The sequence below is a fragment of the Prionailurus viverrinus genome, chromosome A2 (assembly GCF_022837055.1).
Source record: "Prionailurus viverrinus isolate Anna chromosome A2, UM_Priviv_1.0, whole genome shotgun sequence".
NCBI classification, from domain to species: Eukaryota; Metazoa; Chordata; class Mammalia; order Carnivora; family Felidae; genus Prionailurus; species Prionailurus viverrinus.
Window position 1 is genome coordinate 36392204 of NC_062562.1, and position 71630 is coordinate 36463833.

At 42.3% G+C, this 71630-nt stretch overlaps 2 protein-coding genes and 1 long non-coding RNA gene across 8 annotated transcripts; all 3 read right to left on the bottom strand.

The window, feature by feature from the left end:
- Window positions 1-14694: 14694 nt before the first annotated feature.
- On the bottom strand, window positions 14695-20470 carry LOC125160951 (transport and Golgi organization protein 1 homolog). Of its 4 annotated transcripts, none has more exons than XM_047850462.1 (9): window positions 20335-20470; window positions 20193-20228; window positions 20043-20110; window positions 19824-19918; window positions 18249-18319; window positions 16426-16569; window positions 15970-16228; window positions 15748-15830; window positions 14695-15569 (listed from the first exon to the last, which is right to left on the bottom strand). In XM_047850462.1, the coding sequence occupies exons 1-7, from the start codon at window positions 20461-20463 to the stop codon at window positions 16130-16132; spliced, it is 642 nt and encodes a 213-aa protein (XP_047706418.1). In that variant the 5' UTR covers window positions 20464-20470; the 3' UTR covers window positions 14695-15569; window positions 15748-15830; window positions 15970-16129. The 4 variants fall into 4 exon arrangements, with proteins under 4 accessions (XP_047706418.1, XP_047706417.1, XP_047706419.1 ...); XM_047850461.1 differs by having other exon boundaries at window positions 18249-18322; XM_047850463.1 differs by lacking the exons at window positions 14695-15569; window positions 15748-15830; window positions 15970-16228 and adding an exon at window positions 16707-16831 and having other exon boundaries at window positions 16452-16597; window positions 18249-18322.
- An 11754-nt stretch (window positions 20471-32224) lies between these two features.
- LOC125160953 (uncharacterized) lies at window positions 32225-33354 on the bottom strand. The gene is made up of 3 exons (XR_007150415.1): window positions 32771-33354; window positions 32471-32551; window positions 32225-32325 (listed from the first exon to the last, which is right to left on the bottom strand). It is a non-coding gene; the product is annotated as an uncharacterized LOC125160953 (long non-coding RNA).
- A 2251-nt stretch (window positions 33355-35605) lies between these two features.
- LOC125160950 (transport and Golgi organization protein 1 homolog) lies at window positions 35606-54824 on the bottom strand. Of its 3 annotated transcripts, XM_047850458.1 has the most exons (18): window positions 54687-54824; window positions 51866-51997; window positions 48220-48241; window positions 47187-47275; window positions 46870-46932; window positions 46066-46132; window positions 45766-45904; window positions 43910-44011; window positions 43163-43223; window positions 43021-43056; window positions 42871-42938; window positions 42652-42746; window positions 41573-41649; window positions 39981-40122; window positions 39027-39103; window positions 37347-37485; window positions 36273-36375; window positions 35606-35778 (listed from the first exon to the last, which is right to left on the bottom strand). In XM_047850458.1, exons 1-18 carry the CDS (start codon window positions 54750-54752, stop codon window positions 35769-35771), a joined length of 1488 nt encoding a protein of 495 aa, XP_047706414.1. In that variant the 5' UTR covers window positions 54753-54824; the 3' UTR covers window positions 35606-35768. The 3 variants fall into 3 exon arrangements, with proteins under 3 accessions (XP_047706414.1, XP_047706415.1, XP_047706416.1); XM_047850459.1 differs by lacking the exon at window positions 46870-46932; XM_047850460.1 differs by lacking the exon at window positions 54687-54824 and having other exon boundaries at window positions 48220-48237; window positions 51866-51945.
- Window positions 54825-71630: the final 16806 nt, after the last annotated feature.

Here is a 71630-nt window from a genome sequence, read left to right on the forward strand (position 1 = left end):
TACTTTTGAACTGTATTTCCCGGAAGATCAGTATTGTTGAGCATCTTTTCATGTGTCTCTTAGCTATCTGTATGTCTTCTTTGGGAAAATATCTGTTTGTGTCCTCTGCCCATTTTTAATTGGAATTCTCATTCTTTGGGTGTGTATAATTATATATTTTGGACACTAGCCCTTCTTCAGATGTCATTTGCAAATCTCATCATCCTGTAGGTTGTGTTTTAGTTTTGTTGATTATTTCCTTGGTGACAGAAGCTTTTAATTTTTATGAAGTCCCATTCTTTTTGCTTGTGTTTCCCTTACCTCAGGAGATATATCAACAAAGGCGTGTGTACAGCCATTGTCAAAGAAGATACTGCCTGTGTTCTCCTCTGGGATTTTTATGGTTTTGGGTTTCACACGTAGGTCTTTATCCATGTGGGATTTATATTTGTGCATGTTGTAAGAAAGTGGTCTGTTGTTTTGTTTTGTGTTGCAAGTTGCTGTCTAGTTTTTCCAAAACCATATGTTGAGGAGACGGTTTTTTTTTAAGTGTATTTATTTATTTTTGAGAGAGAGAGAGAGAGAGAGAGCATGCAGAAGAGGGGCAGAGAGAAATGGAGAGAGAGAATCCCATGCAGGCTCTACACTGTCAGTGCAGAGCCTGACACGGGTTTCAAACTGATGAACGCTGAGATCATGACCTGAGCTGAATCCAAAATTAGACCCTTCCGTGACTGAGCCACTCATGTGCTTCAAGACTATCTTTTTTTCCTATTGGATATTCTTTCCTGATTTGTTGAGGATTAATTGACCATATAGATGTGAGTTCATCTCTGGGTTTCCATTCTATTGATTTATGTGTCTGTATGTGTTTTCTTTTTCTTTCTATTTTTTTTTTTTTTGCCAGTACCATACTGTTCTGCTCACTACAGCTTTGTAATATAACCTAAAGTCTGGAATTGTGAGGTCTCCAGCTTTGCTTTTCTTCTTCAAGTTTGTTTTGGCTGTGTGGGGTCTTTTGTTGTTCCATACAAATTTGGGGATTACTTGTTCTAGTTCTGTGACAAATGTTTTGTTAGGGTGATAGGGATTGCATTACATGTGTAGATTGTTTTGAGGAGTGTAGACATTTTAACAGTATTTGTTCTTCTCATCCATGAACATGAAATGTATTCTCATTTCTTTGTGTCCTCTTCCATTTCTTTCATCAGTGTTTCATACCCTTTAGAGTATAGGCCTTTCACCTCTTTGGTTGGGTTTATTCCTGGTATGTTGTGGTATTTGGTGCACCTGTCAATGGGATTGATTCCTTACTTTCTCTTTCTGTTAATCCATGATTCATCTGTAGAAACGCAATAAATTTCTATACATTGATTTCTGTATATTGTGACTTGTGAAACTCATGTATCACTTCCAGCAATTTTTATGGGGGTCTTTCATGTTTTTTATAGAGAGCATCATGTCAGTTACAAATAGCGAGCGTGCCACTTCTTCCTTCCCGATTTGGTGCCTCTTACTTCTTTTTGTTGTCTGATTGCTGTGGCTAGGATTTCCAATACTATGTGGAGTAGCAGTGGTGTGAGGGGTCATCCCTGCCTTGTTCCTGACCTTCGAGGAAAAGCTTTCAGTTTTTCCCCATTGAGGATGAGATTAGCTGTGGGTTTTTCACAGGTGGGCTTTAGTATGTGCAGGTAGGTTGAGTCTCAATCTACTTTGCTGAGGGTTTTTATCATGAATGGATGTGACATTTTGTCAAATGTTTTTCCCGCATCTGTGGAAAGCATCATATTGTTCTTCTCCTTTCTTCTATTACTGTGGTGCATCATGTTGATTGATCTGTGAATGTGGAACCACCCTTGCAGCCCAGGAGTATATCCCAGTTGATTATGGTCAATGATTCTATTAATGTATTGCTGACTTTAGTTTGAATGTATTTTCATGAGAATTTCTGCATACATACTCATCAGGCTATTGGTCTGCAGTTTTATTAAAAAATTTTTTAAATATATTTTTAAATGTTTATTCATTTACTTAGAGTACATATAGGTGAGGGAGGGGAGAGGGGTGGGAGAGAGAGAGAATCCTGAGCATGCTCCACACTGTCAGCCCAGGGTCCAACGTGGGACTCGAACCCAGGAACTGCAAGATAATGACCTAATCCGAAGTTAAGAGTTGGACAGTCAACCGACGGAGTCACCCAGGGTCCCCTGCAGTTTTCTGCTTTAGGAGAGTCTTTATCTGGTTTTGGTATCAGGGTAATGATGGCCTGATGACATGAATTGGTAAGTTTCCCTTCTTTTTTATTTTTTGTAATAATTCGAGAAGAATAGATATCCTCTTCTTTAAATGTTTGGTAGAATTCATCAGTGAAGCCGGCTGGCCCTGAACTCTTCTTGTGTTGGGGGAGATATTTTTTTTTTTATTACTGATTCAGTTTCTTTCTGGTTTCATATTTTATGTATCTTCCTGTTTCAGTTTTGGTAGTTTATGTGTTTCGAGGAATTTATCCATGTTTCTCAGAGTGTCCAATTTGTTGCCTATAGTTTTCCCTAATATTATCTTCTAACTGTATTTCTGTGTTGTGGACTGTTATTTCTCCTGTCTTATTTGTGATTTTATTTGAGTCCTTTCTCTCTTCTTTGTGAAAAGTCTGCCTAGGAGGTTTTCAAGGTGATTACTGTTTTTAAAGAACCAGCCCCTGGTTTCACTGATTTGGTCTAGTGTTTTTCTAGTTTCTATTATCACTTATTTCTGCCTTAATCTTTATCATTTCCTTCTTTCTGCTGTCTTTAGGCTTGCATTGTCCTTTTTCTCATTCCTTTGGTTGTTAAGTTTCGATTGTTTGAGATTTTTCTTGCTCTGTCAGGTAGACTTATATTGCTATATATACTTCCATCTTAGACTGCTTTTGCCTCATTCCAAAGGTTTTTACCAGTGCATCTTTATTTTCATTTTCATTTGTTTCAGTGTATTTTCTCATTGATTTCCTGGTTGACCCATTTGTTTAGTAGCATGTTGTTTACCCACCTTTTATTTGTGGCCTTTATTTTTTCTTTCTTTCTGTATTTCTGTCTTTCTGTCTTTCTGTCTTTCTGTCTTTCTGTCTGGATGACTTCAAGTTTCCGAGCTCTGTGGTCAGAAAAGATGCTTGGTCTGATCTCTGTCTCCGGGTATCTGTTGAGGCCTGATTTGTGACGTAGAATGTGATCGATTCTGGAGAATGTCCCATGTGCACTTGAAAAGAATGTGTATTCTGCCATTTTAGTATGGAGTGTTCTGAATATATCTGTTAAACCCATCTGGTCCAGTGTGTCATTCAAAGCCATTGTTTCCTTATTGATTTTCTGCTCAGAGGTTCTGTCTGTTGATGTGAGTGATGTGTTAAAGACCTCTACTATCCTTAAATTATTATAAATGAGTTTCTTTACATTTGTCATTAATTATTTTATATATTCAGTGATTGTATGTTGGGTGCCTAAAAATTTACAATCGTTGGATCTTCTTGTTTGGTTTCCCCTTTATTATGAGATTGTGTCCATCTTCATCTCTTGTTACAGCTTTATTTTTTTTAATTTAAGCTTTAGGTGACATACAGTGCATGATTGGTTTTGGGAGTAGAATTTAGTGATTCATCAGTTACATACAACGCCCAGTGCTCATCACAACAAGTGCCCTCCTTAGTACCCATCCCCCACCCATCTCCCTCCATCAACCCTCAGTTTTTGCTCTATCATTAAGAGACTCATATGGTTTGTTACCACTCTTCTCTTTTACTGCCCTCTTGCCATGTTGTCCTCTGTTTTGTTTCTTAAATTCCACAGGAATGAAATCATATATTTGTCTTTCTCTGATTGACATATGTCACTTAGCACAATCCATTCTGGCTCTATTCACATCATTGCAGTTGGCAACATTTCATTCTTTTTGATGGCTGAGTAATATTCCATTTTATGTATGTATGCATTATATATACGTATGTATATACATATATATGTATGTATATGTATACATATATATACACACACACACACACACCTACCCCACACCTCCTTTATACCTTCATCGGTTGATGGACATTTGGGCTTTCTCCATAATTTGGCTATTGTTGATAATGCTGGTATAAATTGGGTGCATGTAATTTCACTATTAGGTATTTATCCAAAGGGTACAAAAATACAGTATTGGTTTTAGAGTTTATTTTGCCTGATAGAAGTATTGCTACTGGCTTTCTTTTGACTTTATTGGCATGAGAAATATTTCTTCATTCCCTCCCTTTAAGTCTGCAGATGAGTTTAGGTCCAAATAAGGCTTTGTAGGCAGCATCTAGATAGGTCTTGTTGTTTGTTTGTTTGTTTGCTTGCTTGCTTGCTTTTTTTTTCTCTTGTCTATTCTGACACCCTCCCCAGTGTCTTTTGATTGGAGCATTTAGTCCATTTACATTCAGGGTAATTATTGATAGATATATATTTAGTGCCATTTTATTAGTTGTTTTGCCATTTTTCCTTGATGTTTTCTCTGATCCTTTGTTGTCTGTATGACTTTTGGTCTTTCATTTCCACTCAAAGAGTCTGATTTAAATATTCTTTTCTTTTGACTGGTATTACATTTATTTATTTATTTTTAATATTTATTTATTTATTTTTAAATTTAAGCCCAAGTTATCTTATAGTGGAATCCAGTTTCAGGAGTAGAATTTAGTGATCCATCAAGTACAAAAAATACCCAGTCCTCATCCCAAGTGCCCCCCTCATGCCCATCACCCATTTAGCCCATTCCCCTATTCACTAACCCTTCAGGAACCTTGCGTTCGTTCTCTATATTTAAGAGTCTCTTATCGTTTGATTCCCTCTGTGTGTCTTATTTCTGCTTTCCTTTCACTATGTTTATCAGTTTTATTTCTTAAATTCTACAGATGAGAGAAATCATATGATGTGTGTCTTTCTCTTTCATATTTTGCTTAGCATAATAGAGTCCGGTTCCATCCATGTTGTTGTGAATAGCAAGATTTCATTCTTTTTGATCGCCGAGTAATATTCCATTGTATCAATATACCACATCTTCTTCATCCATTCATCAGTCAATGGTCATTTGGGCTCTTCGCATAATTTAGCTAATTTTGATAATGTGTCTGTAAACATTGGAGTGCATGTGCCACTTTGAGTCAGCGTTTGTGTATCCCTTGGATAAATACCTAGTAGTGCAATTGCTGGGTCATTGTGGAGTTCTGTTTTTAGTTTTTGTGATAAATCTCCATACTATTGTCCAGAGTGGCTACACCAGTTTGCATTCCCACCAGCATTGCAAAAAGGGTTCCCTTTCTCTGCATCCTTGCCAGCACGTGTCATTGCCTGAGGTGTTAATTTTAGCCATTCTGATAGGTGTGAGGGGATATCTCCTTGTGGTTTTGATTTGTATTTCCGTGATGACGTGTGAGGTTGAGCAACTTTTCATGTGTGACCAATCTGGATGTCTTCTTTGTTAAAGTGTCTCTTCATGTCTTTTGCCCATGTCTTCATTGGATTATTTGGTTTTTGGGTGTTGAGTTTGATAATTCTTTATAGATTTTGGATATTAACCCTTTATGTGATATGTCACTTGCAAATATCTCCTCCCATTCCATTCAGCTGCCTTTTAGTTTTGCTGATTGTGTCCTCTGCTGTGCAGAAGCTTTTTATCTTGAGGTCCCAATAGTTCATTTTTGTTTTTGTTTCCCTTGCTTCTGGGGACACGACAAGCAAGAAGTTGCTGTGGCCAGGATCAAAGAGGTAGGTTGCCTGTTTTCTCGTCTAGGATTTGGATGGTTTCCTGTCTTACATTTAGATCTTTCAACCATTTTAAGGTTGTGTGTGTGTATGGTTTCAGAACATGGTCCAGGTTCATTCTTCTCACTCTCCAGTTTTCCCAGTACCATTTGCTGAAGAGACTCTTTTTGTCCATTGGATATTCTTCCCTGCTTTGTCAAAGATGAGTTGGCCATGTGTTTGAGGGTCCACTTCTGGGTTCCCTATTCTGTTCCATTGATCTCTGTGTCTGTTTTTGTGCCCGTACCATACTCTCTTGATGATTACAGAATGGTAATACATGATAAAGTCCAGAATTGTGATGGCTCCCGCTTTGGTCTTCTTCTTCAAGATTACTTTGGCTATTCGGGGTCTTTTGTGGTTCCATAAAAATTTTAGGATTGCTTGTTCTAGCTTCGAGAAGAACGCTGGTGCAATTTTGATTGGGATTGCATTGAATGTGTAGATAGCTTTGGGTAGTATTGACATCTTATCAGTATTTGTTCTTCCAATCCATGAGCATGGAATGTTTTTCCATTTTTTTCCATTTTCTTTTTCTGTCTTCAATTTCTTTCATAGACGTTCTGTTGTTTTTTCTTTTAATTTTGTTAATGTTTATTTTTGAGAGAGAGAGCAAGAGAGAGAGAGAGAGAGAGTGCATGAGCAGGGGAGGGGTTGAGAGAAGAGGGAGACACAGAATCTGAAATAGGCTCCAGGCTCCAAGCTGTCCGCACAGAACCCAATGTGGGGCTTGAACCCACAAACTGGGGAATAATGACCTGAGGTGACGTTGGTGCTTAACCGACTGAGCCACCCAGGCACCCCTCTATTCTTTTCAGTGTACTGGTCTTTTACCTCTTTGGTTAGGTTGATCCCTAGGTATTTTATGTTTTTCAGTGCAATTGTAAATGAGATCAATTCCTTGATTTCTCTTTCTGCTGCTTCATTATTGGCATATAGAAATGCAATCAAATTCTGTATATTGATTTTATATCCTGAGGCTTTCCTGAATTCCTGTATGAGTCCTAGAAGTTTCTTGGTGGAGTCTTGTGGATTTTCCACGGAGAGTATTACGTCTGCGAGGAGGGAAAGTTTGACCCCTCCTTGCCAATTTGGACACCTTGTATTCTTTTTGTTGTCTGATTGCTGAGGCTAGGACTTCCAACAGTATGCTGAATAACAGTGGCCAGAGTGGACATCCCTGTCGTGTTCCTAACATTAGGGGTAAAGCTCTCAGCTTTTCCCCATTGAAGATGATATTGGCTGTGGGACTTTCGTATCTGGACTTTATGCTGTTGAGGCACGATCCTTCTATCCCTCCTTTCATGAGGGTTTTCTTTTCCCATCAAGAGAGGATTCTGTATTTGGTCAAATGCTTTTTCTGCATCTGTTGAGAGGATCATGTGGTTCTTATCCTTTCTTTTATCAATGTGATGTATCCCATCAGTTGATTAGCAGACATTGAATCAGTTGTGCATCCCAGGAATAAATCCCACCTCATTGTGGGGATTAATTCTTTTTATGTGTTGTTGGATCCGGTGTGCTAATTTTTGTTGAGAAATTTTGCATCCAGGTTCATCAGGGAAATTGGTCTGTAGTTTTCCTTTTTAGTGGGGTCTTTGTACAGTTTGGACTCAAGGCCATGCTGGCCTCATAGAATGAGTTTGGAAGTGTTCCTTCCATTTCTCTGGCCATAAGCTTATCTTGTTCCTTCATTTGGGATGCATTCCTCTTGTCTTGGCATTTTGGCTGAGTATTTGCCTTCTCTGTGTTCCAAAAGCTCCTTATGTTACCTGCCTGTGAGATAAATGGCTTTATGAAGAGGATGTCATCTAGTGTCCAGGGCCTGGCACATCAGGGAGTGTCTGTGGTGTGTGTTGCGTGCACTGTTTTGTGTTCTGGCTGCACTATCCTTCAGGCCAGTTGTATGGGCAATGTATGGTCCTTGGCCAGAATGTGGTGAGTTTTATCTAGGTCTGCTCTGATCTGCTTGTTAAATGAGACTTGAAACGACTGCCACTAGAAGTGAAGCCCTGCACAACTGTCTGGTCAAGAGAGGTGGTGTGGTCAGGGGCTTCTGCTGGTCTTCTGGAGAAGGGGCCAGCTCCTCTGGGACCGAGGCAAGCTTGACCTAGAAGGCCAGTCTCGCCAGAGCACAGGAAAGTGGGGCTTGGTGTAAGCAGGTTAGGTAGTCAGTGTGGGAATTGCCTTGTTTCCAGCAGGTGGCTCTGTGTTTATGCTGGGGGGCAGAGGAGGGAAATGGCGCCACCGAGCTCCTCTGTCCCAGCTCCTTTGTCCCCTTTTTTGACGACTGCCTCTCAGGGATGCTCCCCAAGATGAGTATATAATCTCCCCACTGTGTGCACCAGGCATTGTACAGATAACTGTTTCCATGCCATCTGCCTGCAAGTATTTTGCTGCCTTCTCTCCAGGAGTAGGCCAGTGCCCTTAGGGATGTGTCCCAGCCAAGACTGCTAACCTTTGAAAGCCCATATTCTTGGGGTGCTTGAATAGCTTGGTTAAGTGTCTGACTCTTGATAGTGGCTCAGATCATAAACTCGTTGTCATGGGATTCTCTCTCTCCCTCTCTCCCTGTCCCTCCCTTGCATGTGCTGTTTCTCTCAAAATAAATAAACTTAAATTAAAAATTAAAAAATTAGTGGCATGGAATACCTTATTTAAGCAAGATTGCCTCCCTGAGGGAATGGCAGGGGTCTATCAGTAAAATTTCTCGCACTGACCAGGCAATTATGTTGACTAGTTAAAGGTTACATTCCTGCAGGGATGAAACTAGGTTTGGTGATGTGGGGCCTTAATGATGGAACTATGATTTTTCTTAACATTCCAAACCCAGATTTTTACACATCCATTTTTTGTTAGAAATATAGCCCTAAATAAGATTTAGCCACCTACTGCCGGCCCGATTTTCATATCCTGGGAAACTATGACCATCTCCTAATCATAGATGAAGATCAACTCTGTGGCTCTAAGATCTTTGTGGGTTTAAGTTACTTTGATACGTTACTAAGATCTTTGTGAGTCTACGTTACTGCTGGCCTGTTGAAATCTTTGACCCAGGGACCCCCAGCCAGGTCGCTGAGCCATCACGTTGGAACAGAAGCACCCTTTCGAAGTCACCTCTTCCTAAAATGTTGTCTTTCCCTCTTGTACTTCTGGGTCTTATCCTTTGGCAAGTCACATATCCTCATGCAAACCTGTCAAAGTGGCCCAGAGAAAGCTGCTTGCCTGTGACTGCCACTTCATAGTCACATCTTTTCCTTCTGAAACCCCTTGAACTCCCTATCTTTCTTCCAGTCTTTGAATATCTCTTTGATTTGGAAATATTTGATTCTGTTGTATTCTTGCTAAAAATATGCATGAAAATGTTAAAGCAAGGATTCTTTAGAATAAGTGAGCCAGTCACAATGATTCATCTGGCCGTTTGTACACTTTTTTTTTTGAAAATGTTCAGGCATAATATGAAGTACATCCTGTAAAATCTGAATATTATTTATTATCTAGGATAACCAACTTTATGGAAAGCTACTCAATGACATGCTCATTCAAGATCAGAAAAACACTTAATTTACATACCACGTGACACAGTGGTATGTATATGTATATATATATGTTGTTATCTTAAAATATGTAAAGTAGATGTTTCTATGAATTGTACATCATTGTGCATTCAGCTTTCTGTAACATGAATGCTATTATTTAAATTCAACAATAGTAAGGACAACAAGAATAGGTAAATGTCAATCACTAGTAACTTATACTAGAACCAGTTTTATAATATTATGTGTTGAAAAAAATAAAACCATGATTACTAATAATCTTTTCATTTATGATGGGTTTCTAGTTACCAAAAAAATTGGGAAGATAGTACTGAGTCTCCACATACATCAGACTGTTTTCTGACTCTTGATGGCCTATGAGTTGGTACATTATCACAATCAATATCCTGAAGAGATATGGTAGTATTAACTAAAATTTATATGTTTACTCAGATTTCTTCGGTTGCAACCTCTTCTGTTCCAGACTCATCCCAGCTGGCACATTACATTCAGTCATCCTGTCTCCTTAGGCTCCACCTGGTCGTGACGATTTTTAGATTTTCCATATTTTTCATAATCTGCAAAGTTTTGAGGGTACGTCTGTAGAATGTATTTTGTAGAATTATCCTTGGGTGGGATACGTCTAACGTTTGTTCATACGCTTAAGCCAGAGTTAATGTGTTTTGGAGCAGAAGATCCAGAGGCATCATGCCATCCTTAATTATCACTTCACCTAAAGGATGTTTACTCTGTAGATTGGGGTCTTTTGTGGTTCCATACACATTTTAGGACTGTTCGAGTTCTGTGAAAAATGCTGTTGGTATTTTGATGGAGATTGCATTAGTTGTGTCAATTGCTTTGGGAAGTATAGACATTTTCACAATATTTGTACTTGCAATCCATGAGCATGGAATGTCCTTCCATTTCTTTGTGTCATCTTGAATTTCCTTCATTACTGTTTTATAGTTTTCAGAGTATAGGTCACTCACCACTTTGGTTAGATATATTCATAGACGTCTTATTATTTGGTGTGCACTGTAAATGGGACTGTTTTCTTAATTTCTCTTTCTACTGCTTCATGATTGTTGTCTAGAAATGCAACAGGTTTCTGTACAATGATTTTGTATCCTCTGACATTGCTGAACTCAGTGATCAGTTCTGGCAGTTATTCGGTGGACTCTTTCGGGTTTTCTATACATAGTGTCATGTAATCTGCAAAGTGTGAAAGTTTCACTTCTTCCAGATTTGGATTTGTTTTGTTTTGTTTTGTTTTGTTTTGTTTTGTTTTGTCTGATAGCTGTGGCTTGGAGTTCCAGTACTACATTTATGAAAAGTGGTGAGAGTAAACATCTTTGTCTTCTTCCTGACCTTAGAGGAGAAGCTCTCAGGTTTTCCCCACTAAGGATGATGTTAACTGCGGGGGTTTCACAGATAACTTTTATTACATTGAGGTATGTTCCCTGTAAACCTACTTGAGGGGGTTATAATCATGAATGGATGTTGTACTTTGTCAAATGCTTTTTTCTCCATGTATTGATACGACCGTATGTGTGGGTTTTTTTTTGAAATGTTTATTCATTTTTGAAAGAGACAGAATGTGAGTGGGGTAGGGGCAGAGAGAGAGGGAAACACAGAATTTGAATCAGGCTCCAGGCTCTGAGCTTTCAGCAGAGAGCCCAACACAGGGCTTGAATCATAAACCATATGGTCATGACTTGAGCCAATGTCGGATGCTTCAAGGAATGAGCCACCCAGGAGCCCCGATCATAGGGTTCTCATCCTTTCTCCCAGTTATGTAATGCATCACAGTGATTGATTTGTGAACATGGAACCACCTTGCAGCTTGGGAACAAATCCACTTAATTGTGGTGAATTATTTTCTTAAGGTATTTTTGAATTTGGTTGGTAGTATTTGATTCAGAATTTTTGCATCCATGCTCATCAAGGATATTGGTGTGGAGTTCTCTTTTTTAGTGGGCTCTTGTTCTGGTTTTGGTATCAGGGTAATGCTGGCCTCATAGAATGAATTTGGAAGTTTTCCATCATTTTTTATATTTTGGAATAGCTTAAGAAGATGAGGTCTTAACCCTGTTTTAACTGTTTGGTAGAGTTCACCTGTGAAGTCATCTGGTCCTAGACTTTTGATTGTTGAGAGTTTTTTGATTTCTGACTCAATTTGCTTGCTGGCTGTTGTTCTGTTCATGTTTTCTATTTCTGTTTCAGTTTATGTAACTTATATGTTTCTAGGAATTTATCTATTTCTTGTAAATTGTCCAAAGTTTTGACTTACAAGTTTTCATAATATTATCTTATGGTTGTTTGTATTTCTGAGGTGTTGGTTATGATTTCTCCTCTCTCATTTGTCATTTTATTTGAGTCCATTCTGTTTTTTTCCCTCTGATACAAGCATTGCTACCCCAGCTTTCTTTTGACATTCATTTGCATGATGTTTCTCGACATCCTCTCGTTTTCATTCTGTAGGTGTCTTGAGGTCTAAAATGGGTCACTTGTAGACAGCATATAAATCTGTTTTGTTTTTTCATCCATTTTTACACCCTGTGTCTTTTTATTGGAGCATTCATTCCATTTACATTCAAAGTAATTATTGATTTGTATGTATGTATTGCCATTTTATTACCTGTTTTGTTGTGGTTTTTCATGATTTTCTCGATCCTTTCTTGTTTTCCTGATTTACTTTAGTGATATATTTTCTTTCTACTTATTCTCTGAATATTTATGGGTGTTTTTGATATATGGTGACCATTAAGTTTTTACATAATTTCTTTGCTTTTAGCCGTTTGTATTCAGTTGATGGTCATTTACCTTTGAACCCATTATTTTCTCCTCCCTACTGTGTTTTGGTACGTTATTATATTTTATATCCATTTTTGTGAGTTCCTCGACTGATTTTTTACAGAAATATTCATTTTCACTGGATTTGTGTTTTCTACCTCCCTTTTGTCACTTTTGGTCTCTCTGTTCCACTCAGAGTCCCTATTAGTATTTCTTGCTGGACTGATTTAGTGGTACAAACTCTTAGTTTTTGTTGGGGAGATTCCATGTCTCCTTCTGTTCTGAATGATAGCCTTTCAGGATAGTGTATTCTTGGCTGCTGATTTTTCCATTCAGCACTTTGAATATGTCATGTCACTTCCCTCTGGCTTGCCAAGATTCTGTTGACAAATATGTAGCTGTCCTTTGGTGGCTGGGGGCTATGCACCAGGGCAATCAGGGGCTCAAGGTTGTGCACAGAGTGCATCAGTGGCTGGAGACATGTGGCTGGGTGAGACCTATGAGGGTAGCCAGGGGTGCATAGCTGGGTGCAGTGCAGATGTGCACAGTGTGCAATGGCAGCTTTGCCTGCAGCTGGCCACACAGGGTGCCCATGCGGTTTGCACAAAGTTTGCCAAGGCCAGCAGGCTTGGAGTGGGTGAGCCCCCCAGAGAATGCTTGGGACTGGCACACAGCTAGCACGTTAGGTAGCGAGTGTCCTTGCAGGTCCACTCCCTGGTAGGTGCCTCTGTGCTTAATCTGGGGGGGGGGGGGAGAAAAATGGTGCCTGTGAACTCCCTCATTATTAGAAAAGTCCCCCAACCACTCAGAAGTCAGAATGAGCAGATCTGTCTCCTGTTGCCTTGGCATTGTGTACAATGCCGTGTTTACATTGCCTCTCTACACAGGCAGGGACCTGGCCTGCACTCATCCTCTTGGATCACCCAGTGCTGGGTCAGCTGACCTCCAAAGCTCCAGGATCCAAACTCAAGGGAATTCAGCCCCTCTGGGTTTTAAAGCCAACTGTTTTGGGGATTAGTCTTGTTTGTGTGAGCTCCCTCGTGTGAGGGCTCACTTTCTCTGCCCTCTCTGCAGGCAGCCACCCTCCACCTTTCTGACCTTCCTAACCTTTCAGATACAGCTTCTATTTAGTGGTGGAGTTTGTTCTGCCACTCTCTGGATCCCTCTGTGGTTTATGGACTTGGATGTGGATGTTATGTAGTTGAAAACATGGGACAGGGTGAGCTCAGGGTCCTCCTACTCTGCTATTACTAATTTTTTTAAATGCCTTCATCTTTTGGATTTTTGAGACATGGTCAGACAGACTCCTATCACCCATGCACTTCAGGATTAGAAAGGAACTTTCCCACATTTTCTCCTAGCATTTTATGTTTTGAAACTCTAGGTATAACAAATAGCCTCAAGTTAAAGGGTATAATTTGATGCGACTTGATCTCATGGGTACAGCACCATGAAGTCATATGGTTTCTCTCTAAACCTTAAGTCATGATCCCTTTGTGTCTAATGCCAATGTTGTTTTTGAAGTAAGGACTACATTTTTTTTTAACATTTGCAGATATTGCCCAGGTGTCTGAATGCCTGCACTCGGGTACCTCCTTTTCTGATGGACTGGATTCCAGTAAGTACTGCAGTCGATCTACCTTTGGATTTTATCCTGTGTTGTATCTTTCAGTCTGTTCACTTAATTTTGTTGCAGTACTTTAATGTTGAGGGATTCATAATTGGATTGATTTTCACTAAATGGTATGAGCTGCCGTTCCAGTTATGACAGAAAGCACAGGCTTCCCGTGGTAGGTACTCACGAGCAAGGCTGATATCCTGGGCACTTGAGCTGAGAATGTCACTCTGTCTTTTTGCCAGCCTTCTTCCCTACCCTTGAGGCAAGAATCTCCTTTTGTTCACACAGAAATGTAGGTGAAGTCAGCAGAGAGAGGTCCCTTCTCTTCTCTTCCCTTTGTCTCTCAAACTCCCTGTCGCTACCTTCTGCCCGTCCCTTTCTCTGACTCAATCCCCCAGGTCCACTGCTCCAATCCAGCCATGATCAGGGCGTCCTCCAGCTGCTGGCTTCTGCTCTGGCCATCCCTCAGTGAGGAAACTGCAGGGGGATTATGTAGTTCACGGGTGTGATCAAGAAATCTCTGCTCCTCAGAGCCCTCCTACACATGGTGCTGTCTGGGGAGACCTGGCATCCCGGGCGAGGGTCTGACTTCATGTTGGTCTCCTCACTCCTCTCCCATAGTCACTGCTGGTCCCTCATCCTTCCCCATCATTAGAACTCCGCCATTTCCTAGGGGCAGATACCTGTCTATCTGACTCCGAGGCACCAGGGAGTCAGTGAATATTTCTAAAATAAATGAACATAAACACCCCATAAATCTAGACACAGGAAGTTCCCACCACCCTGGAAAACTCCCTCAGGCTCTCTTGCACAAAGGGTGATGTTGCTACTATCCTCTGTCGCCGCCATTTCTGCCAGCTTGTTCCCTGTGTGTACAGGAACCCCACTGTGTGCACTCAATGGGGAGTGAGAGTGGATGGTCCTAGAAGCAGACGCTGACACAGAATGGTGAAAGGTATATTAGGGAACAGTAGGAAGGACAAAGTGGAGGGGACAGGATGGGCAGGGAAAGCATTCAGGCAGATCTGACACCTTCTTAAAATAGATACATAATCACTGTCGTCTGTCACCGTGCACAGTCCTCTTGAAATTTCAAAATAGTTGTCCTATAAGGCAAAGAGATTTAGTGTTATTTCCGTCTTATCTTCTGTTTTCCTACATGCATTCTGTCTTCTGTAGTTTGTGGCCTCAGATGAACACTTTAGCGTGTGGCTGCATCTGTGAGTCTATACGTAATGGAAAATGATTGTCTTCAGATCTAGATCTGTGAATGTACACATTCTCGTAATGATCTTTTCTTTCTTTGTCTGGTAGGGCCCGAATTTTAATAGAAAAATGAGGGACCTTGTCTTATTGTTTAAAACGGCGATTCCCAATCCCTGGGCTGAGGTGTTAACAGTCTTAGTTTAACAAACTCCCATGACCATCTTTTTTTAATGATCATTGTGTGGAGATATCTTAATTGAAACTGTGAGAAGGGTGAGTGGACACTTCCCAGAGATTTAGCAGAGGCTTTACGTATTTAATGTCTTCTTTTTATAATGTTCTTGGAAACAAATATTACCCCTGTTTTCACCGATACCACAGCTGAGGCTCTCTGTAGGTCCCACTGAGAACTGGTATTAGGGCTGAGCCAGCAGGAACACAGGCAAAGCCTCAGGATATTGTGAGAGAAGTCTGAGGAGATGATTCCACATTGAGGAGGTCCAGAAAGAATGAGGCAAGGTAGGAGACTTCCAAGTGGAGTGTGGTGTCATCCTCCTTGATGTATTCCAGGAACACACTGGAAAAGGTCCTCACCCGTAAGCACGCTTAGCTTCTAAAGTTACCACAAAGACATGCCTGTGTAAAACAGGGAAGCCCGTAGACTTGGGGTAAAGGTTTTGCATTTGGAAACAAAAACAAAAGAGCAGACATACCACATGACACACAAACCAGAGACAATGGCAGGAGAGTGTGTTGTACAGAAAGATGTGGCTGTCCGTACGGACTCAGAACCGAAAATGGCCACAGCATTTACCTTGTGCTTCTTGGCAGTTTTGGCAGAGCCAGGGTTCATGTCACTCTTGGGAGTGTCGCCTGCTTCTGGATCTGCAAAAAGCCCTAGAAGGGATGGAGGTTTATTCTGATTTGAGTCGACTGTTTGGAGATCAAAAACAAAAAAAACCCTCCCCTCATTCTTCCGGCAACTTAAACTCTTTGCCCCAGTCAGATCCCAAATCACGTGCAGAGGGTATCCCACCTGCCTCAGGTGATCCCCAAGAAGAACTTGAAGAACCATCCCTTATAACTTGATGAAGACGCCTAAAAGCCCCGATTCAGATGTGTTCATCACTGACTGAACAACGAGGGATGGCTGGGGGTGCAACTGGATGGACACACGTTAGGCTGTGCCTCGTGCCTCACAGGGCCCAGCACGTGGACTGTGTATGGCACACATCTGCTAAAGCGCTATGCCTGCTTTTCTGCATACAGCCCCAATCCTTCTCCACGAGAGACACCTGTACCAACACATGGTGGGGGGAATGACAAAGATGAGATCATGAGAAACTTGAGGAATGTGGTAATGGCAGCAGACACATTCCCCTTACATCACAATGGACTGTGGTACGGCCTCTGCACCTTGGCCAAAGAGCTAACAACAAAAATAAGATGGGTGTGTTTTACAAGTCAACTTCTAGTGCTCAGATCATCTTACCAAGGGTTGCAGGTGGAGGGGTTCAGGGCTGCCAAGGTTCAGGAGGTGGATGTGCCTAATGGTCCATGGGGGTGGGGCGCCTCTAGGGTAGGGCATGCAGAATCGTCCAGTTAACGGAGGAGGTCCCCATGGATCCACACTGTCCTGCAGAACAGAAGTGACAGCTACGTGCCTATGCCAGACAAGAGAACCAATACCAAAAGCAGCTGTAAGCCAGAGAAGAACGTGTCAGCACCTGTCACCTTCTCTGCCACCAGGATCCAAGAGAGTAGCATCAGTACCTGAAAACTCTGTCCCTGCCACTGGATACCACCTACAGCTTGGGGTGGTGGATGCAAGAGGAGGAACTGCTGTCACCACACATCACTGCCCATGTCTGCGGAAGTAAAATGGCACGGGTCCTGTCCTAGAGGGTTAACAGAAGTGATTACATAGTGATGAAGCAGCATTCTCCAGACAGGCAGGCATCTATGTCCCAGTTCACCCTGCATCCCTCCTCTGCAGTGACTCCTGATGCTCTGTTTTTGGTATAATAGGAACACAACAAATTGAGTGCAAATAAATGGCTCTTATTCTGCTCATGGAATCACAGCCACTCCTGGGGAAAAGTTCTGCAGCCAGACCCTCACTTTGCCTCCTCTGCTCCTCTCCCTGAGAAGGGAGTCTTCCCTCTTGAAGTGTTGTCAAAGGCCTCTGAGACCTCTGGGGAGTGGAGGATGCCTGGAGGAAGTCTTCTGTGAGGAACAAGTGACTTGTGGTGAATGTCTCCAAAGCTCAGATGTGTTCATCTTAATTCATAGGGAATTCTGACTTGAAGCATACTACAGGACACAAAGTAATTAAGTCCTACAGAAACAAAAAAGGTAAAAATTCACATAACAGCTTTAATGCAAGTGTTTTGGTATAAAACTCCTGGGATGTGTCATGAGACTGTATCAGCTCTAACAGTGACTGGGGACACAACCAGAAACTGCTCATATGAACACAATCGAAGGACACAATGTTCAGGTTATTTTTACCTAAGGTATAGCTGGAAGGATTCCAGACAACTCATTTACCAACAAAGACGGGAAGGTGATGAGTGATGATAATGACTTTGTCTAAGACCACTCTAAATTGCACAGGGCACAGGGACGCCTGGGTGGCTCAGTCGGTTGAGTGACCGACTTCAGCTCAGGTCATGATCTCACAGTTTGTGAGTTCAAGCCCCGTGTCGGCCTCTGTGCTGATAGGTTAGAGCCTGGAGCCTGCTTCTGATTCTCTGTCTCCTTCTCTCTCTGCCCCTTCCCCACTCATGCTCTGTCCCTCTCTGTCTCAGAAATAAATAAATATTAAAAAATAATTTTAAATTGCACAGGGCACAAAATAAAAAGTTGGAGTAATGATGGGGTTTTGCATTTTTCAGTTTTAAATAATGTGGTAGACTTTCTAGCAGGTTAATCTCCTAGCCAGAATCAAGAAAGGAAGACACAGCAGCCACACTGTTCCCACAGAGTTGAGGTCTGGAAGGGGTGACCCAGGCCAGGAGACTTCTGTTTGGAATGTGGGGTCATCCTCCTCTCGTTATTTCCAGAAACACATGGTAAAGTCTTAAGGTACTCAGCCTCTAAGCCCTTTGGGCTTCTAAACTTACCACAAAAAGATGACAGGCTGAGAGTAGAGAAGCTTGTAGGCTCCTAGGTTAAGAGTGTGCATTTGGAAAACAAATAACAAGCAGACATATAACACAACACACAAAACGAGACTAGGCCATGGGAGCATGCTGTACAGACAGATGAGGGTTTCCCGAAAGTGTTACAACTGAGAATGGTCCCAAGATTTACCTTGTCCTTGTCTGCATTCTTCGTACAGTCAGAGCTGCTGTAACTCACAAAGGTTGCATCAGTTTCTGGATCTGCTAAGGACCCCGGAAGGGATAGAGGTTTATTCTACTTTAGTGGACTGTGTGAAATTAAAAGAAACCCTCACCTCATTCCTCCAATATCTTAAACTGTTCCCTACACACAGGTCCTTGGCCAGAGGCAGAGGATATCCCACATGCCTCAGGTGACCCCCAAGGACAAGGGGGACAATCCCATCACCTTGATAAAGACCTCACCGTGCCCTAGTTCATGTTTTTCATAATTAATCAAATAACTGTGGACAGGTCAGGTTCAAGTAGCAATCTAGAAGTCATCACTTAAACAGAGGTTTCTCAGTATACATTATGGGAAATCACCATTTCATTACAGATTAAGAATAAAAATGAGGATGCCTGGGTGGCTCAGTCAGTTAATCATCTGACTCTTGATTTTGGCTCAGGTCATGATCTCACAGCTTGTGAGTTCGAGGAGCCCTGTGTCCAGCTCCACCCTGACAGTGTTGGGATTCCCTCTCCCCGCCTCTCTCTGGTCCTCCCAGACGCGCGCGCGCGCACACACACACACACACACACACACACACTCTCTCTCTCTCTCTCTCTCTCTCTCTCTCTCTCAAAATAAACGAGCTTTAAAAAAGGGTAAATGGAGCATACTGATTGGGGTATATCATCAGGGAATGCTCAACCTGGGTATGTTTCTTCAGGCTCCAGGTGGATTGTTCAGTCTTTTTGCTTATCTATAAACTGCCTTCTCCATGGGAAGTTATTATATAACTATATCTGATTACAAATGTACTTACACTAATATACAAACGAGAAAAGGAAAACAATGGGTATTTAGCAGTGAAGCCGCAGACTTGCCCTGATAACATCAGAGGACGAAGCTATATGGAGCCTGAATTACGAACGTAGGGCTATGGTTCAAGAAAAAATAAAATAAAAATGACAACATTAAAAATAGTAACGATGGGGCGCCTGGGTGGCGCAGCCGGGTAAGCATCCGACTTCAGCCAGGTCACGATCTCACGGTCTGTGAGTTCGAGCCCTGCGTCAGGCTCTGGGCTGATGGCTCAGAGCCTGGAGCCTGTTTCCGACTCTATGTCTCCCTCTCTCTCTGCGCCTCCCACATTCATGCTCTGTCTCTCTCTGTCCCAAAAATAAATAAACGTTGAAAAAAAAATAGTAACGAAATGAACTGCTGAAATAAAACTAAAATAAAGTCTTCACATTGTGTCAAGGTGGGAAGAAAGCTAAGGCCCATGTCCCGTCATCCCCTCCAGGATCCTCTCTTTAGCTAGGGGATGCTAGAGGAGGTGGGAGGGACAAAGTCAGGGGAGGGGCCTGAGCTCCACCAGTCACAGGGACAGGTGCTCTGCTGCCTGGGGCACCAGAGGAGAACGCCCTCCTGTCACCCCTTCAGACCACCTGCTATCCTTAGGTAGTAATTGTGGTTCTGTCCAGGACACACGATGATCACCCACAGGAAAAGGCTTTGCCGCAGAAATTAGGCTGCTGCACATCACCACGTGCTCCTTACCTCTCCTCGGAGGGTTCTGTGTCTCTGGACTTCCAGGCATTCGTCTCCGCCTCCTGTATCCCTCAAGCAGCCTCTTTCCTTCCATCCCATCCAGTCTTGGATACAGAAAAAGAATGGACTTCTGTAAGAATTGCAATGCCACGTCCTCTGACTAGACACTAAACAGCACAGCTGTCATCCCTCAAAACACCCATAAAAACTCATGTCATGCTCCCACACCTGTGTTTCAAGCGGGCGACCTCCTGGCTCTGCTCTGCCATTTCCCTCTCCCAGATCTGAGGCTTGATCTGGGGGAGAAAAACACATCCACCTTCAGTCATGCCAGACTGTGCACCAAAGAGGGAGAAGAGGAAAAAAGGAAACACTTACCCAGTTGTCCTGAGCATTCTTCTCATGATCTGCGATCTGAAAAAGCAACAATGAAAAGTTCATATTTAGGAATTCCAAGGGCCACTACATTCACCCACATGAGGTACTAAGGGTTCCATATGTCAGGCAGAACTCACGTTACCTGGTGTCTGAAGGTGAGTTCTGCCTGCTGCAGCTGTTCTTGTCTTTGTTCATTTTGTTGCCTGTGAGTTACAATTGCTTTTGTCAGATAAGGCTCCATATTGGGTATGATTTTCAATAATCTGCCCATGTTGTCATCATCCTATCTGTCCCCTAATACAATTTTACACATGAAACACTTTTCACATGATTGTAAATGTACAATAGGATCAAAACTATTGTTCCATCCTTTCCTAACTCATTCCATGACTGTAGGGTTCAGAGTTCACATAATTCCTTCCCATTTTCAGTTGTGCCCTAATTGATCATGTGACAAGTGTCTTTCATCATAAAGCTCTTTCGTCCTTTCACTTAGATCTTCCCCATGTTTTCTACAGTTGCAAAGACCAAGGCCATGAAATGGCACTACCATGTTGATGGTATGATTCATTCTAAGACACACTGCTTTCCTACAGATTATGATACTTGACACCACCCCCCAGGAACGTTGGCATGGATGAAGTTTCCACACAGTCTGGCCATTCCTGAAATCTGGAAATGTTGATGAAGTTAATTGTTTTGTTCTTTCTAAATGTTACCTTTTTTACCTGTTAATACTCTATGCATATGTCCTCTGCATTTTTATTTATATTACTATGTTGAGTCTAAACGTAGACTTTTAACTTTGTAATAAGGTTAAAAACAAAAGAAATGAAGAGAGGTTTCATGAGCTGCTGGTAATTAGTAGCTGAACTCACTTGTACTTGTTTATTTCTTTCATGGCTATTTTCACATTTCCCCTGCAGCTGCCAGCTGATTCTTCTTTGCCGCCAGTTCACACTGTGTCATTTTCAGCTTCCTAAGATGGGAAAGACCTATACACTGTCCAGGAGCCAAGGTCCACAAATTCTGCCTTTTTACCTCCCAGCACTCTTGAAGGCCTAGATACAAATACCTTTCCCCACCTCTCCCGTAAATGCACAGACTGACAACACAGTCAGAGAAATGAACTGAACACCCCATTTAAGTTAAAGAAAATTCAACCTCTGTCTGCTGCCATGTCTCTGCTCTCAGACCTGTTTCCTCTCCTTCAACATAAAGTCATCAAATAACATTGCACTTTGTGCCTTCCCAGAGCTGGACTTTGGTTTGAGATGGTGAAGGCTCATTTCAGTTCAGTGTCAAAAACCTTGTCTGACCACCCATACCCATTAGGATGAAGCAAGGGATCATCACTAGTCTCACACCTCCGTGGGGAGCCCTGATTCTCAGTCCAGAAGTTGTACCCTGACACGGACAATCACGCTGAAAGACGACCTTCCAGGATATGGCTTCCCCAACATTGCAGCTCACTCCCAGACATCGCTAGAGTCAGGAGTACAACCCCTGCGTCCACCTTCACATATCCTGGTGGAGGAAAAGGCCAATCTTAGAGCAGCAACATCACCTGAGGTAGAACCTGATATGAACTGTCACACAGTCTGGGTTTATCTCCAGGAAACAGATTTCAGATGGAAAACTATCAACTTCATGGAGCCAATCTACTTGAACAAGACTCAGTTCATTGACAGTGAAGGCAGCAAAGGGAAATGCTTAGAAAGGCTGGTTTGCTGTGTTGCCCTCAGACTATTTTGTTCATGGTGTTGCTTTAAAGGGTTTCAACTTGGTACTGGATGTATTCAAGAGTCACATGCAAAACTGAAAGACTCCTAGAAACTGACACAAAACCTCTAGACAGAGAAAGGCACATGCATTTCCTTCCGGCATCTCAGGCAGTCCTTCAACAAATGCTTTCTGGAGTGGCTGGAATGTAGTGGTTCTGTTGTAAGGGGGTGAAGATAGAAAGGTGGCCAGGGTGCTGTACGTGCTCCCCCAAAGAGCTTAGAAATGATAAAAACAAGATGCCAGTGAGACAGAGCAGGCTCCACCCCAGGTGTGGGAAGGACTAACAGAAGCTGAGTCTCCAGGGAAGAGAAGGAAGTATTTCCTTTTCAATGTGAATGAGGGGCTCTAAAGGCCCTGATCTCCTCCTGAGAACAAAAGGAAATACTGTACAAAGGAGGAAACATGTGAGCGAATGCACCAAATTTCTAATGACCCCATGAAGACACATGTGACCAAGATGGAGAAGACGGAAGCCCAGGACAAAGCCAGCCTGGCAGTGGGAACCAATCTCCCCAGGACTCATCAATGAACTTGGGGACAGAAAACTGAACTGCAGAATAGCTGAACAACTTTACGGGCACAGACTTAGAAGGAAACGTGTTTAGTTCAGAGGCGGCCAGCAAAGATGAGCCCTAGTGAAGCTGCGGGCTTTGGTCAAGACTCAGAGGAGTTACACTTCAAAAATCGGGAGACAGGAAATAACTCAGCTTCCTTAGGGATTGGCCTGCTGTGAACAATCTCACTAGCAGAACTGATGCAGGGATCCAGTACTACTGGCGCCCCTACCCACTTTCCAGAAATAAATTTCTGTGGTTTCTGCAGCAAGATCATTGATTTTTCCCCTACACATTCTTGACCCATGTGTGGTCCTGAACAAAAGTGACCTAATTCCTGGATGACAAGACAACGTGATGGGACTGAAACCCATGGGCCAATGGAAATGGATCCCAAGCAGATCCAGACATCAATGTTATTAGTGCTGATACCTTCCCTCTTCCACCCCAAATACATGACACAATGTGTGACAAGCACTTAGGACAGAAAGGAAAATGCGGGTGACAGAAAGCAAGGTAAGAAGGACAGGCACAATTCTGAATGTATTTGGCAAAAAATTCGAAAAGAATTTTAATTATCTCTACTGGCCGTCACATTCATTCATACGACAGTGCTTGTGATAGTTCTCACATGAACATTTCACTCTTCTATAGCCACTTTTCTTTCTTCATAGAATTCTTCAAGGATGCCTGCTTTGTCCTTCAGCTGTTTGACTTTTTCTTCTTTGGTTGCTTTCACAGACCTCAGTGCATTACACTTGTCTTCCAGGGTCTTTTTATTTTCTGTGCAAACATGGATTTGCTTTCTAAGTGTGCACATGACCTGAGACTTGTTTTTGGTGAGATAGGAAAAGGGCAAGAACCGTGAAGGCAGGAAGGCACTCTTTCCCTTTCCAATGCAAAGTCATTGTCACCAATATGGGGATTTCTCCGCAACAGACAGCATACTTTCCAGTTGACAGTTATTGGACCTCAAGACTCTCAACTCTACATGCTCGAATTCACCATTTTCATCTTGCGTTTTTAAGTAAGACAGATAAGAGAAAAACACTTTCCATAAGTAATGATCGCACAAAAATTTGAGTGTACCTAACACAACAGGATTGTGCATTGCAATAAACAAAGACCTTGAGGCATAAATATCACTAGGAGAAGATAAAGATGGTGGGAAATAGTTCACGTCAGATAGCTTATAAATGATTTCTTGTTGGAATATATATATATTTATATACATCTGTATATGTGTGTGTGTGCATACACACACACAAACACACACTTCTTCCCCATTCTCGTTGAAAATTCACTGTTCAGCATTAAGAGAGAAAGAGACTATGGAGCACCTGGGTGGCTCGCTCAGTTGAGCATCAGACTCTGGATTTGGGGTCAGGTCATGATTCTAGGATCGTGCGATCCAGACCTGTGTTGGGCTCCACGCTGAGTGTGGATCCTGCTTAAGATTCTCTCTCTTTCCCTCTGCCCCTCTCGCATGCCCTCTCTCACTAAAATTTAAACAAAAAATTCTAAAGAATAATTTAAAAATATTTTTTTTAAGGAAAGGATTATACACTGTGGCTATCACCCTTTGTCTCTCAACTATATTTGGGAATTTTCTACGTATCTTCGAGGGCAGAGTTGAATGATGTGATAAATTACCTAGTTGTGAAAATAAAAGATAACTCCTAGTCCTTGAAATAGCAAAACTCATCTTGGTGGTCCTAGTGAAATTCTAGCTCATTGTTCAGAAAGAGGTTTGGCTCCCAGAGGCCCACCCTCTACTGTGGTAAATGGCAAGCAAATATGCTGTGCTCACTTCACCCAATGAATAAAAGCCTCCAAAGCCCAATTACAGTAAAACTCAGCAGCCAACTCTTACCACTTCCTGATTCTTCACATTCCTCTCTCTCTGAGTTTGCAAGGCAACAGGTGCACTTTGAAGGGTGTCATTTAAAATTTCATTGAAGTGGGTGCCTGGGCGGCTCAGTCAGTTAAGCATCCCACTTCAGCTCAGGTCGTCATCTCGTGGTTTGTGAGTTTGAGCCCTGTGTCAGACTCTGTGCTGATAGTTCAGAGCCTGGAGCCTGTTTTGGATTCTGTGTCTCCCTCTCTCTCTACTCCTCCCCTGCTCCTGCTTGTGCTCCCTGTCTCTCCCTGTCTCTCCCTGTCTCCCTGTCTCTCAAAAAATTAATAAACACTATTTTTTTAATTTCTTTAAAGTGCTCCATTATTTTGATGTTCTCCTTCAACAAAACATGTTGAATGAGTAATAATAATTCATTCCTTTTATTTGTGTTTTTAGAATGCAATCCAGGCAAAGAAGGGATTCTTACCTTCAGTTTAAGAGCTTCATCAGAGAGAAACTTACTTTCTCTCATAGTTTCCTGAAGACATTTCCTTAACTCATTGTTGTATAAAACACGAAAAAGGAATCAGAATTAAAAAAAAAAAAGCATAGTGCTAGATAAACCTATCTTCTAATGTGTGACTCCTTTCACAAATAAAGAGGTAGATCTTTACATTTGTGAAGCTTGTGTTGAATTGGTATTGTTTATAGAACACATGAAATAGGTCAGTAGGATGCTCTACCAGAGTGGCAGTAACCAAAATGAAGTCACAAAAAAATATTTGAAAGGGCAATGCTACCTTCTGTTCCCAAATGGGTGTTTTTTCAGCAATGATATTCTTTGTTTTCTTTCTTAAAAGTATTGATCTCTCAATTATTCGCTGTAAACTAACTAAAAGGAGACAAAACATGTTCTAAGGCTGTTACCAAACCAGTGACATCAAATAATCCCAGTGTATTAGCAGCACACATGATCTTACAGGTGGGTGTAACTAACATTTTAGGTTTCCTGTTGTGCCTGAAGAAATCAAGTTTTAGCAGCATGTTAAACCTAAGAAAACCTTATTTCAATGAGATTCCTATTTAAAATATTGTCCAAAATGGAGAAACACAATAAAATATCTTCTCATTTCTCTCCCATCTGGAAGCACCCTTCTTAGAAAATCCAACCACTTCACATACTTATGTCACCACCAGAGATGAAACAAAAATCAAATCCTATCAACTTACATTTCTCTCCTCCAATTATTAAGGTACATAAATAGGTCCCTGCAAATAATGGAACAAACAAAACCATCATTTAGTCTCGATTTGAGCCACTCACACTCCCAGGTGCTATTTGGAATTCCACACAAGGAAAGCTCAAACTGCTGCTGACTGACTGACTACTCAAAGGCCTTGGATGACTTCCTGCTGCTCACAGATTGCCTTTCGTGAACCCTAGGGCGGGGGCCCTGGAGGACAAGGTCTTTGGAATCAAACATACGGGTACCATCTCAGCTTTACACTTAGTGGCTGGAGGATCTGGATTAATGGCAATTCCTAGAAGACAAACTTTTTTCATCCCAACATGAGAATGTTACCCTCCAACCTTAAAGGAATATTATTCAACACACATGAAGCACCCAATTACAGGTAACACATGTAAGCTCTAGAACAGACTCCTCCAACAGGGACTGATTCTGTCATCTGACCAGAAAGTGCAAACTTCTCTTTTGTTGGCCCAGTGTGAGAGCTCTCATGTCCTGAGATCACTCTTCTCCCCACCACCACCACTGCATTCAAAGGGATGAACAACCAGCCTTTGAGGGCTCGTTAAGTGTCAGGCAGCCACCCTGGCTCTCAACAGACAGCGCCACAGGATCACCACAGTCTATGGAGCCTGTGCAGAATACATTACCCCCATTTGCAAAAATCTCATCTCCACTCATTCTCCCCTGGCATGAACGGCTTCCTCCACCTCAGACTCAGAACCATGGTTTAAACCTCTCTTGTGACACACACCCTGCCTGGCAATATCTGGTTTTGTCTCTAAGCTCAGGCTTCTTGATAGGCTTGTAGATAGAGAGTTTTCTCATCTTCACATTTCATGAAGAGCCAGGTCATGGCAAAGTACTCACTCCAAACCTCAGGCTCATATCATCACTTGTTTCCTAATCATTTCTATGTAAAATTACACTAATTTCATTCCCTCTACTCTGGTGATGTGTTCCTCCTCCTGATGTCTTAAGAGATGGCAACTCCCTCCACATTGTCACTTAGGCTCCAAACAGGGAAGAGAAAGATGAATTTCAAGAGGTAAAAAGTCAATTAGACATCAGAAGTCCCCATATTTATCCTTAGGTGAATCAAAACGCACATCAAGGGGCGCCTAGGTGGCTCAGTTGGTTGAGTGTCTGACTTTGGCTCAGGTCATGCATGATCTCACTGTTCATGGGTTCTACCCTCCCATGGGGCTCTGTGGTGACAGGTAAGACCTGGCGCCCACTTTGGACTCTGTGTGTGTCTCTCCCTCTCTGTCCCTCCCCCACTTGCACTCTTTCTCTCTCACTCAAACATTAAAAAAAAACAACCCACATCAAACACCAGTACTGAGAAAATATTGCAAAGAAAACTAAAGCTTAAATTCTTACCGTGATATTCTCAAGGCTCTATCTAAGAGGGGAAAAAACAAAATTAAATTTGGTGTCAAAACATATTATTAGTGGGGCGCCTGGGTGGCGCAGTCGGTTAAGCGTCCGACTTCAGCCAGGTCACGATCTCGCGGTTCCGGGAGTTCGAGCCCCGCGTCGGGCTCTGGGCTGATGGCTCAGAGCCTGGAGCCTATTTCCGATTCTGTGTCTCCCTCTCTCTGCCCCTCCCCCGTTCATGCTCTGTCTCTCTCTGTCCCAAAAATAAATAAACGTTGAAAAAAAAATTAAAAAAAACCATATTATTAGTAAAAACGTATAGTTCCTGATAAATAGCAAAATAGTAATCCAGTGAAATTACAGTAATTTTATTTTGCATAATTAATTCACAGGATTAAAAGATAAGAAAAAATAATTTCCTATTTAAGTCATGTTACTTCACAATTTCTGTTAAAGAGCACAACGTAAATAGCTTTTTTTAACAGAAAATTTGTTTATATTAAATGAACATTCAGCCTATTCAATTTTGACCATTGATAATACATTTAAAAAATGCTTTAAATTGTCATTTCCCTTATTTTTTTTTAAATCCAGTATCCACACTGAAGTTTAGAACTAGGATTATTTTGAATTCCTGAAATAAAGAAACAGGAAGGGAGGGAGGGAGGGAGGGAGGGAGGGAGGGAGGGATAGAGGAAGGGCGGGCAAAACCTTTGAGCTAAGATATGCCTCTTTTATTCTCTAGAAAGCTCTTCTGAAATACTACATGGAGTTGGCTGTCTGCTGAATTCATACAGAGTTATGGCACATCAGGTGCCATGATTTTTTCCAGACTGCTACAAACAAAAGCCACCAAATGAGAAAAAGAATAAAACACGGCTAGAGCTAAAGCACAAGCAACAACAGAAATAACAGTTGATGTTTAAAAAAAGAGCAAAAAGAGCTCTGCAGACCTCAGTTCTCCTGATAAATTCTAGCTCAATCAAATCTAGGCATGACCCGGTTTTGACACCATTAACATATTTCCCCATTCTAAAGTTTTAAAGGATGATGAGAGGCTGAGGGCAGCCCTAAACTCTTGCCAGGATATTAGAATATCATCATGCTATCAAAAAGCCACTTAGGAACCTCTGAGCTTCCCTGTCCCTTGTCACCCAGCCCCACAGGCGGGGAAGTGAAAAGGAATATTAACACACCAAATACTTAATATTTGTGTTTCTGTGTGAAGGCAAGTTTTCTCCAGTGGCAGGGAGAGGGGCAAATACTCATTTAGAAATAAATTCCAAAGTATTCTGTTCTTCCAGAAAAGATCTGCCCTCAAGAGGAACGAAGAGCCTAACTGGGGATTTCCCAAAGACTAAGCAATACGGGTGAGGGAAAATACTCAACTCCAGGGCTCTCACCTTCCTGTCTCACCTGGGAGTAAATTCAGACTAACCCCTAGCCAGATAAATATAAAAACCTCACACTCATGTCCTATTTACCTCAGTTCCTTTACCAGCACATAACATTTGCCTTTCAACACAACTTACAAGGCATAGTAAAAACCACACAGTTTGAACACAGATAGCAAGCATTAGAATTACACTTCCTATGGCAGAGATGTAGGAATTATCATCCTGGGAACTTAAAAACACTTCCATTCCTATGATAATGCAGATAATGAAAAAAGTGGACAACATGCAAAAAGAGATGGTGAATGTAAGCAGACAGTTGAACCTCTAAGATTTTAAAGTGATTTGAGATGCAGCGAAGGCAGTCCTGAGAGGAAAATACATTGCAATCCAGGCCTATCTCAAGAAACAAGAAAAATCCCAAATACAAAGTCTAACAGCACATCTAAAGGAAATAGAAGCAGAGCAGCAAAGACACCCCAAACCCAGCAGAAGAAGAGAAATAATAAAGATCAGACCAGAAATAAACAATATAGAATCTAAAACAACTGTAGAGCAGATCAATGAAACCAAGAGTTGTTTTTTTGAAAAAAATCAACAAAATTGATAAACCTCTAGCCATGCTTCTCAAAAAGAAAAGGGAGAAGACCCAAATAGAGGAAATCATGAATGAAAGTAGAATTGTTACAACCAATCCCTCAGAAATAGAAGCAATTATCAGGGAATACTATGAAAAATTATATGCCAACAAGCTGGGCAACCTGGAAGAAATGGACAAATTCCTAAACACCCACACACTTCCAAAACTCAAACAGGAGGAAACAGAAAGCTTGAACAGACCCATACCAGCGAAGAAACTGAATTAGTTATCAAAAATCTCCCAACAAATAAGAGTCCAGGACCAGATGGCTTCCCAGGGGAATTCTACCAGACATTTAAAGCAGAGATAATACCTATCCTTCTCAAGCTATTCCAAAAAAATAGAAAGGGAAGGAAAACTTCCAGGCTAATTCTATGAAGCCAGTATTGCTTTGATTCCTAAACGAGACAGAGACCAAGTAAAAAAAGAGAACTACAGGCCAACATCCCTGATGAATATGGATGCAAAAATTCTCAATAAGATACTAGCAAATAGAATTCAACAGCATATAAAAAGAATTATTCACCATGATCAAGTGGGATTCATTCCTGGGATGCAGGGCTGGTTCAACATTCACAAATCAATCAATGTGATACGTCATGTTAATAAAAGAAAAGATAAGAACCATATGATCCTGTCAATCGATGCAGAAAAAGCATTTGACAAAATTCAGCATCCTTTCTTAATAAAAACCCTCGAGCAAGTCGGGATAGAAGGAACATACTTAAACATCATAAAAGCCATTTATGAAAAGCCCACACCTAATAGCATCCTCAATGGGGAAAAACTGAGAGCTTTCCCCTTGAGATCAGGAACACGACAGGGATGTCCACTCTCACCGCTATTGTTTAACATAGTGTTGGAAGTGCTGGCATCAGCAATCAGACAACAAAAGGAAATCAAAGCATCAAGATTGGCAAAGATGAAGTCAAGCTTTCACTTGTTGCAGATGACATGATACTATACATGGAAAATCCGATAGACTCCACCAGAAGTCTGCTAGAACTGATACATGAATTCAGCAAGGTTGCAGGATACAAAATCAATGTACAGAAATCAGTTGCATTCTTATACACTAATAATGAAGCAACAGAAAGACAAAGAAACTGATCCCATTCACAATTGCATCAAGAAGCATAAAATACCCAGGAATAAATCTAACCAAAGATGTAAAAGATCTGTATGCTGAAAACTATAGAAAACGTATGAAGGTAATTGAAGAAGATTTAAAGAAATGGAAAGACATTCCCTGCTCATGGATTGGAAGAATAAATATTGTCAAAATGTCAATACTACCCAAAGCTATCTACACATTCAATGCAATCCCAATCAAAATTGCACCAGCATTCTTCTCGAGGTTAGAACAAGCAATCCTAAAATTCATATGGAACCACAAAAGGCCCCGAATAGCCAACGTAATTTTGAAGCAGAAGACCAAAGCAGGAGGCATCAAAATCCCAGACTTTAGCCTCTACTACAAAGCTGTCATCATCAAGACAGCATGGTATTGGCACAAAAACAGACACATAGACCAATGGAATGCAATAGAAACCCCAGAACTAGACCCACAAACGGATGGACAACTAATCTTTGACAAAGCAGGAAGGAATATCCAATGGAAAAAAGACAGTCTCTTTAACAAATGGTGCTGGAAGAACTGGACAGCAACATGCAGAAGAATGAAACTAGACCACTTTCTTACACCATTCACAAAAATAAACTCAAAATGGATGAAGGACCTGAATGTGAGACAGGAAACCATCCAAACCCTAGAGGAAAAAGCAGGAAAAGACCTCTCTGACCTCAGCTATAGCAATTTCTTACTGGACACATGCCCAAAGGCAAGGGAATTAAAAGCAAAAATGAACTATTGGGACCTCATCAAGATCAAAAGCTTCTGCACAGCAAAGGAAACAACCAACAAAACTAAAAGGCAACCAACGGAATGGGAAAAGATATTTGCAAATGACATATCGGACAAAGGGCTAGTATCCAAAATCTATAAAGAGCTCACCAAGCTCCACACCCAAAAAACAAATAATCCAGTGAAGAAACGGGCAGGAAACATGAATAGACACTTCTAAAGAAGACATCCAGATGGCCCACAGGCACATGAGAAGATGCTCAACGTCACTCCTCATCAAGGAAATACAAATCAAAACCACACTCAGATATCACCTCATGCCAGTCAGAGTGGCCAAAATGAACAAATCAGGAGATTATAGATGCTGGCGAGGATGTGGAGAAACAGGAACCCTCTTGCACTGTTGGTGGGAATGCAAATTTGTGCAGCCACTCTGGAAAACAGGTCCTCAAAAAATTAAAAATAGACCTACCCTATGACCCAGCAATAGCACTGCTAGGAATTTACCCAAGAGATACAGGAGTGCTGATGCCTAGTGGCACTTGTACCCCAATGTTTATAGCAGCACTTTCAACAAGAGCCAAATTATGGAAAGAGCCTAAATGTCCATCAACTGATGAATGGATAAAGAAATTGTGGTTTATATACACAATGGAATATTACGTGGCAATGAGAAAGAATGAAATATGGCCTTTTGTAGCAACATGGATGGAACTGGAGAGTGCTATGCTAAGTGAAATAATGCATACAGCGAAAGACAGATATCATATGTTTTCACTTTTATATGGATCCTGATAAACTTAACAGAAACCCATGGGGGAGGAAAAGGAAAAAAAAAAAGAGGTTATAGAGGGAGGGAGCCAAAGCATAAGAGACTCTTAAAAACTGAGAACAAACTGAGGGTTGATGGAGGTTGGAGCAAGGGGAGGGTGGGTGATGGGTATTGAGGAGGGCACCTGTTGGGATGAGCACTGGGTGTTGATGAAAACCCATCTGACAATGAATTGCATATTTAAAAAATAATAAAATAAATAAAAACATTAAAAAATTCTACATTTATGAATTTAATGTGCAATCTCCTAATTTTCCATATAGGATATACATTTTTCTTTCAACTACATGTGGGATTTTCTCAGGACTAAAACATCTAATGTATGCATATACACAAAATATCAAATGAAGAAATCCACTATAACGAAATGAAATCATACTGGTGAACATAGATTACATTTTTTATGGCAGTACTCAAGGTGGGGTGATATTTTCAACTGGGGGGGGGGGGAGTTAACAGACACGTACACCACAAATCTTGAAGTTACAGCAACTTGCCTGCGCATCAGAAGATCTGTCTTCTTTCTTACAGGGAGAGAAAGGAGACTTGAAAGTATGTGTGGTGAATGTAAAACTCAGGCAGGTCTGTGAATCTCTGACAGAGAAAATGAGAAAGAAAGGAAAAAAAAAGTGGAAATGTATCGAACAGGGTATCTAAGCATCAATTTTCATAAAGAAAAAATACCATCAGGCTTTTTCTTCTAAAATTGATTCAGGATGTTTGTTTGGTACAGTCTTACCCATACTGAGAAGTGGCCTTGGTATGTTCTTTGACCATGAGCAGTCTTGGAGGGACGCCGTGAATCTGCTTTTAGTAAAACCTGCAATCAATTTAAAAGTATTTCAGATGTTCACGAATTCATGAGAAATCAGAAAACATGCCAAATCTCAACTGAAAAGGGGATAAGGTAACGAGGATGTTTTTAAGATATTATTGATGAGATTCCTTCCAATGAAGACAAGAGAGGATAACTGTAACAAATTCTGTGCAGGAATAATATTGAACATTCAAGAAACGGGCGGTTCCCGACACAACATACCTGTCAGGTTTCCAGTTGTTTCCAACGACTACAACATTGTTGGGAAAAAATCCCCACTGAAAGTTCATAAAAGCATGTGCGATGTGGAGGGCACATTGTGTTTTCACCTCTGGCTCTGGTTCCAGCAGGACTCGGAGAGTGGGTCCCGGCTCCTTCTTCTAGAAGGTCCTGAGAGTCAACATTTGGCGTCTTCACTTCCCAACTAAATGCGGCTCCTGTTCCTCCGAATTTGGGTCAGGATTTCTCCCCCGAAACAAGCCTGACCAGGAACAAACCAACCCCAGCCTCTCTGACGTGGCGTCACGGGATCCCCTGAATCCACGGATCCTCCAGGGAAATACCGGCAGGGGAAATGAGGAACAAACCACGGAACAGCCCAGAAAAAGCGAGGGACTGTGCCGCCAACCGACCACCCGCGCTTCCGGGGAAGCCGCCCAGGCCCTGCCTCCCCCGCCTTGGGACTCAGCCCCACCACCTAGGAGACGCCAAGGGGCTGCGAAGCCTCCAGGGTCTCCCCCAGGCCCGGGGGCGGAACCTGCTGGAAACGCAGCTCTGGCTCTTTGCCCACACTCAGAGGCACTGGGTCCTCAGAAGCAAGGAAGCCTTCCCAGCCCCGAGGCGCCCTGGATTAGAAAAGCCTAGTGGGCGCCTTCTCAGGCCAACACTGCCCACGCAGAGGCCCGGCCCCTCCCTGGGCGTGGTGCGTGCGCGCCCTCTGCCGGCCGCCGTGGGAATTCCTGCAATGCCATGGCTGCTCAGCTGGAAGTACTGAGAGTACAGCTGGTCCAGTGAAGCCTGTTCTCCTGGTCAGGAAGGGTCTTAGCGAAGGGCTGGGGACACAAAGAAACCTTTTCCTTCTCCTTTTTACTGAGTGCAGAATGAAACCGAATTTATTGACATAATGATATCATGTGTAATGCTTTAAGCAGCATTCGCAGAAATACAGACTGCAAATTGACACCTGCTGATCTACAGGTTATGGTGTTTAGCACCATAATACTTGGGTTAAATAAAAAAGTTGACACCTCTGAGAAAGAGATACAGGCTTCCAGCTATGGAATGAATAAGCCATTGGGATCCAAGGTACAGCCCATAGAATAGCGTCAATCCTGTAAGAAAGCTAATATAGCTACCCTTGTATAGGTACCTGGAGAGCGTAATGTATACACACGGAATCACCATGATATATGCCTGAAACTAATACAACATGGTGAGTCTCCTATATTTCAATTAAAAATGACAATATTTTTAATTTCTCCTTCACCATTAAAAATTATTTCTAATTGAGAACATACGAAATTCCATTTATACCACATTCTCTAACGTCAACATCTTGATGTTGAGAGCTTATTTTTCTTGTCAATAATGTCTTTGAGGACACAAATGGGACAAGGTCAGAATGCGCATCTAGAGGGAGCTACACATCTGGTATAAATTTCCTGCCTCTATATGGGTAATTTCAATGAAAAGTGCTTTAGGGATGAAGATGGATGAAATCATTTCCATCAGACTCATAGGTAGATAATTGTGCCTTCAAATAATAATTGCCATCTCTTCATATCAGAGGAAGGCTGGGTGAAGATAAGTGTTTCTCTTTGGATGTAAGAGAAAGTTGTGGTGTTTTAAACTGCTCACCTACCATCCAGAATCCAGAGATTAGCAGCCCTTGGCCTTCTGCTCTGTGCAGCCCTGTCCAGGAAATGGCACCACATCTCCTGTGTCCCCCTCTCCCCTGTCATGTTTTAGCGCAGGCCCTGATCACAGTGGATGAGAATCCTGTTTAGAGAAGCTGCTCATGCTGACCTTTACTGGAGCACAGCTGTTCCCAGCCACCGCAGGGAAGCATGTGGACAGCCAGATTTTGAGCCCTTGGTGGCCCAGCCATGACCCCAACGTGGATGGAAGGCTGGTTGCCTCCATAACCTGGGAGGAAGGAGGGCCAAGCAGGAGTCAGGGGCTCTGGGGCAGAACGCATGGGCTTTGAGGACCTGGAAAGAGTCACATACTTACACCCAACTCCTCCTTGGTGGTGAGGAAGGAATGGGTATCATGTCATTGACATCTGCCCTGCCCGGCCCTCAAAAAGGAAACAGTGCGGGGCGGGGCGACTTGGTAGCTCAGTCACTTACGTGTCCCACTTTGGCTCAGGTCATGATCTCAGGATTTGTGAGTTTGAGCCCCACGTCGGGATCTGTGCTGACAGCTCAGAGCCTGGAGCCTGCTTTGGATTCTGTGTCTCCCTCTCTCTCTGCCCCTCTCTCAATTGTGCTCTCTCTCTCACTCAAAAATAAACATTGCATCAAAATAAAAGATAAAAACAGAAAACACTGAGAGGAATATGGGCCATTATAAGACTCACACCCACAACTGCTACCTTGAGTCTACCTCCGCTCCCACCTGGATTGGTGCTACCGTGAGGTAGCTGGTACGTGGGGAAATCCACAACGTGTGGATTCATGCAGGGTTTCCTCACTGTTCTATCCGAGACACTGCTGACCCCTCATCCATGTCTTGCAATCACGAATCAGCCATGTCCTGGGGGCTGATAGCTGCCCTGCTGATCACCACACACCACGGTGAGTAGGAAGTGCCACGTGCTTGCGAGGATCTATTGATGAGTGAACACAACTGTCACCAGATCTGGAGGAAGGTTGTGGCCACCACCCCAGAAGGAACCAGCGGGACATGTGCAGTCAATACAATTCAAACAGTCACTTATCTTCTGCCCCTATTCCTGTAGATTCTACCTGTTTGTGACCGTGTATACAGGGGTCACACTGTGTACATCAACACAGAATGACCGTAGGTCCTCCTGGAAGCAGATAATGACAGAGATACAGAACTGTGATGGGTTTATTAGGGGAAACGAGGAAAAACAAAATAGAGGGGACAGGAATGGTCAGGGAAAGAATTCAGTCAAATACGCATATCAGACAACTTTTCTAAATATATCACATCACCACAGCCGGTGGTCACAGTTCAGGGTCCTCTTCAAATTTCACATTCTCCTGTAAGGCAAAGAGATTTTGGGTTATTGCAATGGGATCTTGTGTTCTCCTCTACGTATTTTGTCTTCAACAATATATCTGTGGCCTTGGATGAACACTTAATTGTGTGGCTGCATCTGTGTGTCTACCTCTAAGGGATTAGGACTGTCTTCAAATCTTAGATATAGATCCCTGAATGTACACACTATCACAGTTATCTTTTTCTTTTTCGTAAAGTAGGACCTGAATTTTAAAAGAAAAAACACAGGGGTCTTTGCCATATTTTTTGAAACAGGGATTGCCAACCTCTCAGCCTCAGGCATTACACTCTTAGTTTCATGAAATTGAATGAACATCTGTTGAGGACCTTCTGTGTGGAGATACATTCATTTCCACCCTGAGCAGGGTGAGTGTCCACTCCTCCCATACATTTTACAAATTCTTTAAGTGCTTCTCACCTCTTCATCGTACTGACCTCAGAAACCAACATTGTCCCTGTTTCTCAGATTACAAACCTGAGGCTCTGAGATGACCGCCGAGAGCTGGTGTTAGAGCTGACACAGCAGGAACACAGGCAAAACCTCAGGAGATTGCGAGAGAACTTTCGGAGACGCAAACCTGCAGGCAGGGTGGTGACAGCAGACGCAGGGGTGTAGTGACCAGAGTTCAGCAGGGGCGTCTCCTCCTCACCCCTGAGTTCCCCACCAAGAGTCTGACTCAGGCTGAAGGCCAAGGAAGCAGCACAGCTGATCTACAACCTGCCTTCACATTTAGTCTCACTGAGACACACGAACTTAGGCAGACAAGCGTTTCCTAAGTTTAATTTCCTAAATCTTAGAGAACATTCTTTCACACATGTCCAGACCCTTCAGAAGACCAAGGGAAACAACAAACTTTATTTAGATTATGAACTAGTTGCACTGTGGTAACGTTGACATTTCAGAGATGATGACTGCATTCTACATTGTGGTTGAACCCGTGCAGCAGTCCTTTGCAGACTTCACACTATCCTCATGCTCCCTTCCCAGTGTGTGGGCCCTGCCAGAAATGGCCTCCAAGTCCATCCTGCTGACCCCAACGCCCTCCCCTCTGCACCTCCTCAAACTCTGCTTACTGTGCTCAACTTCCCTTCTATTGCTGCGTGATTCAAGTTTCCCCCAGTTTTGCACTGGATCCTTCACTGGTACTTCCACTAAGGTGACCACAAGGTCTGTGTCATATAATGCATGTGCCCCCTTTCAGATGGGACACCTGAGGCACCTACACTTAGGGGTGCATCTCATCCTTCACGGAGCTCAAAGCATTGTGTCTTTCAGACAGGCACCAGTACTCCTGATACATCTGCCTTTGTGTAAAACTCCTCTTTCTTGTAGACAAGAGAAACCTACAGCTGACCTCATTACAGGGAAATGACACAGCCCATTGTACACTATGTCCTGAGAAACTTGAGATATGTGACACTGTCCTCAGGCAGGTTTGCAGTTGAATTGCCAAGCCCTCACAAGCATCCCTACATCATTCCCACCAAGTCTTTCACCAAGAAGACGAATACGCTTTATCAGTCACTCATCCAGTTCAGGTCATCTTACCAAATTTAGTACGTGGAGGAGCTGGTGGAGGAGGCGGAGGTGGCCCATAGCCCGTGACTGGTGGTGAAGGGTGGTCCATGGGAGACAGCCTGCAAGGCGATCCTGGGGAAGGACCAGGCCCTCTTGCATTCATAATGGCCTGCAGAACAGAAAAGAAAGCTATGTTCATAGGACAGAGCAAAGCACCAACACCAGCAAAAGGTGGCAACCCAAAGAAGCAGTGCTCATCTCCTGCCAGCTTCCCCACCACCAGGTTCCAAGAGGGCAGCATCAGCGCCAAAATCTCTACCCATACTTTGGGTTCCACTTATAGCTTTGGGGGTGGGGAACGGATGCTATGGGGACAAACCAGTGTTCCCACATGTGTGCAAATGTAGAACAGCAAGCTCTTGTCCGAGAGGATTTATGGAATGAGTACCAAATTAATAAAATAGCATATTCCTGATAGGAAGGCATTTAAGTCCAGAATCGCCTTCCACCCCGCATCCGCCTCCACCACAGAGGCTGCTTATTTGTATGTGAAGAACTACAGATTGAGAAGGAATGACAATCCCAGGCTCCACGCATGGAATCATAGCCCTCGTGGCTCAAAGCTCTGCCTCTAAGCCCCCGCCTGGCCCCATCTGCTTCTCTCCCGACAATGAGGTCTTCTCCTCTCTGCAAGTGCTATCCATGGGCACAGAGACATGTTCGGGGATGGGGATCCTGAGGTCATGCAGAGAACCTCGAAAAGCATGTTCTTAGAGAAATATGTTACCTATACATGTTAGGTAGGCTTAGCTAATTTATTTTCATTCAGTGGTACTTCTCAGTTAAATACAGTACAACTCGCAGGGTACTTTTGTTCTCTGAAAAGATAAGCTGAAATTCTAAATAACAGAATTAACACAAATACACTTTCGTTTCTGCTGTACATCTCCATGTTTCACCTGTAACAGTGACACAGGACACAAGAGAACATGCTCATGTGAACACAAAGGACACAGTGGAGAATTACAATGCAGGTAATTACGGATTGTCTCTCTTCACCACCCATGTAGCAATGTGTGTTTTCTAGGACAAATATGTCACCTCTTGTCGTTCAGAATATGTATACCCAGGGCACACCTGAAGAGATTCCAGACAGCACATTTACAAAAAAAAAAAAAAAAAAAAAAAAGGCTGAATGTTGATGGGTATTACATATACTTTGTCTAAGACCACTCTAAATGACACATACAAAAATATGAGTTGGAGTGACGGCAGTTTGCATTTTCAAAACATAAGGATAACTGCCAATTTTCTGAACACATTAATCACCTAGAAAGAAACAGAACAGGAAGAAACAGCAAGAGCAATGATTCCACACTGAGGAGGTCCAGAAAAAATAAGTCATGCCAAAAGACTTCCAGGTGGAGTGTGGTCTCTTCCTCCCTGGGTTATTTCCAGGTATATACCAGAAAAGCCCTTGGGTTCTCAGCCCTAGGCACGATTGGTTCTAAACCTTCCACAAGGAGTTGACAGGCAGAAAGTAGAGAACCCCATAGACACTTGGGTTAAGGTTGTGCATTTGGAAACTGAGAAAAACAGGCAGACATATCATACAACACACAAAGCAGACACAAAGCCAGGAGAGAGCGCTGAACAGAAAAAGGAGGGTTTTGCCAAAGAGTTACAACTGAAAATGTCCACAGCATTTACCTTGTCCTCCGTGATCCTTTTGGTAGAGTCAGTGTTGTTCTTACTCACAGGAGCAACATGTGGTTCCGCAAAAGGCCCTAGAAGGGATGGAGGTTTATTCTGCTTTGAGTAGATTGTGCAGAGATTAAAAAAAAAAAACACAAAAACACAAAAACAAACAAAACAAAAACCCCAATAAACAAAAACCACTCTCCTCATTCCTCAAGCAACTTAAACTCTTTGGCCCAGTCAGATCCCAAATCACATGCACAGGGTATCCCACATGCTTCAGGTGATCCCAAGGTAAAGGGAGAGCCATTCTTTAAACTCTGATGAAGACCCATAAAAGTCCTGGTTCAGGTGTTTTCATAACTCCTCAAACAACTGTGGATGACTGGGGGCTCAACTGGATGGATATACGTTAGGCTGCGCCTCATGCCTCCCACCGCCCAGCACATGGACTGTGTATGGCACACATCTGCTGAAGCGCTATGCCTGCTTTTCTGCATACAGCCCCATTCCATCTCCACAAGAGACACCTGTACCAACACAAGGTGGGGGAAATGACCCAAGGATGACAAGGCAATCATGAGAAACTCAAGGAATGTGGTGATGATGGCAGGCATTTTCCTTGCGTTGCAATGGTCTGTGGTACCACCTCTGCACCTTGTACAAGACTGAACAACGGGGCGCCTGGGTGGCTCAGTCGGTTAAGCATCCGACTCCGGCTCAGGTCATGATCTCACAGTGCGTGAGTTCCACCCCCACGTCGGGCTCTGTGTTGACAGCTCAGAGCCTGGAACCTGCTTCAGATTCTGTGTCTCCCTCTCTCTGACCCTCCCCCATTCATGCTCTGTCTCTGTCTGTCTCAAAAATAAGTAAACATTAACAAATTTCTTTAAAAAAGACTCAACAACAACAAAAATTAGATGAAGGTTCTTAGCAAGCCAACTCATACTGCCCAGATCATCTTACCAAGTGGTGCAGGTGGAGGGGTTCGGGATGGTCCCGAACCTGGTACAGGAGGTGGATGTGCCCAGATCAAAGGGTGGCCTCTATAGTAGGGTGGGCAGAATCTTCCAGTTGATGGAGGAGGTCGCCACGGATCCACACTGCCCTGTAGAACAGAAGTGACAGCTATGTGCAGATGCCACACAAGAGAACCAATCCGCAAAGCAGATGAAACCCATAGAAGTACGGGTCAGCACCTGCTCCCTACTCTGCCACCAGGATCCAAGAGAGTAGCATCAGTACCTGAAAACTCTGTCCCTGCCACTGGGTACCACCTACAGCTTAGGCAACTAAACACAGGCGGTTAAACTACTGTCACCACATGTCCCTGCCCATGTCTGAGAATTTAGAACAAAATGACCCCATCTTACAGGATTAAATAAGTAATTCCAAACTAATCAAGGGGCATATTCCAGACAGGAAGACATCCAAGTCCAGGATCACTTTGCATCCCTCCACTACAGTGACGGCAAAAGCTCTGTTTTTGGCTTGTTCCGAACACAGAAAAATGGACTGCAAATACACAGCTCATTCTCTGCACATGAAATCACAGCTACTCTTGGGGACAAGTTCTGCCTGCCGGCCCCACACTTGGCCCCCTCTGCTTCCCTCGCTGAGAAAGAGGTCTTCCTACTTTCTGCAAGTGCTGTCAAAGGCCAAGAAACCACTCGGGAGTTGGGGATGCCTGGAGTCTTGTAGGGGACCTGAGGAAATGTTTGCTGTGAGGAACATATTACACATCAATGAGTACTAGGCCCCCAAGTGTTTACCTGAATTCATAAGGAATTCTGGTTTTGTGTACACTACAAGACACAGAGTAATAAATCCTATGGGAAAAAAGAGGCAGACATTCATGAAACAGAATTAATGCAAATGTGTTTTGACTTTGGTATACATTTCCAGGGATGTGTCATCAGCGATGGTATCAGGTCTAACACTGACTGGAGACACAAGAGAACCTGCTCATATGAATAAAACTGAAGGACCTTGTGTTCAGAATACTTTTACCTAAGATACTGCTTAAAAGGATTCGAAACAGTTCATTTACCCATGAAGACGTGAAGATGGTGAGTTATGCCAATGACTTTGTCTAAAACCAACATAAATTGTACAAGGCACACAATATAAAGATGGAGGGAAGTCTTTTCACGTTTAGAACTAACAGACAGTCTTCACCATGAATAGTGAGACCAGAAAGAGGAAAATAACAACAACACTGATCCCACAGAGAGGTAGTGTGGTAGGAGTCAACAAGCTTAGAGACTTTGCTATAGAGTGCAGTGTATCTTCCTGTTGTTGTTATTTTGAACACAAGGGAAAAGCCATAAGGTGGTCAACTTCTAAGTTCCTTTGGCTACTAAACTGACCAGAAAAAAGATGACAGGCTGAAAAGACAGAAGCCTGTAGACTCTTGGGTTAAGGCTGTGCATTTGGAAAAGATAAACAGGCAGACATATCATACAACACAGAAAACAGGGATAAGGCCGCAGAGCATGCTGTTGCACAAATGAGGGTTTCCTGACAGACGTACAACTGAAAATGGCCCCAGCATTTACCTTGTCCTTCTCGGCATTGTTGGTAGACTGCTTGTAGTTGTGACTCATGGGAGTGACATCGGCTTCGTCTAAAGGCTCTGAAAGGGATAGAGGTTTACTCTGATTTTAGTAGACTGTGAAGAATTCACACAAACACCACATTTTGTGACATGTTAAACTCTTGCCCACACTCAGGACCAGGAGGAGAGGCAGAGAGTAACCCACAAGCCTCAGTTCACCCCAGTGATAAGGGGAAATCCATCCCATCATATCTTAATGAAGAAACCATAGGGTCCTGGCTCATGTTCTTCATAATTAGTCAAATAACTTTCAACAGGGCAGCTCAAAGAGAAATCAGGAAATCGTCACCAAAACAGCCATTTCTCAATACACATGAGGGGTAATAGCATCTCATTTCAGATAAAAATTAAAATGAGAGCGTCAGTTGGTGGATAACATCAAAAAACCCTCCACAGAAGAGCATGGGTGTGTTTCTTCTGACTCCAGGCAGATTGTTCAGTCTTTCAGCTTATCTATAAGCTGCCTTCCACATGGGAGCTGGTATTATGTAACTATTTCTGAATGGAACTGAACTTGACTGATATTATATTAATGAGGAAAGGAAAACTATGGGTGTTTAGCAGTGAAGCCGCAGAGTTGCACTGATTACATCAGAGGACGAAGCTATTTGGAGCCTGGATTCAGAAATGTAGGTCTACAGTTCACAACAATAAAAATAAAGGAACATTAAAAATAGTCAATAAATGACCTTCTCCTCAAATAAACTAAAGTCTTCACATTGAGTCCGGGTGGGAAGAAGGATGAGGCCCCTGTCCTGTCATCCTTTCCAAGCTCTTCAGACAGGGGGATGCTAGAGGAGGTGGGAGGGTCACAGCCAGAGGAGGGGCATGAGCTCCACCAGTCACAGGGACAAGTGCCTCACTGCTTGTAGTACCAGAGGAGAACACCCTTCAGTCACCCCTTCAGACCACCTGCTGTCCTTAGTGTTTGCTGTTCTGTCCAGGACACACGATGATCACCCACAGGAGAAGGCTTTGCCGCAGAAATTAGGCTGCTGCACATCACCACATGTCTTTCACCTCTCCTCGCAGGGTTCTGCATCTCTGGACTTCCAGGCATTGGTCTCCGCCTCCTGTATCCCTCAAGCAGCCTCTTTCCTTCCATCTCATCCAGTCTTGGGTACAGAAAAAGAATGGACTTCTATCAGAGTTGCAACGCCACGTCCTCTGACTAGACACTAAACAGCACAGCTGTCATCCCTCAAAACACCCATAAAAACTCATGTCATGCTCCCACACCTGTGTTTCAAGCGGGCGACCTCTCGGCTCTGCTCCGCCATTTTCGTCTCCCAGATCCGAGTCTTGATCTAGGGGAGAAAAACATATCCACCTTCAGTCGTGCCAGAGTGGGAACCAAAGAGAGAGAGGAGGAAAAAAGAAAACACTTACCCAGTTGTGCTGAGCATTACGCTCATAAACTGCGACCTGAAAAAGCAACAATGAAAAGTCCGTGTTTAGGAATTCCAAGGGCCACTACACTCAACCACATGAGGTACTAAGGGTTCACTATGTCAGGCAGAACTCACGTTACCTGGTGTGTGAAGGTGAGTTCTGCCTTCTGCAGCTGTTCTCGTGTTTGTTCAATTTGCTGTCTGTGAGATACAATTGTTTTCGTCAAATAAGGCCTAATATGAGGTAGGATTATAAATAATCTGCTCATGTTCCCGTCATCCTCATATCTTCCCCCAATACAATTTATCCTTTCACATGAAACACTTTTCACACAATTATAAATGTACAGAACCAAAGCTATTGTTCCATCCTCTCCTTATTCATTATTCCATGCCCGTAGGGTTCAGAGGTCATAGAATTCTTTTCCATTTGCAATCTTGCCCTAATTCATCATGTGACAAGTGACTTTCATCATAAAGCCAACATAAAGTTCTATTCTCCTTTAACTTGTGTACTCACCAGGTTTCCTAGGGTTGCAAAGACCACGACCATCAGATGGTACTACCTTGTTGATGGATATGATTTCATCCTATGACACACTGCTTTCCTATAGATTATGACAACTGACACCACCCCTCAGGAACGTTGGCATGGATGAAGTTTCTACATGGGCAGGTCAATGCTGGAGACCCAGAAATGTTTAGTAGCTTAATTGTCTTATTCTTTCTAATACTTATCTTTCCCTATCTGTTAATTCTCTACGGATATGTCCTCTGAATTTGTGTTTGTATTACTATATTCATGGAGTCTACCCATTGTACAAAGGTTAGAACTAAGAAACGAACAGGGGTTTCATGAGCCGCTGCTAATTAGTATCTGAACTCACTTGCACTTGTGTATGTCCCTTGTAGCTATTTTCAGATTTTCCTCTGCAGTTATCATCTGATTCTTCATTGCCACTAGTTCACAGTTTGTCATATCCAGATTCCTAAGATGGGAAAGATATATACACAGTCCAGTAGCCAAGGTCCAGAAATTCTGCCTTTTTCCTTCTCAGCTCTCTTAAAGCCTAGATTCAAATATCCCTATCCCCTCCCCCAACGATGCACAGACTGACAACACAGTCAGAGAAATGAAGACCCCATTTAATGTTAAAGAAAATTCAACCTCCGTCTGCTGCCAAGTCGCCTACAATCAGAGCCGCCTTTCTAGTTCTCTGCTTCTACTCCTTCATCGTCAAGTCATCAAATAACATTGCACCTTGTGCCTTCCCAGAGTTGGTCTTTTGTTTGAGATGGAGAAGGCCTATTTCAGGTCAGTGTGAAAACCTGTGCCTGACCAACTGTACCCATTAGGGTGAGGCAGGGGATCATCATTGCCTTACACCTCCATGGGGCAGTGCACTGAATCTCAGTCCAGAAGTTGTACCCTGACACAGACACTGAGCATGAAAGACAGCCTTCCAGGATATGGCTTCACCAGCATTGCAAATCACTCCCATACACCACTAAGGTTCAGGAGTGCACCCCCTGCCCACTCTTTCAAAGATCCTGGTGGAGGGAAAGGCCAATCTTAGAGTGGCAATATATGCTGAAATATAACATGGTGTGAACTGTCCCACAGTCAGGCTGTTATCTTCAGGAAACAGATTTCAGATGGAAAACTATCAACTTCATGGAGTCAGTCTACTTGAACAAGACTCAGTTCATTGACAGTGAAGGCAGCAAAGGGAAATGCTTAGAAAGGCTGGTTTGCTGTGTTGCCCTCAGACTATTTTGTCCATGGTGTTGCTTTAAAGGGTTTCAACTTGGCACCGGATGTACTCAAGAATCACATGCAAAATTGAAAGACTGTTAGTAATGGACACAAAAGCACTAGACAGAGAAAGGTACATGCATTTCCCTCTGGTCTCACAGGTAGTCCTTCAGCAAATGCTTTCTGGGGTGGCTGTAACGTAGAGGCTCTGTTGTAAGGGGGTGAAGATAGAAAGGTGGTCAGGGTGCTGTACCTGCTCCCACAAAGAGCTTACACATTAACAAAAACAACATGCCAGTGAGACAGAGCAGGCTCCACCCCGGGTGTGGAAAGGACTAACAGAAGCTGAGTCTCCAGGGAAGACAAGGAAGCATTTCCTTTTCAATGTGAATAAGGTCTCTAAAGGCCCTCCTCCTGAGAACAAAAGGAAATACTGGACCAAAGAAGAAACATGCACCTGGTGCACCAAATTTCTAATGAACCCATGAAGACACACTTCATACGAGGCTCACTTGCAGACTGGATGAAGAGATGCAGTCCTGATGCCATCCCAACCCACAGTCTAGAAAGAAACTCCCATGGTTTCTGCAGCAAGATAAGTCAATGTTTTCCCTAAATATTTTTGACCCAAGTCTGGTGCTGAACAAAGATGACCTAATTCCCGGCTGATAAGACAATGGGATGGGATTGAAACCTATAGGCCAATGTAAATGGATCCAGAGGGGATCCTGTCATCAGTGTGTTTAATGCCAGTATCTTCCCTCTTCTACCCCAAGTACATGACACAAGAATGTGTAACAAGCACTAAGGACAGAGAGGAAAATGCAGGTTATAGGAAGCCAGGTAGGAAGGGCAGGCACAATTCTCCTGAATGCATTTGGCAAAATTACTCTGGATCCAATTCTAGAAGAAATATGTTTATCTATAGCGGCCACCACATTCATTCATACAACAGTACTCGGGACCATTATCACATGAACGTCTTACTTTGCTGTAGCCGTTTTTCTTTCTTCATAGAATTTATCAAGGACGTCTCCTCTCTCCTTCAGGCTTTTGGCTGTTTCTTCCCTGATTGCTTTAATAGAACTCAAAGCATTACGAATGTCTTCCACAGTCTTTATCCTTGCTGTAAAAAAATGGTTATTTTGTGCATGTGCATATGACCTGAGACTTGGTTTTGGGGTGACAGGAAAAGGGCAACTAGTGTGAAGGCAAGAAGGCATTCTTTCCCTTCCCAGTGCAAAGTCATTGCCACCATATGGGATTTCTCCCCAACAGACAACATACCTTCCAGTGCACGGTTATGGGACCTCCAGGCTCTCAGTTCCTCCAATTGACTGTTTGCATCTTCTGACTTTAGGACAGATATGAGAAAATACATTCAAGAAATAATGATCGCACAACAATGTGAGTGCAACAGGACTGTGCATGGCAACAAAGAAAGATCCTGGGGCATAAATACAACAAGGAGAAGGCAAAGAACATGGAAAATAGTTCCAGTCAAAGGGCTCACAAATGGCTTTCTCAGGAGAATATTCCTCTATGCACACTGAACATTGTTGAGCATTAAGAGAAGAAGGCAGTATACAATTTGCTATTGCCCTTCATCTCTCAACTATCTTGGGGGATTTTCTCCATATCTTGGAGGGCAGGTCTGAATGATGTGGTAATGACCTAGTTGTGAAAATAAAAGATACTTCCTAGTCCTTGAAATAGCAAACTCCTCATGGTGGTCCTAGTGAAATGCCAGCTGTGCAGATGGAGGTTTGTCTCCCAGAGGCCCACTCTCTACTATGGTAAACAGCAAGCGAATATGCTATGCTCACCTCACCCAATGAACAAAAAGCCTCCAAAGTCAAATTACAGTAAAAGCAGCCAACTCTTAGCACTTCCTGATTCTTGACATTCCTCTCTCTCTCTTTCTGATTGCAAGGTAACATGTGCACTTTGAAGGGTGTCATTTAAAATTTTATTGAAGTGCTCAACTTTTTTGATGTTCTCCTTCAACAAAACATGTTGAATGAATAACAATAATTCATTAATTTTACTTGTGTTTTTAGAACGCAATCCAGGCAAAGAAAGGATTCTTACTTTCAACTTAAGAGCTTCAGCAGAGTGAATGTTACTTTCTCTCTTCGCTTCTTGAAGATGTATCTTTAATTCATTGATGTATATACAAAACATATGAAAAAGGAATCAGAATTCAAAAATAGCATCGTGGTAGATAAGCCTATGTCTGATGTGTGACTCCTTTCACAAATAAAAAGGTAGTTTTTTATTACACTTGTGAAGCTTGTCTTGAATTGGAAGTATGTATAGAACACATGAAATAGGTCAGTAGGATGAACTACAAGAGGTAAAACTAATCAAAATGAAGTCACAAGAAATATTTGAAAGGGCAATGCTACCTTCTGTTCCCACATGGATATTGCTTCAGCCAGCTCTGTGGTTTCTTTCTCCAACGTGTTGATCTTTGCAGTTTTTTGCTGTAAATTAACTAAAAGGAGATAAAACAATTTTTAAGGTTGTTACCAAACCAGTGACATCGAATAATCCCACTGTATTAGCAGCACAGACACATGATCTGACACATGGGTGTAACTAACTGTTTAGCTTTCTCATTGTGCCTGAAGAAAGCAAGTTTCAGCAGCATTTTAAACCCAAGAAACCTCATTTCACTTACATTCCTATACGTGTAAGCTCTAGAACACTGACTCCTCTAACAGACACAAAGTGCAAACTCCTCTTACATTGGCCCAATGTGAGAGCTCTCATGCCCTGAGGTCACTCTTCTCATCACCACCACCGCTGCATTTACAGTGATGAACACCAACCAGTCTTTGAGGGCTTGTTAAGTGTCAGGTAGCCACCTTGCCTCTCAACAGACAGCACCACAGAATCACCACAGTCCATGGGGTCCGTGCAGAATAGATTGCCCCCCATTGGCATCAAGTTCACTTTTCCCCTGGCATGAATGGCTCCCTCCACCTCAGACTCAAAACCTTGGTTTAACCCTCTCCTGTGACACACACGCTGCCTGGCAATACCTGGCTTCTTCTCTAAGCTTAGGCTTCTTGACAGACTCAAAGAGGGTTTTCTCATCTTCACATTTCACCAAAAGCCAGGTCATGGCAAAGTACTCACTCCACACCTCAGGCTCATATCATCACTTCTGTCCTAATCATTTCTATGAAAAATTACACTCATTCTGTTCTCCTTCCTCCTGTGATGTTTTCCTCCCCTGGTCTCTTGTCTTAAGAGAGGCAAATCCCTCCACATTGTCACTTAGCCTCTAACAGGGAAGAGAAAGATTTTCAAGAGTTAACAAGTCAATTAGACATCAGAAGTCACCATATTTATCCCTAGTTAAAAAATTAAAACCCACACCAAACACGAGTAATGAAAAAAAATTACAAAGACGACTCAAACCTAAAATCTTACCTGGATATACTGGAGGCTCTGTCTGAGAGAGGAAGAAACAAAATTAAGTTTGAGGTCAAAACATAGTAATAGTAAAAACTTATTCTTCCTGATAAAATACTGAAATGTCATCCAATGAAATTACAATGATCATTTTGTTCAGCATAATGAATTCATAACATTAATATAATAAAAAAGTAGAATTTCATATTTAGTTCATGATTCTTTATAAGCCATTTCTGATAAAAGCAGAAAGATTCAGAGCTTATTTTGACCAAAAGATAGATTTACATTATATTAAATAAATATCAAAATATTCAATTCTGTCAGTGATTAATGCAGACACTTTTAGAAATACATAAATAAAATATTTGTCTGATTTTTTTTTCTCTTGTAGTCAAACCCAACATCCACACTGAAGTCCAGAACCCAGGATCATTTGAAATGCCAAAAAAAGAAAAAAAGAAAGAGAGAGAGAGAGAAAGGGAGAGAGGAATTAAGAGACAGACAGAGAGAGAGAGAGAGAGAGAGAGAGAGAGAGAGAGATGGAGGGGGACGGTAGGGGGGCGAGAAGGAAAGGGAAGGGATGGGAAGGAGGAAGGAAGCGGCAAGGAAAGAAAAGGAAAACCTTTGTATGCAGACACGCTTCTTTCATTCTCTAGAAAGCTTTCTGAAATGTTACACAGGGTTGGCTGCTTTCCGAATCAATAAACAATTACAACATGTCAGGCGCTATGATTTTCCTAGATCACTAAAAACAGAGGGTCTTCCAAAAACACATCATCAGATGAGAAAGAGAGTGGAACATGGCTAGGGCAAAAGCACAGGCACCAAAAGAAATGACGGCTAACATTTCAAAAACAAAGCAAAAAGGGCTCCCGTTGAGAAGGTATAAGAAAAGCAAGAGGAACTTAATTCCTGTAAAGGCACTGGTCTAAGGCAAGGGTTAACAGTTTCCATACTGGAGACTTCTGGAAAAGTGAACCAAAGAGAGAACAGGTATTAGGGAGTAATGGTTGTCTGGGCAAAAGTAGAAATAACAATTTAAAGCCTGACTGCACTAGGATTTCTATTTTCTAGGAGCACTAAAAGCACGTCAACCATGGAAAAAGACATCCTGTGATTGTCTTGTGTCCACTGAAAAGTAACAACCATAAGATAATGACTGTGGGACTGAAGGATGCTTCCCCACTCCCAGCCCCTCACCCTTTGGAAAAGTGCCTCTATAAGCCTGGCACACCACCCTTTTGGGGAGCGATATTCCTCTTTCTTGGTGGCTCCGCTGTATACAACCTATCTCTAATAAACGCCACCTGCTTTGTTTCCCTTTCGATCAGTGTTCATTACTAAGACACTGAGACTGGAGAACGTGGTCTGGGTGGTCCAGTAACACCCAGACCCAAGTCATCCCCTGATGAATTATAGCTCAATAATATCTAGGCAAGACTCTACTTGAACAAAAGGTAAAGACACATTTTCTTGATCTGTAGGACGTATATCCCTATTTGAAAGTTTTGAATGATGATGTGATGCTGAAGCGAGCCCCAACATCTTGCCAGGATATTGGAATATCATCATGGTATCAAAAAGTGAGTCATAAAAATGTTGTTATAGGAAAGTGTATCTACGGAGGGCAAACAGGAAACCATGGATAGTCCTTTAATGTCACATGTTTCCTTTCCTAAGCAGGGGAAATGGAAAGAGAGATGGCCTTACAAGTACTTAATATGCATATTTTCTTTTTGAAGGGAAAGATTTCTAAATTGGCAGGAAAAGAGGAAAAACAGCCACTTATAAATAAACTCATGCTGTTCTGTTCTTGCTTAGAAGGCCTGCCCTCCAGAGAAACTATTTCTCCAAAGCCTAATGGGGTTTTTCTGAAGACAAGCAATACAGATGAAGGGAAATACTCAACTACAGTGCTCTTCCTCCTTCCTGTCTCATAGGGGAGTAAACTCAGCCTAAAACCTAGGTAAAGACAAAACTTTACACTAAAAGCCTTCACCTCAGTTTTTTTAAACACGGACGTGACCCCAAGCTTCCCAAAAAAGTTAACAAGGTACCCTAAAAGGAAAAACCACATATTTTGAACGCAGAATGCAAGCATTAGAATCACACTTCCTATGGCAGAGATGGTGGGATAATCAGGCTGGGAATGTAAAACTGCTCTGATTAATAGGATAATGACTCTAATGGAAGAAGTAGTCAGTATGCAAGAAGAGGTGGTGAATGTGAGCACAGAAACGATAACTCTAGGATCCAAAAGGACTTCTAGAAATCCAAAACATCATAGCAGAAATAAGGAATGGCTTCATTGGATTTATTAACACACACAGCACAGCTGAGGAAAGACTCAACAAGCAGAAGGAAATGTCAAGTAGAAACACCCAAAACAGAAACGCACACAGAAAACTTAAAAATACAACAGAGAAAATCCAAGACCAGTGTGACAATGACAAAAGGTGTAACATACACACAATGGGAATACCTATTATACGTTTGAAGTGAAAATGACTGAGAATTTTCCAAAATTAATGATAGTCATAAACCACAGATTCAGGAAACTCAAAGAATTTCAAGCAGGATAAATACCCCCCTCCAAAAAAACCAAACCAAACCAAAAACAAAACAAAACAAAAAAAACACAAGACTATCCCTAGACATATACTATTCAATCAAGAGAAAATTGAAAACAAAGAATTTTGGAAGAAGCTAAAGGGGTAGTGTTGGGGGCTGGAGTCGCAGGGAGATGGAAGAAATAACACCTTACCCAAGAGGAACCAGGACAAAAAATACTCAGAATTCAGAAACCATGCAATCAAGAAGAATGAAATGTTTATACTGTTAAAAGAAAAGAACCCATCCACCTAGAATTCTGTGAACAATTAAATTGTCCTTCAAAACATGTACAAAATAAGGGAAATTATTGGAGATACTGAGGTCAATAATAAAGGCTTAATTCTCCAAGAAAACATAATCCTTAATGTACATGCATTAACAACAGAGTGCCAAAATACATGAGGCAAAAACTGATACAACTGATAGGAGAAGTAGACATATACATTATTACAGCTGAAAGAATTCAACACCCTCTATCAGTCATTGACAGATTGAGCATAAAGATATTCAAATATAAGAACACAGTTGGACTGAACTGCATCACCAATCACCTAGATCCATGACCATCTGTAGAACACTTTCTACAATAGAAAAATACACATTCTTCTCAAGCTCATATAGAACATTCACTGACACAGACCATATTCAGGGTCATAAAATACACCTTAACTTGAAGTCAACAAAATCATAGAAAATGCGTTCTCAGAACACATATGTAAGCTAGACATCAATAATAGAAAGACAACTGAAAAACTACAAAATATATGAGAGATATTCTAATAGAAGATAGAGAATAGAGATAGACTAGAGAAATTCTAAAAGAAGAGGGTCAAAGAGACATTTCACAGAATTTTAAAAATATGTCCATCTAAATGATAATGAATGTTGGAATGACTACAATTTGTGGGATGCAATGAACGCCGTGCTTAAAGGGAAATTTGAAGTACTGAGTGCATACAAATGGTCTAGTAAAAAATTTGTGCTTACCAAAAAACTTCTGCTTACTTATGCTTAAAAGCCTATCTCTAAGGTATTTTAGTATACTCACAGCAAGGACAACTCTCCAGAGGTAAATAAGACATGCACAAATTGCAACGGTGGCAGTAATGACGGCAAGCTTCCCCAGAGTTCCGAAGACACGAGAGCCAAGAGGGAAATGGTCAGCCAAAATATGGACAAGCTGAAATAATATTTGAGATAATGAGGAATAGCAAAGACATTTATAACATCTGTCACCAAGAATCATTTTTATAAACCTTCAACCAGCCTCCAGGAGGTTATAAGCACACCTCTCAAATGCCTCCTCCTGAAGGAGAGGGAGGACAGAAGGCTTACAAAGGAGCAGGGGCAAACCTGTAGGAGTGATGATTGTGTTTACGATCTTACTGTGGTGATGGCTTCATTGTTCCTTACCCTTTTAGTAGACAAGAAGTAAATGACTTCTGTTGTACATTCATGAAGTACCTAGATAAAATCCTTTGGAACATTTCCAAACATACACCAACATTTACAGAAGGATGGGAGAAAGTAACAATAAAAATGTACTAGAGATTCAAATGAGACTGTTATAGAGACAGATGTTTACAGATATGGATATAACTGAGAGATGTGCAGCTGCTTTTATAATAATATGGGATTATTCCAACAAAAATAAATTCTACATTATTGTTTAGTTTCTAAAAACACTGAGGTTTTCTTTTTTTCTAATGTTGATTTATTTTTGATAGTAGAGCGGGGGAGGAATGAGAGAGAGGGAGACAGAGAATCCAAAGCAGGCTCCACGCTGTTAGCACAAAGCCTGATGCTGGTCTCAAACTCACAAACCTGAGCCAAAATCAAGAGTCAGATGCTTAATTGACTGAACCACCCAGGCTCCCCATAAGGTTTTACGTTCAAGGTTTACTTTGAATCTGAATCACAGCCCAAATTGTCAGATTTCTGAATTAAATAAAGATTTGCATAATCAGGTGATCTTGTGTATTTTGATGAAATCTATGAGGTTTTAAGTTACTTGAACACACATCTCCAAATAGCCAATACAATACATTCAAGTTCCTATTTCATAGTGTTGCAACTAAATCAAACAATAACAACTATGGAAATTACTTTCTAAATAACACAAAAGTCCTGGGTATGGTCACCAAAACAACAGAACACATATCATTTTACTAAAACTAGACTTACCAGTCCTTTAGGAGAAAATACACTGACAATGCAATTCATACTAACTCACATACCAAACTTTAATTTTGTGCCAATAAACCTCTCTAGAAAGTAGCCTCCAAAATGTGTACCATTTGTATCTTCAGCTCTCAGAACTGAGGTCACTAAATTGCGTCCTGGTGGGAAATGTACACTGTCTTTGAGTGGCCAGTGTCTGCAAGAGAACAGGGGCCATCAGCACAGTGATCATGGGGATCAAAAGACAGAGGCCATCTTGACATGAATGGTAAACATCCTAAGTCCTGGGCACTCTTGATACCTCTGCCAGCTATCTGTATGCTGATTTGATTAGTTACCGTTAACTAGATTAGATCCAAGGGAGCCAGTAACACTTGGTTCCCACAGACAATGGTCATGACCAGGTGGAGGTAGGAAATGCAAGACAAGTTAGTTTGTGCAAGAATTCAGAGATGAGGGAGGGAGAGAGAGCTGAACTGATCTATGAGATGCAGCCTAGGTAGAAGGGGGAAATTGCAATAAACAGAACCAAGAAATTTCCTCCTTCGTAGACTCAAAAGAGACAGAATAGATTCTGTTGTGCCTGGAGGTATTCATGTGACAGGATTCTGCCTCAATTTAGGTTGTTCCTGACTTGGGACGTTGCAGATCCCTCTCGAAGAATCTGGTGCATGCCAATATCAAGAAATCTACTTTTCTCTGTGGGTGTCCCCTGTGTCTCTGTCTCAGGGTCTTGGGAGTACAGGTTTTGCTTTTTAATGATAGAATGAAACATTCACACTGGCAACCAGGTATTTCTTTATAGTTGGACAATCCTAAGGACATTCAAGACCCTTTTTGCTTTGGGTAAATCAACACTCTGCACATAGTTGGCTAAAGAAAGGACAAGAATGCATTCACTTCCTGATCACATCACTCCTAGTGATTTTCTTATTATACATGTCCAAGCAGGCTGAGGCCACTTCATGTACACTGAGCTTGTCAGCTACCTGGTTGGACACAGAGTCCTTGGGGGCAGCCTCTAAGACCAGAGGGAGAGGGCTGATGCACAAGTTCCCAAAAGCGAACAAACCAGGAATCACAGAGCACAAACGACATTTCACTTTCCAACACCAACACTTCGGACACCACGGTTCCCAGGGCTACCAAACTTCACAAATGTGAACAACGTGCTGATAGGAAAACTAACTACGTATAAGAGGGACTCTAAACTTACACAGCTTGAAGAAGAATCTTGACAGGCCTTCCAGGAGCCATCTAATAGTATAAAATACTATTAATACTATTGAATGGCTCTTATTCAATAGAGTTTCTGACATTTTTAAAAATGATTTTAAGGAAGTATAATTCAAACATCATACGAGCCCCTTATTTAAGACAAAGATCTCAGTGGCTTTTAGTATCTTCCCATGTCCTTCTTTCTTGACATTATGAAGCTCAGGTTTCCATCCTGTCAACACTACTCTTTTTGGACCAAGTGGCCCAGACAGGATCCACAACTTCATGTGGACAGGTGTGGCCAGAACCCCTACATGCTGGTGGAGAAACCTTGCCCTGACTTAATGGGTTTTCCAAAAGAACTGAGTTCTCATCAAGGACTCCATGAAAAAGCTGTGTTTTTAACCACAGTCTGAAAAAGATAAATAAATACAAAAGGAAGAAGTCACTGATGTCGGATGTGTACTCACATTTGTGTTGGGGTAACCGGGATACCCGAGTAAGAGCATACAGAAAAATAGCTTCTGAACCGTCATATTCTGGTCCTTTCAGGGGGCGCCTGGGCACCAGAGAGGAGGTACAGATGGAGGTGAGGAGGTGGTGGGGGTGGGAGGGGAAGGGACGGGGTGGGGTGGGAAAGGGGGTGGGGTGGGGGGGCGGGGTTTAAATAGGGATGGGATTGGGGAGGGGGGTGTGGCAGGAGAAGAAGGGGGTCAGGGAGAGTACCCGGATCAGATCAAGTACAAGAAGGGAGGGAGGAGGGTTCAGACAAGTCAGTAGCTCAGCAGGTCAGTAAATCACTAGATGAGTAGGCCACAAGTAGCCAGTTAAGTAGACTGTCAGTAGCAGGTGGAGCAGACGAAGATCTCTCTTCATCCAAGTCTTCACCTGTTTGAGCATTGCCATAGCAATTCAGACGCTTTATGCTCTCTCTCCACCAATCAGCTGCCTTCGACCCTGATAGCTCACAAAGGACACCCCGCGTGACCATGGCTTTTCAAAAGCCCCTTCCATTATGTACATATCTGGGGGCATGTGTGTCCCTATGGGTGTGTCTATGTATGTCTGGGTTTTGTACGTGTATATATTAGTTCTGTGTGTGAATTTGCTGCCCCTTGGGTCTTACCGTGTGTGGTGTGTGTGTGGTGTGTGTGTGTGTGTGTGGGGGGGGTGTGTGTGTGTTCTCCTCGGGGTGTCACTGGCCGTGTCTGCAGTGTGGGTCTGTGTGTGAATCTGTCCATAAGCCCCATACCTGTGTTCCCAGGTGAGGCTGGGTGTGATTCTGTGCTTGTGGTGTCTGTTTATTTCTTAGTGAATATGGGTGTCTGTGAACCTCAGAAATGAGCTGCCACAAAGAGGACTCCCCAGGGGCGCCTGGGTGGCGCAGTCGGTTAAGCGTCCGACTTCAGCCAGGTCACGATCTCGCGGTCCGTGAGTTCGAGCCCCGAGTCGGGCTCTGGGCTGATGCCTCGGAGCCTGGAGCCTGTTTCCGATTCTGTGTGTCCCTCTCTCTCTGCCCCTCCCCCGTTCATGCTCTGTCTCTCTCTGTCCCAAAAATAAAATAAACGTTGAAAAAAAAATTCAAAGGGGACTCCCCAAAGGTGACCCCCAGCGATGGGTGAATATGAGACAATCTATCTCTTCATTAGATTCTGTTGGGAAAACTGTATATCTACATGCAAAAGAATGAAAGTGAACCCTTCCCTTACACGATACACAAAAATCTACTTAAAATGGCTTAAAGACTTAAATGTAACACCTGAAACCATCACACTTCTAGGAAAAATCAAAGAGGAAAGCTCCTTGACTATGCTCTAGGCAATGAGATTTTGGGATTGGCACCAAAAGCATACGCAGTAAAAGTAAAAATAAACAATTGGGCCCACATCACACTAAAAAGCACAGGGAAGGAAAGGGAAGGAAACCATCAACAAAATGGAAAAGCAACCTACAGAATCGGAGAATACATTTGCAGACCATCTCCAAGAAGGAGTTAATTTACAAAACAAATAAGGAGTTCACATGAATAGTTAACCTTAAAAATAAAACTACCAGTTATGTTACCAGGAAAAGAAAATGGCTTATTTAGGAATAGCAGAGAACTGCCCCTTGGGAGAAGGAAGCTATAGCAAGTCTGGAGAACAAAGGAGAGGAACACTTTTGTAGAGGAAAGGAAGAAATTGGGAGGGCTATGATATAGTAAAAGTCCATTGGAGTAAACTGGGAGATCCAAGTATAGTGGCTTTTCATTGCTGAAGTTGTGACCGTCATCAGCTGGGCCATCATGAGGGAAGAAGAAAGACCTTTCTTCCTCTTGCTGAGGTAGTATAGCAGTAGCTGAAGTAGTGTCAGCTTACAAGATATGTCTCCTTCCAGTGGGTCTGCAGGAAATGACACGTGGTAGAGCCTGTGAGCTTCCCCCTTCTGGCCCCCTGACTCCATTTTCTTTAAGGTTTTATTTTCTTTCCAGTTCATTAGCATACAGTGTTGCATTCGTTTCAGGTATACAATAGAGTAATTCAACACTTCCATTTTAAATAAAGTTTCCTCTTACAATTTTCCCAAAGTCAACAGCAAAGAAACCATATAACAGGGTGAAAAAGTGGGCAAGGACCCAAATAGACTTTTTCCAAAGAAGAGCTACAAAAGGCTAACCGGTATAAGAAAAGATGCTCAACATCGCTAATTGTCAGGGAAATGCAAACCAAAACCACAATGAGCTATTACCTCACACCTGTTTGTTAGGATGGCTATTCCCCAAAAGTCAAAAGATAACAACTGTGGGCAAGGATGTGGAGGAAAAGTGAACCCTTAAGCACTATTTCCAGGAATGTAAATTGGTACAGCCATTGTGGAAAACAGTTTGGAGGTTCTCAAAAAGTTAAAAATAGAAATACCAGATGATCCAGCAATCCCACTTCTGGGTGTAGATCACTATCTCAATGAGACATCTGTACTCCCATGTTCATTGCAATATTATTCAGTAGCCAAGATATGGAAACAACTTTAAGTGCCCATCAAAATAAAGAAAAATGGCCTGTGCATTCAGTGGAATAGTATCTGGCCAGAAGAAAGAAGGAAGTTCTACCATTTCTGACAACGTGGGTGAACCCAGAGGACATGATGCTAAGTGAAATTAATTAGTCAGACGCAAACAGACAGATATTGTATAATCTCATGCACATGTGAACTCTTCGTCTAAAGAAAAGTTAAACTTGTAGAGACAGAGAGTTGAAGGGTAGTTACCAGAGGCTGGAGGATGGGCAAAAGGGGGAGATACCGATCAAAACGTACAAACTTTCCATTGTAAGATGCACAAGTTCTAGCGACCTAACGTACAGTACGGTGACTACAGTTAACAATACCATATCGTATACTTGAAATTGACTAAGAGAGCAGATCTCAAGCATTCTAACCACACCACAAAAACAAAGTAGCTATGGGTGGTGATGGATATGTTAACTCGTTTCATTGTGGTTATCACTTCACAGTGTATGCATATACCAACCTATCACATTGTAAGTCTCAAATACATAAAATTTTTATTCATCAAAAATAATAAATAAGTAAGTAAATAAAGACCAAAATAAAGAGATAAATGAACAAAATTCCAATGTGTGAAAATGACTTTGGATAATGCCTGAAACATAGTAACAGCCAGCAGAGATACAAGAGGACCTGGGAAATAGATACATACGTGGTACTTCAGTATACCTGGAGCAAAAAGGTGAGGAGAGAATACAGGCTTCTTTTAAGAGATGAAGCTGGAGAAGTAACCAAAGCCTGTTTCTGCAGGACCTTGCAAACCAGTAAAGAACTTTGTGCTTTTTCCGGAAAGTACTGAGAAGCCATTGAAGAATTTCAATCATTCACTGACTGATTGCTGAGCTTTCATTGTTAAAAGATCATTCTGATTGGAGATGGAGAATGGGTTGACGTGAAATGGAAGTGGGTGGCAGGAAAAGTAAACAGGCCAATTTTAAGGCTGCGCATGAGATGATGGTGGCCTGGCCTATGTTAGTTGCGCAAGACTGGAAGTAGTGGGAAGATGAGGCAATTGTTTCAAGACATACAAGTGAGAGGTCTTGATGATTAGCTATTGGGGTTGGGAGAGAGGGAGAGGTCTAATGGGTCAGTTGCTACAGTGGGATCGAGAAGGGCAAGAGACAACTTGCATTGAGCTACGACAGGATGACCTTGGTGGGAATGATACAACTGGGAGGTGAAGGCCAGAACCCAGATGACCATATGTTGAGGAGAGGCTGGGAAGTGAAGAGTGGAGTCAAGATTATTGACTTGTCAACAGTACTGCTTGTTGCCACCTAACATCCATTCCCACCTTCTCTCATAGTGAGAGAATTCCTGATATTTAGTTGGGTACATGGCTTTGTAGACTAAGCCTTTACATTACCAGGAAGTGTTAAGCTATGGTCAACAGAATGCAAACGGAAGTGAGGTGTGCTATGGGCAATGGCGTTAAAAGAAAGGATATGCTCTCCCCTCCCCATTTTCCTTGCCTGCTGGCTGCAAGCAGATCTGCTGTGCTGAGTCATCTTTGACCTTGTCAGTAAGGAACCACAGAGCAACCATACAGAATCCTGGGTATCTGACACTATAGGGTAACCATTGTGGGTTTGAACATATACCTAGACTGTTACATGAAAGAGAAATACATATTTTGTTGGAGCCACGGTTATTTATAGCCCCTGTTAGAGCAACCCGCTCTATATCCAAACTATTACAGAATTTGATACAAGAAGGGAGTGGCTGATGGTTTAGAACCCAACATAAGTGGCATAGGTTTGGTGGGCAGGCAGTAGGTGGGAAGGCACAGGTATTGCAGGCTGCAAGTTGTGACAAAACACTAAGCTGTTGTCTATGATCATTCTCATGGTGGATCACATGCCATCAGAACCTGAAACTCAAGAAGAAATTAATCGTAATATTTGGAATGTGGTGTCTGTGGGATGCATTTTGCCACTTTCACCAGGAACCTGCCACAAACAGATCTCAGGCTAGGGTCAGCCAGTCTGCCAGCACTGATTCAGGGGTATACAGCTCTTCTAAGGAAGCTCTTTCTGCCTGTAGATGACAATCCAATTTGGCGGCAACGAGAGTGACTAGTGCCTCCAAAGCCTGAGAGAGGCAAAAACTTCTGCACCCCAAACTGAAGGAATTACAAGTGGCTTTCAATAGGTAGCCTAAGCAGGACAGGACACCCAAGCCTTTCTCAGTCACCTCCCCAATATGGCTGACTCAAGGTAAATTGGCTAAGTGCAAAATAGCTGTCATTGATTTAGTAGGGAGACTTGGTAAATCCCAGAACAAGCTACACAGAAGACCAGAGTTTTCAGGCCCCAAAACTATGCCTGAACAAAATATTTCAGTATGATTATTTACATATGGAATTTGACAGACATAAAAGTAGACCAGAAGCCTAAATGTTTGAGGGAATTTGCTTGCAAAAGAAACCATAGCCTAGGAAAATGGGGAGGAGAGAGCATATCCTTTCTTGTAACGCCATTGTCAATAAGGCATAGACTAGTTTGACCTCTAATACAATCCTTATGATCCCCTTTCTGCGCCACAGGAAGTGGGCTGCAAAAGCCATCCTGTCCTCAAGAAGGGTATATTCTTCCAAACATCCACCTCAGATTTGTCCACAGAGGATGATGAACATGAAAGAATGTTCCAGAGGGAAAGACAAAAGCTAAAGATGACAGCAGAGGAAGGAATGCTTCCCAGACAGCAGAATCAGGACCTACTGAATGAACTGAGGCCCCAAAGAGTGACAGGACAGGGTTCTGTCATAATTCATGCCCAGGGGAGTTGGATCATTGCTAGGGACCTATGTTACCTCATTATTCACTCTTCTCTTTCCAGTATTGGAGTTTTTATAGCAATATCCTACTCCAGGGATAGATATTGGTTGGTTTGGAGACTAGACATAACTCATGCTTTAGTTTATAGTTTGTCAGATAGGAATTCTATCCCTACTGAATGGAGAGAACCAAGGAGTAACAAGAGATACTAAATTTTGACCCAGATGTAGTCATTCTATGAGACCTGGAGGTTATATTTCTTGAATATGACAATGTTCTATGCGTGGGGATGATGCTCTGTGTGTATTTGCGGACAGTTGTTTAATCAAAGGGGTAGACCCTGACAGAAACTGTTAGTGGTCACTCAATAGTCATGCCCTCAGTTCTCTCATAGAAATGGAATGCCCTATTTCTGGCTGAACACATAACCACTCAAAAGGAAAGACCACATTTCCCAGCCTCTCACGAAGCTATGTACAGCCAGGCGACTAAGTTCAGACCAATTAAATGTGAGCAGAAGTGATATGGAAAACTTTCTGGTTATTCTCTGAAGCTAGAGGCATGTCCTCCCCTTTCCCACGTTCACTTCCCACTTCCTGGATGTGGACATGATGCTGAGTCCTCTCAGTTCTAGCCTAGAGGTGGTGGAGCACCTTCACAGAAGGAACCTGAGTCCCTGAGAGGGTGGAGCTGCTAAGCCAGCTATGGACTGCATATGCCCAGACTATTCAGGAAGGAAGGAATAAGTTACTGGGTGTGTCTGTTGAAGCAACCGAACCTATATCTAGCCAGACATTACTCTAAAGAATTTGTTCGTATTGTAGACAGTAGGAAGCTAACAACAGCATTTGAACTCTCATGATTTGTTACAAGTATTTTTGTTCTAATGTTGAGTACATTGATGATATGCCAGTATCATCAAATGAAAATCACTAATCCTGAGTTTCTAGAACTTGAATAAATCTATCAATAACCCAAAGCAGTCATTGTTTACTCTTTTCTATGTTTGCAAACGTGGATGGGAATTGGGAAGAAGAGCGCCAACCACCTGAAACAGATAAATTTACACATCACACAGAAAAATGAAGTTAAAATTCCAACAAAGGATACATGTTCGATATTTTGTTAAATACTGGGACTGCTTTGAAATGTATATTATCAATACCTCCTTTTAAATAACCTTCTTAGATTTTGCTAACTCGAGACTCTAAGGTCTACCTTTCCGTCTTCTGCTGAGTATCACAAGGTCTCCTCTCCAGATCTAAATGCTACAAACTTTGTTATGAGACAGTCTTATGGGACAATATCTAGAGGACTGTCAATGTGACAGTTTTTAAAAGAAACCCTGACATTTTTGTGGGTTCAGTCTTCAGGGCTCAGTGCTCTTGTGACTGATGAGCAATCTCTTTTATCAGTGCAAGACTTTGTGATAAAATCTTACTCGACTTCTGTGTCTGTTATCTTAAAGTCTACCACACCTGGCACTATAGTCTGTGGCCTATTTCTCTTGACATACTATTAAAAGTCAAGATATATTCATTGTTTCATTTTGCCTCACGGCCCCCAAGCCCCACCTTCCACAGGCAAAGGAGACTGTCTTTTAGGCCTAGGAGCCAATGAAAGTGATCCAGTACTTGGTTTGTTCCAAGTCTGGGAAAGTTCCTCCTGCCCCAGAGCTGGCATTGAAATTGCAAACGGTAAGCAGTTCTCAGAGGAGACAGGGACAACAGCTCCCCCATCCTCCCAATATCTCAAGTCCCTTAACAGAGTCTGTTGTTGAAGTTGGTAGATATTTGTGTTCAATTTCTTTCTCTCCAGCAGTCTGACTCTTGTTTGTATTCATAAAGAAATTGTTGACCTTATGCATTCGTTCGCAGCACTATGACCTCAAAGATGATCTCTCTGAGACACGTACCGACACACTGCCTTTCTCCAACTTGCCTAGGTGGTTCCCCGAGACAAATGTGGAGCTGGTTTCAAATCTTCTCTGTGACCTGGTGTGCCTGATGAGGACCAAGGAGAAAAACTGCTACTCGGACCTTCAAATTTTCTGACTCCAAGACCCAAGGCAAAACAATTCTCCACACTTTAATTTGATAAAGGATGTGCTAAACCAAAGGTCCCAACTTGAAAAGGTAAAACCAAAAAAGTTTTTCAACTTTGAAATGTTGGCAAAGACCCCCTGGTAAGGTGTCTGTTTCATAACCAAAGATCATGAGATTCAAACCCCATCCATGCCTGGCCCTAGAAAGTACAAATTCACAGGAGAGGTGTTCTAGCAAGTGACTAAAAACACAGGCTTGGCAGCCAAACAGGTTTGTGTTTAAATCCTGGCCTTGTCACTAAAACCAAATGTCCTTGAGGAAACTGCTTAGCTAAAACCTTAGTTTTGTTATCAGTCAAATGGAGATGTTAATGGTACCCGTTTCTTAGTGTTGTTGCAGAGATTAGATGAGATAATCAATGACCCCAAAGGAGAAGACGACAAATGGAGCTCTGGAAGAATGATTAATCTCTCCCAGAAAGTGGCTAGCATCCTCTCTGATACATGGGCCCTCAGCCATGGGGACCAACTGAAGATATTCCTGCCCCCAGCACCAGAAAACTACTGGAGCTGCCTGGCCTGGGTGCGATTGGGTAAGACATGGGAGAGGGGCCCCTGGGACAGAGGCTCCTATGGGATTCCAGTCTCAGTCATTCACAGAATGGAGAGATGGTAAAAGGATGTCCATCTGATGCCTGAATTCTTCCCATTGTGTGGGGGTCTATAAACAGGCCTAAGGTTTCATCTCAGTTCCACGAACTGCCACTTTTGTAATATCATCCCTCTCTGAGCCCCAGTTTCCTTATTTGTGAAATGGGCACAGTAATAGAGTCAGACTTATGTGTTATTGTGAAAATGAAACACAAATTATCCATAGAGAGTGCTTAACTACCTTGTAGGCCATTTATCACCTCAAGGAAATCTTAGCCTCTGAGAGGCTCCAAAATATAAATATTTTTTGGAATTAGGAGGTTCCTAGGAAACTCAAAGCACATGTTCCCTGGAGATTTCCCATGAAGCGTTTGCCATTATAAGTTCCCACAAATGGCTCAGCCTATTGCTTTTGCCTAATAATAGGTTTGTAGTCAAAAAACAAAAAACCCTGAAAAGCATTCAAAGAGCAGGTATCCTTGAGAATGCCAGGTGTGGGAGGCACAAAGAAGACAAGACAGGAGTGAGCCACACCACGGCTCAACAGAAGCCCTTGAGTACTTCAGGAAGTAAGTCCTATTTTTTGAAGGCCCTATGCTTGGAGGCTCATCTTTGCCATGTAGTTCCCAAGAGTTGGGGTACCTGAGGTAGCTCACAAACCCCTCAGTCCTCTGGGACAACTTCTGTATTATGAGATCCTCCTGACTGTGGGTCACCACACCTGGAGTGGGGTTTCTTGTGAGACTGTGTCTCTGCCTCTCCTGTTTCCATATATTTTGTCCTTTTATCCATTATTTTACAGACACTGTTAAGCTATCTTTCAGACACTTTTCAGAGGGAATTGTTCCATAAGCAGCTGTTGAATTCTTGTGTTCATGGGAAGAGGTGAGTTCAGGATCCTCCCATGCTGCCATCTTGACCCCAGCTCCACAGTCCATACTCTAAACCACATGTGAAATAATACATGTTTAAAACCACTCTGTGGGCAAATAGCAATGATACGTTTCTTCTGAACGTGTATTCGGAAATGTTATCAAAAGTCCATGGAATGAAAATCGCTGAGCAAGAAGCTGGAGCTAAGGATGACTGAGACAAAGTTCTACCCTCAGAGGGGCTGAAACACTCCTAGGGGAGATGAGATCGATGAAGGAGCAATTTAATGCAATCAGGAAGGTCCTCGGTAAATTGACAAGGAGTTCAGAAGGAAAAGAAACTCCCTTCAGCTAGAAAATCAGGAAAGGATGCTGCAAGGAGGTCGCACAACATGCATATTCCCACTGCAAAGAAGCCACTCTGGGGGACTATACCTTTGTTTTCATTGTATCGCTTCTGCTTAAAAATAGTTTAGGACGATACTTTGGGAAAGGGTCACCAAGGAAAGCAGCGTCATTACTCTAAACTTCCCTTTTTTATTCAGAAGTATACTTCCCAGAATGAGATTTCAATATCCCACTGTTAATCATGGATAGAACAACTACACAAAAGATCAACAAGGAAATAGGAGAGTTGAACAACACTGCAAAACAACTATGTTGATTCAAAGTGAATAAACGTTGTTTGTTTGTTTTTCTTTTAATTTTAGACAGAAGGGAGAAGACTTTCATTTAAGCCCAAGTTAAGATAGCCACCCAGGATACAAAATCTTCACAAAGAAGAGACTTCTCTGAGGAAGGAACAGTCAGTGCAGGATTACATATGTTTTTTTCACACGAAGTATCATAAATCATCATGGCCAATGACATTCCAGAAAGTTACAGACTTTATCTCATGTCTTAGTATCTGCAAGACTGTATGACTTTAATCTTATGGAAACCAGGGACATGTTTTTCTTGTTCTTTATGTTTGAAATGCTCCTTTTTGGTTATTTTTATTTTCATTTTTTGAAGCTTTCAATTTTTTATTTTTTAAAAAAATGTTAGAGAAGGAGGGAGCCAAACGATAAGAGACTCTTAAAAACTGAGAAAAAACTGAGGGTCAATGGGGGGTGGGAGGGAAGGGAAAGAGAGTGGCGGGCATTGAGCAGGGCACCTGTTGGGATGAGCACTGGGTGTTGTATGGAAACCAATTTGACAATAAATTTCACATTTAAAACATACTAAAAAATGAAAAAATGTAAAAAAAAAAAAAGGTGAAATTGACAACACTTAAAAGCCATCATTCTGACCATTTTAAAACGGACAGTCCAGTGGCTTTTATTATAGTCCTGATGTTGCACAACTATTACCACTAAGTCTAAAATATTATTATCATTCTGAGAAGAAAGCCCATATCCCAATTCCTCCCACGTCAATTCCCTGGCAACCACTAATCTACTTATGTCTCTTGGATCTGCCTGTTCTGGAGGTTTCATATAAATGGAATTATACAAGACATGGACTTTTGCTTCTTTCACTTAGCACAATGTTCTTGAAGTTCATGTACACATGTGACAGTACTGCATGCCTTTTGATGACTAGACAATATCCCCTTGTACGGTTTTACCACCTTTGATGTATCTGGTCACCAGTTGATGAACAACTGGGTTGTTTCCACATTTCAGGAATTGTGAATAGTGCTCCTATAAACATTTATGTAGAAGTTTTTGTGGGAATATATGTCTTCAATTCTCTTGGGTTTATACCTTGGAATGAAATTGCTGTGCCATATGGCAACTCCATTTTCAACTTAAGAAATTGCCAAACTGTTTTCCAGAGTAGCTGTACCATTTCACATTTCCACAAGCAGTGTTTGAAAGTTCTGATTTCTCTACATCTATGCCAACGTTGATTTTTTTCCTTCCGGATTTTATTTAAAATTCGTTTAATGTTTATTTATTTTTGATAGAGAAAGAGAGAGAGAGACAGAGCATGAGCGGGGGAGGGGCAGCGAGAGAGAGGGAGACACAGAATCCCAAGCAGGCTCCAGGCTCTGAGCTGTCAACACAGAGCCTGACGCGGGGCTTGAACTCACAGACTGCGAGTGTGTGACCTGAGCCAAAGTCGGACGCTCAACCGACTGAGCAACCCAGGCGCCCCTCCTTCCCAGATTTTATTTAAATCCAACTTGGTTAACATGTAGTGTAGTACTGGCTGCAGGAGTAGAATTTAGTGATTCATCACTTACACATAACAGCCAGCGGTCATCACAAGTGGGCTCCTTAATGCCCATCAGCCATTTAGCCCATCCCCCCAGCCACTTCCCTTCCACCAATACTCAGTTTGTTCTCTATAGTTAGAAGTCTCTCAGGGTTTGCCTCCCTCGCTGTTTTTATCTTATTTTTCCTTACCTTCCCTTACGTTCATCTGTTTTGTTTCTTATATTCCACATGTGAGTGAAATCATATGTTTGTCTTTCTCTGACTGACTTATTTTACTTATTTCACTTATGAACTAGTTCATAAACTACTTCCATCCATGTCTTTGCAAATGGCAAGATTTCATTCTTTCTGTAGTCTGAGTAATATTCCATTATATACATATACACCGATTCTTCATTATCCATTCATTGTTCAATGGACATTTGGGCTCCACCCATACTTTGGCTGTTGAGGCAATGCTGCTATAAACATCGGGGTGCATGTATCCTTTTGCATTGGTATTTTTGTATTCTTTGGGTGAATACCTAGTACTGCAATTGCTGAATTGTAGGGCAGTTCTATTGTTAACTTTTTAAGAATGTTCATTTGAGAGTTGCGGCAAGATGGCGGCTTAGGAGGACGCTGGGCTCACCGCACGTCCTGCTGATCACTTAGATTCCATCTACACCTGCCTAAATAACCCAGAAAACCGCCAGAGGATTAGCAGAACAGAGTCGCCGGAGCCAAACGCAGACGAGAGGCCCACGGAAGAGGGTAGGAAGGGCGGCGAGGCGGTGCGCGCTCCACGGACTGGCGGGAGGGAGCCGGGGCGGAGGGGCGGCTCGCCGGCCAAGCAGAGCCCCCGAGTCTGGCTTGCAAAAGCGGAGGGGCCGGGCGGACTGTGTTCCGACAGCAAGCGCGACTTAGCGTCCGGGAGGTCAGAAATTAACAGCTCTGCTCGGAAAGCGGGAAGGCTGGAGGACAAAGGGAGGGAGAGCTGCTGAGCCCCCTGACAACAGAGCTCAGTTTGGTGGGGAACAAAGGCGCTCGCCAGCGCCATTTCCCCCGCCCATCCCCCAGCCGAAATCCCAAAGGGAACCGGTTCCTGCCAGGGAACTTGCTCGCTCCGCGCAAACACCCAACTCTGCGCTTCTGCGGAGCCAAACCTCCGGCAGTGGATCTGACTCCCTCCCGCTGCCACAGGGCCCCTCCTGAAGTGGATCACCTAAGGAGAAGCGATCTAAGCCTGCCCCTCCTGCCCCCGAGCACCTTGCCTACCCACCCCAGCTAATACGCCAGATCCCCAGCATCACAAGCCTGGCAGGGTGCAAGTAGCCCAGATGAGCCACACCACCCCACAGTGAATCCCGCCCCGAGGAGAGGGGAAGAGAAGGCACACACCAGTCTGACTGTGGCCCCAGCGGTGGGCTGGGGGCAGACATCAGGTCTGACTGCGGCCCCACCCACCAACTCCAGGTATACACCACAGCACAGGGGAAGTGCCCTGCAGGTCCTCACCACGCCAGGGACTATCCAAAATGACCAAGCGGAAGAACTCCCCTCAGAAGAATCTCCAGGAAATAACAACAGCTAATGAGCTGATCAAAAAGGATTTAAATAATATAACAGAAAGTGAATTTAGAATAATAGTCATAAAATTAATCGCTGGGCTTGAAAACAGTATACAGGACAGCAGAGAATCTCTTGCTACAGAGATCAAGGGACTAAGGAACAGTCACGAGGAGCTGAAAAACGCTTTAAACGAAATGCATAACAAAATGGAAACCACCACAGCTCGGCTTGAAGAGGCAGAGGAGAGAATAGGTGAACTAGAAGATAAAGTTATGGAAAAAGAGGAAGCTGAGAAAAAGAGAGATAAAAAAATCCAGGAGTATGAGGGGAAAATTAGAGAATTAAGTGATACACTAAAAAGAAATAATATACGCATAATTGGTATCCCAGAGGAGGAAGAGAGAGGGAAAGGTGCTGAAGGGGTACTTGAAGAAATCATAGCTGAGAACTTCCCTGAACTGGGGAAGGAAAAAGGCATTGAAATCCAAGAGGCACAGAGAACTCCCTTCAGACGTAACTTGAATCGATCTTCTGCACGACATATCATAGTGAAACTGGCAAAATACAAGGATAAAGAGAAAATTCTGAAAGCAGCAAGGGGTAAACGTGCCCTCACATATAAAGGGAGACCTATAAGACTCGTGACTGATCTCTCTTTTGAAACTTGGCAGGCCAGAAAGAATTGGCAAGAGATTTTCAGGGTGCTAGACAGAAAACATATGCAGCCAAGAATCCTTTATCCAGCAAGTCTGTCATTTAGAATAGAAGGAGAGATAAAGGTCTTCCCAAACAAACAAAAACTGAAGGAATTTGTCACCACTAAACCAGCCCTACAAGAGATCCTAAGGGGGACCCTGTGAGACAAAGTCCCAGAGACATCACTATAAGCATAAAACATACAGACATCACAATGACTCTAAACCCGTATCTTTCTATAATAACACTGAATGTAAATGGATTAAATGCGCCAACCAAAAGACATAGGGTATCAGAATGGATAAAAAAACAAGACCCATCTATTTGCTGTCTACAAGAGACTCATTTTAGACCTGAGGACACCTTTAGATTGAGAGTGAGGGGATGGAGAACTATTTATCATGCGACTGGAAGCCAAAAGAAAGCTGGAGTAGCCATACTTATATCAGACAAACTAGACTTTAAATTAAAGGCTGTAACAAGAGATGAAGAAGGACATTATATAATAGTTACAGGGTCTATCCATCAGGAAGAGCTAACAATTATAAATGTCTATGCACCGAATACCGGAGCCCCCAAATATATAAAACAATTACTCATAAACATAAGCAACCTTATTGATAAGAATGTGGTAATTGCAGGGGACTTTAATACACCACTTACAGAAATGGATAGATCAACTAGACACACGGTCAATAAAGAAACAAGGGCCCTGAATGAGACATTGGATGAGATGGACTTGACAGATATATTTAGAACTCTGCATCCCAAAGCAACAGAATATACTTTCTTCTCGAGTGCACATGGAACATTCTCCAAGATAGATCATATACTGGGTCACAAAACAGCCCTTCATAAGTTTACAAGAATTGAAATTATACCATGCTTACTTTCAGACCACAATGCCATGAAGCTTGAAATCAACCACAGGAAAAAGTCTGGAAAACCTCCAAAAGCATGGAGGTTAAAGAACACCCTACTAACGAATGAGTGGGTCAACCAGGCAATTAGAGAAGAAATTAAAAAATATATGGAAACAAACGAAAATGAAAATACAACAATCCAAACGCTTTGGGACGCAGCAAAGGCAGTCCTGAGAGGAAAATACATTGCAATCCAGGCCTATCTCAAGAAACAAGAAAAATCCCAAATACAAAATCTAACAGCACACCTAAAGGAACTAGAAGCAGAACAGCAAAGGCAGCCTAAGCCCAGCAGAAGAAGAGAAATAATAAAGATCAGAGCAGAAATAAACAATATAGAAACTAAAAAAACTGTAGAGCAGATCAACGAAACCAAGAGTTGGTTTTTTGAAAAAATAAACAAAATTGACAAACCTCTAGCCAGGCTTCTCAAAAAGAAAAGGGAGATGACCCAAATAGATCAAATCATGAATGAAAATGGAATTATTACAACCAATCCCTCAGAGATACAAACAATTATCAGGGAATACTATGAAAACTTATATGCCAACAAATTGGACAACCTGGAAGAAATGGACGAATTCCTGAACACCCACACGCTTCCAAAACTCAATCAGGAGGAAATAGAAAGCTTGAACAGACCCATAACCAGCGAAGAAATTGAATCGGTTATCAAAAATCTCCCAACAAATAAGAGTCCAGGACCAGATGGCTTCCCAGGGGAGTTCTACCAGACGTTTAAAGCAGAGATAATACCTATCCTTCTCAAGCTATTCCAAGAAATAGAAAGGGAAGGAAAACTGCCAGACTCATTCTATGAAGCCAGTATTACTTTGATTCCTAAACCAGACAGAGACCCAGTAAAAAAAGAGAACTACAGGCCAATATCCCTGATGAATATGGATGCAAAAATTCTCAATAAGATACTAGCAAATCGAATTCAACGGCATATAAAAAGAATTATTCACCATGATCAAGTGGGATTCATTCCTGGGATGCAGGGCTGGTTCAACATTCGCAAATCAATCAACGTGATACATCACATTAACAAAAAAAGAGAGAAGAACCATATGATCCTGTCAATCGATGCAGAAAAGGCCTTCGACAAAATCCAGCACCCTTTCTTAATAAAAACCCTTGAGAAAGTCGGGATAGAAGGAACATACTTAAAGATCATAAAAGCCATTTATGAAAAGCCCACAGCTAACATCATCCTCAACGGGGAAAAACTGAAAGCTTTTTCCCTGAGATCAGGAACACGACAAGGATGCCCACTCTCACCGCTGCTGTTTAACATAGTGCTGGAAGTTCTAGCATCAGCAATCAGACAACAAAAGGAAATCAAATGCATCAAAATTGGCAAAGATGAAGTCAAGCTTTCGCTTTTTGCAGATGACATGATATTATACATGGAAAATCCGATACACTCCACCAAAAGTCTGCTAGAACTGATACAGGAATTCAGCAAAGTTGCAGGCTACAAAATCAATGTACAGAAATCAGTTGCATTCTTATACACTAACAATGAAGCAACAGAAAGACAAATAAAGAAACTGATCCCATTCACAATTGCACCAAGAAGCATAAAATACCTAGGAATAAATCTAACCAAAGATGTAAAGGATCTGTATGCTGAAAACTATAGAAAGCTTCTGAAGGAAATTGAAGAAGATTTAAAGAAAGGGAAAGACATTCCCTGCTCATGGATTGGAAAAATAAATATTGTCAAAATGTCAATACTACCCAAAGCTATCTACACATTCAATGCAATCCCAATCAAAATTGCACCAGCATTCTTCTCGAAACTAGAACAAGCAATCCTAAAATTCATATGGAACCACAAAAGGCCCCGAATAGCCAAAGGAATTTTGAAGAAGAAGACCAAAGCAGGAGGCATCACAATCCCAGACTTTAGCCTCTACTACAAAGCTGTCATCATCAAGACAGCATGGTATTGGCACCAAAACAGACACATAGACCAATGGAATAGAATAGAAACCCCAGAACTAGACCCACAAACGTATGGCCAACTCATCTTTGACAAAGCAGGAAAGAACATCCAATGGAAAAAAGACAGCCTCTTTAACAAATGGTGCTGGGAGAACTGGACAGCAACATGCAGAAGGTTGAAACTAGACCACTTTCTCACACCATTCACAAAAATAAACTCAAAATGGATAAAGGACCTAAATGTGAGACAGGAAACCATCCAAACCTTAGAGGAGAAAGCAGGAAAAGACCTCTCTGACCTCAGCCGTAGCAATCTCTTACTCGACACATCCCCAAAGGCAAGGGAATTAAAAGCAAAAGTGAATTACTGGGACCTTATGAAGATAAAAAGCTTCTGCACAGCAAAGGAAACAACCAACAAAACTAAAAGGCAACCAACGGAATGGGAAAAGATATTTGCAAATGACATATCCGACAAAGGGCTAGTATCCAAAATCTATAAAGAGCTCACCAAACTCCACACCCGAAAAACAAATAACCCAGTGAAGAAATGGGCAGAAAACATGAATAGACACTTCTCTAAAGAAGACATCCGGATGGCCAACAGACACATGAAAAGATGTTCAGCGTCGCTCCTTATCAGGGAAATACAAATCAAAACCACACTCAGGTATCACCTCACGCCAGTCAGAGTGGCCAAA

Coding starts and splice junctions, on each gene's coding strand:
- LOC125160950 (XM_047850458.1), bottom strand. CDS start 54,752: ATGACGGTTCAGAAGCTATTTTTCTGTATGCTCTTACTCGGGTATCCC. Junction 42,747..42,870: donor GTCGCCCGCTTGAAACACAG/GTGTGGGAGCAT, acceptor TCTGTACCCAAG/ACTGGATGAGATGGAAGGAA. Junction 40,123..41,572: donor ACAATGCCGAGAAGGACAAG/GTAAATGCTGGG, acceptor TCTGTTCTACAG/GGCAGTGTGGATCCGTGGCG.
- LOC125160951 (XM_047850461.1), bottom strand. CDS start 20,463: ATGGGCAGATTATTGAAAATCATACCCAATATGGAGCCTTATCTGACA. Junction 20,229..20,334: donor AACTCACCTTCAGACACCAG/GTAACGTGAGTT, acceptor TTGCTTTTTCAG/ATCGCAGATCATGAGAAGAA. Junction 19,919..20,042: donor GTCGCCCGCTTGAAACACAG/GTGTGGGAGCAT, acceptor TCTGTATCCAAG/ACTGGATGGGATGGAAGGAA.